This window comes from Mytilus edulis, chromosome 4, assembly GCF_963676685.1.
Source record: "Mytilus edulis chromosome 4, xbMytEdul2.2, whole genome shotgun sequence".
In the NCBI taxonomy this organism is placed as follows: Eukaryota; Metazoa; Mollusca; class Bivalvia; order Mytilida; family Mytilidae; genus Mytilus; species Mytilus edulis.
The window spans coordinates 39,644,118-39,716,206 of NC_092347.1; the positions used below are offsets into that span (position 1 = coordinate 39,644,118).

Consider the following 72,089-nt stretch of genomic DNA (forward strand, 5'->3'; position numbering starts at 1 on the left):
GTGAAAAAGTTTTGTATCACAAGAGGATAAAAACAAATCATCTTTATCAAATTTTCAAATTTGGGAAGCGTAAACTGACTGCAATTTTTTTATTATTTCTCTGCAATAAGATTCATGTGTATAGAATTGAAAGTGAAAATAAAATTGGGCCTAAAGCGTGGCTATATACCTCTCCACATCATACAAAGCTTGTAAACATATGAGATGAATTATAATTAACCTTTTTTTCTGACAATCGTTTCATTTCATAATCTAATTGTACCGCTATTAAAGAAAGTATAGTGAATTTTATAAGCAAGACCCGTTTAACTTGTTATTCTCGACAAACTTTTTATATTAAAGCAAAATATATATCCTCCTCCTTTTCGGATCTAAATGGGAAAACATAGCACTTTAATACGTTTTATGTCAATTGATCTCTGGTAGAGAGTCTCATTGGCACTCATCATACCGTATATATCTTCTCATTTCATAAAGATATGCATTACCCAAACACGATATATTTTGTTGTTTGTTGCTTACGTTACCTTCATTGGGAAATATTCAATGCATATTCAGTACAACAAAACATTATAAAACGTATCCACATTGATGTGCAAAACAAAAAAATGCAAGTTAAATACAAAACTTATCCCAAATAATCGGTAATCGCCGTAAAACGTAAAAATTTGACGTTACCATTTGAGACGCAATATCGTGCTTAACGTCTATATGAATTCGAAAGTGCTCTCTAATATTTATTCTGTAAATACATATACAAAAGTCAATGTTAGTTACAAAAAGTATAAGTATACCGTTGGTGAATAGTATTCATTGAATTGAGGCAGTTATCAAAGGGACACAACAGAGGCGGATCCAGCCATTTTAAAAAGGGGGGCTCCCAACCTAGGACAAAAGCGGGTGGGGTCCAACTATTTGTCCTCATTCAAATGCATTGATCGGCCAAAAAAAGGGGGGGTTCCAACCCCCGGACTCCCCTCCCCCTGGATCCGACAATGCACAAGCCATTAAATTCGTGTTTACCGATTTGACTCAAATTTTCTTATTTGATTTATTACAAAATAATTACATTAGATGTATGTTTCATTATAATATTTTATTCTGATTGGCTAACTGCACATCACGTTTTATTCCGTAAGCAGTTGCAATGCTCAATACAACTTTTTATTCATGATAGCACGTGCTCCAACAATAAAGTGCACAGGTGAATTAAATAATAAAATATATAAAATTCGTGTTTTCATGATCATAGCTAAAAAATGTAATTATAAGTATTGAATGCTTCTTTTTGTAACTTTATAGGGTTGTAAAAGCGTTGACCGTGCGTACATTTTTAGAATGAAGCGCGGAATGAAGCGCTTCATACAAAATGTACTTCGGTCAACGCTTTTACACCCCAATAAATTTACAAAAAGAAGCATTCAATTCTTAAGTAAAACATTTATCCAAATTATAAAAAGTCTAAAGCAAACAATTTACAAGACCTGGGTTCAATAATATGAAGCTTCGTTTTGTGTGTAATTTAGTCTAGTCGAAATCGTGCAATTAGATCAAGGTCTGTTTAATTTCATTTTATAGATTGAAAATATATGTTAAACATTGTTTTTACCTGTATACGAATGATATTTTGTGGATCGAATCGGTCATTCAAATAATTTACCTTTGTTTCACTTTTAATGTTGACATTCTTTTTTCTTTATATAACTTTACACGCACAATTCCTGTGTTATATGCATCTTTAGCTAAGGGGTTAATTGAAGTTCACATGAATACGGATTCAATAAGGTCGAATTATTCATCATCAATGTTTATAACCTTATTTTGACAAAATTGAAGCAGACTTGCGGCTAAATGCGAAGTACCATTTCCCTATATCACTTTCATTAATGATTGAACAAAAAAAATCATATTTTTGATTTTTTATATACCTTGTATAGCTAGTTCCCCTTTAACGAAAATATCACAAACGAACATAAAAACTAAGAACTAGAAGGAAAAAAAAACCACGTAAAATGTTAAATAAGGAATATACGTCAACTAGACAGTACGGAGCCCCGCTAGGGACATGCAAAGAAAAAAAAATATATTGTGCGCACAATATAAATAAATTGTGCGCACAATATATTATTTTGTGCGCACAATATATTATTTTGTGCGCACAATTTATTTATATTGTGCGCACAATATATTTTTTTTTCTTTGCATGTCCCTAGCGGGGCTCCGTAAGACAGCGACCTAATGAACAGATCATCATCATAATATATGATAGTCAATTCAACAACTCTCTAGTCACGACCTAATGTCATTGATGTATGCAACTGATGATTTTTAACACAGAGCATTGTTTTACACAGCATGCTTTTTTATAAAGATCAATGGGCCTTAAGGTTTATGACCACAGGCATCTCAGATTTCTTTCCGTATATACCTTTATATAACCAAAAAAAAATCCTATATACCGTATATAGAAAAAAAATTCTGAGACGAGAGCCTGTGTTTATGACACCTTCTGTAGCCAGTCAAGTACGAACTTTTCTAACTGAAATAGTATCAAAACAACAAATATAATGAATAATAGTGATAGGCCATTTTGTACATATACAAAGGGTAAACTTCGTGTAAAGCATGTTTTGTTGCATTCAATAGAGAAAGGGGGACTTTGTGGCAAATAAACCAATATTTTCATAGAAAATCAATAGCCTTTAATACAAAGATGTTATAAAATTTGAAACATAGATTACTCACTTGGTTTTCTATGATGTGCTGGTGTTTATTTTTTTTTAAAGTTCTAAACAACCTTTTAATTAAAAAAAAACTCCTGCTGAGTCACTAAAGTTGAGCAGACCCTGAAAGGTGTACTTGATTTGGTCTATATGTATATTTGTTTTAACCAGTAAATTAATTTATAAACTTGTTTTAAGGAAATAGCACTGCATGCAATAATTCTCTATCAGTCACAGAATTGCAAAATATGAGAGTACAAGGGGAAAGGCTGTGGATTTTCTATAAAATTTCCATATTTTTATGATTGAATCAACACAAGGGTACATAATCCTAAAAAAAAAACCGTGTAAAACAATTCAAATAAAAAATAGCAACCCGATTTAATTTTTTTTAAAAAGAATCCAACGGCAAAAAATGAAATATACTATCTAACCGCATGTATGCAACTAATAATCATACGGTCGTCAACGTAAAGCCATGGTCCATGCGGTTACACGCCATTATTCCTACAGCCCATTAGTCCGACAGCCCATTTGTCCGACAACCCAATAGTCCGACAACTCATTGCTCCGACAACCCATAAGTCCGACATTTATCGCCATTATTCCTACAGCCCATTAGTCCGACAGCCCATTTGTCCGACAATCCAATAGTCCGACAACTCATTGCTCCGACAACCCATAAGTCCGACACTTATCTAGTCAGGTATCAGGGTATCAGGGTAAAATAAAATTTGTCTGTCGGAATCATTACGTTTATGTAAGAACATTTTTTTAAGAAATAACTCCGTATATATTACATACGGCTAAAGTAGTTCGAATACTTTCTATTATATACTCAATTCGAAATCTGTATATAGAAGGAACAGAAAAAAATATTTCGTTTTCCAAATCACAGGGTCTATAAAGAGCAAGAACAACCAGTGATGGTGCGAGCTACTGATGATATAACCCTCGCCCAAATATTTTGGTAAACAGGAAGTTGTTGAGTACTGAATCCGAAAACGAATCACACGATATAACCGACTTCAATAAACCCGGAAACCATCGTTGATCGATTATCAAAAGCACAGTCAGTATCAAGACGTGTATTATACATAATTGAAAAAATCATCAGTTTTCCCATAATAGTAAAGTTTTCTTGAATTGACAACGACGATTTATCATGTTTATCTAATACGCAAAAGGGGGAAACCAAAAAATCAAAGTGAAAGGTAGACCAAGACACCAACAAACAACGAACTACAACAGCAGACTGACAGTGGGACACACAAACGATGAAATATAAGGACAAATAAAATACCCAGAAACGAAAGAAGGACGAGGGAAAGGACTTAGCGGTTGCAATAAGCATGTGTATCAACTCTAATATACTGAGACAAATATACCGCATGGAAAGAATAATTGGAATCAAAACGGACAATCACAAATATTAAAGAGAACGGAGTTGGTCTTTTTAGAGAAAATTTACCCATAAACATAAGACAGATGCTTTGCCGGAATAATGGGCTGTCGGAGTAATGGGTTGTCGGAGTAATGGGTTGTCGGAATAGTGGGCTGTCGGAGTAATCGGCTGTCGGAATATTGGGCTGTCGGAGTGATTGGCTGTCGGAATAATGGTTGTCGGACTAATGGAATGTCACCGTCCATGCAGCATATAGGGTTATATAATGACCAGTGTAAAACAATTCAAAAGAGAAAGACTACGACTTGATATATAAATGAATAAAACAAAAATGTAACAGAAACTCAGCAATAAAAGAAAACCATTGCCTGAACCACATCCGCGTTACGCCATCGGAAATTAGGCAGCAACCATTTGATTTTCTGGGGGGGGGGGGGGGGGGCTATGGTTTTTTTTGGAAAAAAAAGTTTGTTTCCAGTTTTTGGAGAAAAAAATAATTTGTTTTTATTCTGAGAAAAAAAAAATTGTTTGTTTCACCCTCAGTTGCCACTATATGTAATGCTAAAATTGAAAGAAAAAAATTGTTTTCGACTTGTCGCGGAAAAAATAGATTGTTTTTCGCCGCAGACATAAAGTTTGTACAGAAAAAAAAACATAGCCCCCCCCCCCAGAAAATCAAATGGTTGCTGCCTTAGCGTGTCATATCATCGGACTTAAAAAGCAAACGACCATCGCACTTTCAGGGGCGGATCCAGCCATTTTAAAAAGGGGGATCCTAACACATGATAAAGGGGAGGGGTGTTCCAACCACATGTCCTCATTCAAATGCATTGATCGTCCCAAAAAAGGGGGGTTCAAACCTCCGGACCCCCCTCCTGGATCCGCCAATGACTTTAGTGTACGACACCATCGCACTTTAGCGTAGCCGTAGACCATCGCACTTTAGAGTACTTTCGCACTTTAGAGTCCTACATATATATATATTTTTTAAAGGATGAAAATGTCTCAGGAACTCAATTTTCGGCTCTCCCTTGACACCATTTGCGAGTATGGTCTTGAAGAAACGATGATAGTCCGCCGGGGACGATAAATGGCCGACCCGTGTTAAGAGAGAGCCATATCTCTTGCACGTTAAAGACACCCTTGTAGATTTCTAAAAAAAGAGTAGGCTAATGCCGCTACAAGGCAGCACTCGTACCCGGAAAGTGGAAAGGGATTAATATAAGTTGCAAAACTTGTTTCCCAATCCACTATAAATAAATATGTTTAAATTAAATTAATGGCTCATCTGTCCTATAAAAGACCTCCGTATCTAATATGGTTCTAAAGATTTTTATATTGTATATGATGATGTATATTAGATTATGACACTATAATAAACTATCGATTTACTAACTCACCTTTCTATAAATATATATATAATATGGCGCAACACATCCAACGACTGAATACAAATACACAGGTATGAAAATATATTACAGGTAAGCAGGGATTTTTTTTGGCGGTAACTAGAAAGCATGCAGGTACAAAGGTGTGCTTGATTTTGAATTTGTCATGCGTCTAGCGTCAGTGTGATATGATGATGGATAATAACATATGAAAAATACGTGTAAAGCATAGAAAAACATAATTACATATATGACCAATAACAATTTACTATTTTCTTTATAACGTCCATAGAGACGTTGTTCTTCAGAAGTGATTTTTTTTTGCACGGCGGGCTTTGAGCAGAATTGGCTTCCTTTTTTAAAATCAGTCTGGTATTTTAAAAGCTCTTCAAAACATAAACTGGTTATCCGAGCTTTTTTTAATAAATTTTAGGTTTCGAGCTTCACTTAAGACACACACACAGGAGACATAACGTCCAGTGCTAAATATTTCACGCATTATTTGAATTAAGAATGAATACTGTAGATAGGTTACTAGTGTCCATACCCGTAGCCAGGGGGGTTCGGACGACCCCCCCCCCTTGAAAACAAATAAGCACTGTTAAAGTCAATGTTCTGTTCGAATTGGGACTGTTAAAGTCGAGGTTGTGAGTCCAACGAACCCCCCCCCCCCCCCCTTAAAAATTCCTAGTTACGGGCCTGGTATCGTACCGGGAATGACGTATAGGACCTAATATTTTACGTTTATTAACGAGAATAACACTAGTTGGAGTTTTAATCTAAAACAGAAATTAAGAGCTCGTAAAGACCGATTTTTTTTATATGACTTCAGTAAGAACTTCTTCAATCTCCATTAATTTTTTTTTATGTAATAGGGCCGTTTTAAATAAAAGTCGTTGAAATTTTAAAAACATGTTGCCTTCCGAAATAAAATGGCACCATGAAAGAGTGACATGCTACAAAGGTTTAATGTGCAGAGAATATGACATTCTCCCTACACGAGGTATCTGGTTTAACATCTACAATTTTAATAGCTGAGCTTGACTGCTTACATTAATATCCAGCATAGCCGGGCGGACGCCCAAACTTTTAATAAGCGCCTGTATTATGGAAGGGAACATCCGCCATAATTATTCAATTCTTGATTTGTGAAATGCAATTTTTTAATGTGTAAACACAATTTCTTAATTTGTTAACGTATATATTCTTCATTCGTTACATGAATTTCTAAATTTTTAATTTGTGAAATGTAGTTAATTTGTTTGAGTCACGTATGGTGAGATCGCGTCTGTATAACTGATTGTTATCGCTGCCAGTCAATGAGAAGTTCCGTTTCTAAAGAAAAACTACAAGTTAGAACACCCTCTGTTTTAGATGTGACTGACTGACTCAATCCGGCTTGAAAACTATAATATAAGATTATTGATTACGCTTTTCTTGTTTTCTCAAGAGGTTTGTCCACTCCGATCAATTTCATGCTAGACATCATGTGGCAAAATTTACAGCTGTTTTACTATCAAGCTGCCCCCTCCCCCCCTCCCCCCAAAAAATAGCCTTGCATGACGTCATAAGTACTCATCCCTCCCCCTCCTGAATTTTCAGTAAAAAAAAATGAAACCCAGCCCCTCTATCCAGATGTTCAAAATGCATAACCAATGTCCTTCAGTTAACCCATTCCGATCTTATTCTAACAACTTTTAGGGAAACATAGTGTCCCAGATAAAAAAAAGAAAAGAAAAAAGGGTGAAGTTGAGCACTCGTATGTTAAAAGATCTTAAAACCGGCCACAGTAGTCTTTATGTGCCTGTCCCAAGTCAAGAGCATGCATCTTAATCTTTGATATTAACCTGTTCTTGTCCTGAATATACATATCAAAATTTGTCGCTGGACGTAATAAAGTAGCCATCCATCATCATCATCATCATCTCTTGTAAAAAAAAAGAAGAAAGAAACGACGCGGTCTCAACTTATTACAATAGGCTATTACTTAACAACAATGGGTTAATTTTAAGTCAGACTCACTCAAGGTCATAATATCAGAACCTGGCAGAAAAACATACCCTTTTCAGCTTGCGAGATCATGCAATTATCCGCTCGACATCATATGTTTCAGGTAAGACTTATCTCCTTTCGACGGTCTCTGTCGCTGTACGGTCAGTGCCACTAAAGTTTCCGTCGGCAAGTCGCTTGAAATCAATTTTCCTTTTATGTGTGTTTGGCATGTGAGTTTAAAAGGGAGATAACTCGCACAAAGGGGCGGATTTAGGATCCTCAATGCTCTTCAACTTTGTACATGTTTGGCATTATCAATATTTCGATTTGAGCGTCACTGATGAGTCTTATGTAGACGAAACGCGCGTCTGGCGTACTAAATTATAATCCTGGTACTTTTGATAACTATTTAGTATAGGTCACGTGATTTAGCTAATGAATAAAGTACCCGCATTTTTGCCGTATGTGAAGTCATTGGTTCATATTAGTCGTATTTCTTTTTCGTAAATTGTTTTGCTATAATAATGGTTTCTTATTTTTTATGTTGGGTCCCTTAGGCGAATCAAGGGGGTGCCTGGGTGCCCGGGCCACCCCTTTTGTAGGAAAAATTTGGTTTATTATAGGGAATCACTGAATCATGAGGGTCTGGATGGGGGGAGGGGGGTCTGTTATTCTGTAAACATTTAATTTTCACCCCTTTTTTCTCTAATCTTCAAAAAATTAACCCCTTTTTTCTCTAATCTTCAAAAAATAAACCCCTTTTTTCTCTAATCTTCAATTTTTTTGCCCGTTATTCTCTAATCTTCATTTTTTAAGGGCATTATTCTTTAATCATTTAACCCCATCCAAACCCTCAATCGTGGACCCCCCCCCCCTAAATGAAAAGTTTTTGATCCGCCACTGGACCGTACTTTTATCATCTGACTATACGGTATTGGTTTTTCTCATTGTTGATCATAATTTGTTGAAGACCGTACAGTTTCCTATACTTGCGTTTTGTAAAAATAAAATATTTTTAAATGCCTACCTACCTACACACTGCCCCCACTGTCTCAACCTCTGGGTAGGGTTTGGGCAAACCAAAATATTTTTAAGTGTGGCCTAACGGGTCTTTGTTCTGTGTATCTTGGATCTATGTATCCGGGATCTAATTTATCTTGCCCGTTAACATTATTATAGGGAACTAGCTATAATTACATATTTCACCATATATATAAGCTCACTACTGTCTATATACTAGTAACGAAGTCCGTTTAATGTTCATATGTTTAAGGTGGTATGGGAGACTAAAATAAAAATGATGGAATTTGTTCATACTTTGCCAAAACGTAGTATCTATTGATCAAAAATATAATAAAAATGATAGGTCACCATGCATTTTCTCAAGCTACAGGTTGTGACAAAATGACTCATTTTGTATGGATTAAACAGGAAAAAACAAGATTTTGTGATTAGAAACTAAACAAAATGATAGAATTGTAATATAAGTTAGGAAAAGATAGCTTTCAGACAGTGCTTTGAGAATATCAAAAGAAAAGATAGGGTCAGCGTACGTTTTTTCTGGAAAAAATTCCATGTAGATACCTGTAGAAAATGCACGGTTTATAATTAAATGCATCTTCGCTAGCCAAGGGTTACGATCCACTCCCGAAGAGAGTGGGAGTGGATCGTAACCCTTGGCTAGCGAAGATGAATTAAATGCTGTTCCTTCAACCAACATACGTAATAAATCTCAAGACTTTACACCGTTTTTTTTTTCAAATTCCATTTAATGAAAGTTTGTTGCGTATAATTAAAATAATAACTAACAGTGTTTCGAGATTTTTTGCTTATACTATTAAAGCATGGGTCTCTTTTCAAAAGTCTCCCAACTATTTCCTTGATTTAGCAAGGTATTCTTTGATATTTTTATTACGTTTATACGCTATGATATGCACCTGGGTAAATATTTCACTACATTGTTTGTCTTTTTGCAGATTGCTCCAATGTTTTCTTAAAACCTTACTAAGGTTTTTAACCATTGGATTATATCGGCCTTCAATAAGGTTGTTTTTCTGCTTGTGGTATTTTTAACGTTTCTAATAACATTCTCTGTTTCATTTTTACAGTATCCTCTTTCAACTAACTTATCTTGTAAGTTAGTTAAATGTCTATCTAACTCATTGATGTCACTATTATTTCTAATATGACGTATAGATTCACACACTGTAATACTTGTGAATGTGTGTTTCGGATGTGCACTAGTGAATGGTAAATATTGATATGTTCAGTTTTTTTTATATGTGATTTAACATCAATGATTTTATTATTATGGAATCTGTCACCTTTGTACACTTTGGTATCTAAATAGGTCATACTAGAACTAGACACCTCACATGTGAATTTAAGCAGAGGGTCAATTTTGTTCGCTATGTTGCTGCTCACAAGGAAGCTATTAAACCAAGAGTTCCAAATGGTGAAGTTGAAATCATCCCTTCGTAAATTTTACGGACGCCAAGTCCATCACGAGTTGGTTGACCGTTATGAAATAACCGTTTCACAAATGATATCGGATATGTTCCTTACGTCGTAACTACAATCCCCTTCCATTTCATGAATGTGACTACCGAATTAGACTATTTACCGGATTTGTTATCACATAAGCAACAGGTAGCAATACACAGTTTGGAAATTGAAAACTTAAAATTGACACTCATAATTTTTAAACACCCTCTTTCCCCTCCTTTCAAGGGGGGGGGGGGGGGGGGGAGACCATTTTCGGGACGCCGGGATTGGCCGATTTTAGCAACGGGAAATTGGGATTGCCTTGTTTAAAGATCGGGAATTCGGGATAGAAAAACATCGAGATACGGGAAACCCACGTTTTTAGCCATGGGAAATCGGGATTTTTATGTTGAAATATAACGGGATTGACAAAAAACTGTACCTTGGACAGATAACAGTGCCATTTTCATTATACTTCAATCAGAATCGCATCTAGAAACAGAGTAGATCCAGATCTTATTGTTATTTTCTGCTCGTTTTTTTTTTTAAGTAACCGTAGCCAGTGCCATATTTAATATCCACTGTACGCGAATGAAATGCTAACCAAAATTCATGATAAATGTCTAAGCTCCTTGTTATTAGTGTCGCTCTGATTTAGAGAATCAGTGTACCCAAAGAGGGTGGTAAAGGTTTTTTTCGTGCAACGTGTTTTACCATTTTTAATTTCAACCTTCCGTGAAAAAAAATGTGTGCTTCACTGTGAAATTGGTAAAAACGGCAACGTGCAAGCAATTTTTTTATTTTTCGTTCATCGTGAAATTGGAATTTTATTTCGCGTTTGTCCTCTTTTCAACCCTTCCCAATAGTTAGACGACGGTGGTAAAGGGGAGTGCTTGCACGAAAAAATCGTGAAATAAGACATAATTTCACGTTGAACATGAAATAGTTTCTGTAATGAACGTTGTACGAAAAATAAATACTTTTATGTGAACCTTTTGTGACTGAGTCACTGTCTTCTTGTATATATTAACTCTTTGTTTTACTTGATATTCCCGATTTAGTATACCCATTTATGATATAATTGGTTAACGGCTTTTAAAAAAGTATTTCTTGACGATCCCTGCCAACTGTTTGAATTTTATTTAAAAAATACCGAGCACGCAAAATAAGACTGAAAATCACGATGCACGTAAAATTTTAAAAAAGCAGAACACGTTGAACGAGGCACCCGTCTTGCACGACTGAACGTCAAATAAAAAAGTAAAAACACGTTGAACGTGAAATAAAAAACGGCGATCACGTTGGACGAAAATAACCCTTTACCACCCTCTTAGACTTGATTAGGATATTTTCAATAAGATTAAGATTACGTAAGACCTAAAAGAAAACACATGTTTCCGGTACCCCATTATATATCTACCCTAATTTTAAGTACCTAAAATCACTGGGGTAAAGCTGATGACCGTAACTGCATTCACGGTCATCCCAAGATGTCGGATGAAAAATTAGATCAGTTTCTGTATTGTCTGTTAAAGTGTTTCTATATCATTTTCTTAACAAATGATACATTGAAACGATGAAAATTTATAAAAGATTCACACGGAAATCACTAATTACTACAGAGAAATGTGCATGAAACAGGATTTGAAAAAATCGTGAAGATGACCGTAAATCACAATCGAGATGACCGTAACAGAAACAGCGATTCATAACAAGGGTGACCGTAATTGGTTGTAAGATGACCGTAATTGTAAATGATGACCGTAACTTTTAAAGGATGACCCTCAATTCTAAGAAATATCCGTATTTATATAACTACCTTTTTGTATCAAATGATAAATCGTGTTGGTATAAACATATTAATATGAGAGTATTATCCTATAGGTAGAAGAAAATAAGACGTGCTTCAAATACAAAGTTTTCCATATGTATCTTTTTTACGGTAGAGGGTTTAATGTTTAAAATGAATTTGCAAAAAGACACTCATGCAAATAAACAGGTAGGGAAAACATGCTACAAAAGTGCGATAAAATGACACCTTACAAGTATAATGAAAAAAATGCGGTGCACAGCCTCCAACTGCACGACAAAAGATTTTTTTTATTTCTGGGATTCCTTTTAATGCATTATAATAAATACACATTTTTAAAAATGCCAATGCATGTACACCCATTGATATTATATCGTCTTCCATTTTGTCGTGCAAATAAAATCACAGAAAATATTTTGAAAATATCATACGACTAAACTAGTGAAGGTGAGCTCCAGCAAAGTAGATCCTTAAAATAGTCTTGTACGAATAGCGTATCACAAGGCGGAACGTTGTCAATTTGTATATACATTATACAGAAATGTTATTCATACAGTCAGGATTATACTTCGTCAAAATTATCTCCCCATTACGCCAGTTCATGCTCACAATCGTAGATCTGCCAATTTTGCTCTTGAAAACTGACAAATTTATCCACATAGCACCATTATGATCCTTATACGTCAGTTGTATTTGAAAAGACAAATGTATCTACTAGCTAATGAGCATCAGTTAATGATCTGTATTGATTCAACTTAAAAATATTGTCTGATCGGATGTCAGGTGGAATTTTCGAAAATTCTTAAGCATTTAAAAAAATATCTAATTAAATATTTCGTGAAAGGGCAGACTAAATATTTTCAGTGGTTGAAGATTATAATCCCTAGTTATCACACACAAGAAAATCATATTTTTTCGAAGATATTCATTTTCATCATCCAAATTAACAGACTGTCGTCAAGAACTTTTAGAAAAAAATAGCTATTCGAACACACCTATTGTTTTTGTGATTCATTAGATAGGTATTTCACTTGACCCATATATTCAATTTTCATCTTTTCGTACTGTCATTTTTTTACGTTATAAAGTCAACCTGTAGCTTTGGTCACCCGATGCAACTGAGGTTATCCTATTAAATAGATCTTATGTTAGTGGGGTTACGTTGTTCAATAGAGGGTATGGTATACCATGTTAACACATGTTAGGGGGTTATTCTATTGAAATAGAGAAACACAGTATTATAGCCATGCTAGTATATGGTATGGGGTTATCTTATTCAAGTAAAATAACACAGCAATGATACAAATTTTGCATATGGTATGGAGTTATACTGTTCTAATAGGGTAAAATCTGAAGCGAGATGCTATATCAAATACTCTTGCTTTGTACGTTTTAAAGATAAAATATACACCTCAAACATGCCCTAACATAAAAAGGTGCACTCGATTTTCTCTTTTCGATACAATCGTTACCTATTTTGGGGAATTTTTTCTTGATTTACATAATGGAAGGGCAGACACGAAAATTTCTGAACTAAAATATTGATATGTTCTCCGTCCCTCGTTAAAAAATTAAATAAATCGGAAGTTAAGCATTTTCTACATCCAACTTATAGATACCCATGTCGTCGACCTGATATCTTATTGTTTTGCATTACTATGTAATAGATAAATTGAAAACTTGTGCAAATGGTGTTTTTAAAATAAAACACTTCGTAATTGAGAAGAAAATTGTCGTTGCATTTGTTTCTATTAACTTTTAAAAATTTTGTCACTATAGTAAACATTACAGTAAACATTTATCGCCTTCTCTAACAAAGAGCTTCGATTCATTTGTTCTATTTCAATAGTGTTTCCGCCTGCATATATCAAGACAAATTAAGATTTTAATCTGCTTGCTCTGGAACCATACACATGGGCTCGATTACCGAATATCCATATGTATTATTAATGTTTTTTATGCTCCATTAATTGGCATAAGGTTTTTCTGGTCTGTGCGTACGTTCGTCCGTTCGTCTGTTTGTTTGTCCGTTTGTCCAGCTTCAAGTTAAATCAACTTTAAACTTAGTACACATTTTCCCTATGGTATGATCTTTTTAATTCTAATGTCAAATAACAGTTTTATCCCATTTTCACAGTCCACTAAACATAGAAAATGATAGTGTAGATGAGGCATCCGTGTACCAGGGACACATTCATGTTTCTTAAAATTTTCGTCGTATCGCTGTCAATTTGTGTTAAAATTTTAACGTCGTTATCAATAATCCATGGCAAGAGTAAAATCTCTTTGTTCTTACTGTGCTATAATCTGGATAATGCACAGCAAAGGTGTGCATTAACTACCTCAGATATACTGCACAGTTCAAATCTATTTTTACCTTTAGGGGCGGTTCCTGGATTTTGAAAGGGGCGTTATTCTATCAAATTAAAAAAAAAAATCACCGAGTGTAGCGAGAATAAAGACAATATTGACGATTTTAAGCTAAAACACGATACTTTGTCAAATCCAAGGGTAAACGACCCGTTCACCCCCACCCCCGAATCCGCCATCTGCCTTAAAATTACGACAAAGTTGAACTCCGTACAAACATCGTAGTTTCAAAATAGGTAAAAAGATAGGTTTCTCATTCCTTTATTTTTTTTTATCTAAGCTAGGACATAAACTTTTTTATTATATTTTGTGTTCAACGTAAATCTAAATCAGTGTTTTAAAGTTCGAAAGATAGTTTAACAATTTTTGGTAATTTCTGCCAAAAAAGAAATGTATCTAAGAATATCCGAATAAAAGAAATCTGATTTGGATTAGGTTCAGACTCAATGGAATTTATAACGACTTTTTGAATAATTTTACCTATAAAGAGACTATTTTTGGATCGGATTTAATGAGGACCATATTTAAGTTTGTTTTAAAACAGGGTGATTAGCTGGAGATCAATCAGACTTCATTTAGATGGACGTGTCTTAAAAAGTAATATAGTAGATTAAAAGAAATTGGGGGGAGGGGGGGGGGGGGGGGGGGGGTGCCGGGATTAAAAGGTTTTGAAAGAGAAACGTATTTTCGGTTTATTTAACATTTTAAATTTAGGTAATACAACATCTTCCTCGGTTCTTTTAAGCATTTCATTGAGGGAAAGAAATTCAAAAGCAATTAATCTTATTTAAACTCAATAAACCCTTGCAGTTATGTCTTTTTTTCATCCACCGAAAGTACACAATTTATCAAAGTCTTAATCGTCACCAATTAAATAAAAATTGGGAATAAATTAACGGAAACGATTAGAAAAAACATATACCATTAAATCGCTATTTTAGAATGAGTCTAAATATTAAAAAAAGATTAATTTAAAACTTACCAAAGTCGTATTTCCCCCTGTCTTTACCCTACAGGAAACTTTCCTAGGTCCCATGGATTGCAGAATAACGTCCACATTTCTAAAACGTTCACGTAAATTGATTGCGTCATGTGTTAAATATTGGCCAATCAAATCGGTATATGTAATTTAATTTGCACAGCACGAGATGACCCAATAACCCGAACTCCTACGTCGTTCGGGTTATTGGGTCATCTCGTGCTGTGCAGATTAAATGACATATACCGACTTGCTTGGTCAATAACTATAACATATTTCATTGTTTACGAGAAATATGCAATTTACTATCATTGTCATAAATCCCAAATACGGCCAATTATACTATAGTTTAAAAAAAGAAATTTATGAAACATATTTATATCCGCCAACCGAGCCCCTATTGAGATCGACAAACTCAACCAAAAGCTTTCATTACAAAAACGGATATTTCTTAGAATTGACGGTCATCCTATAAAAGTTACGGTCGTCCTATATAAATTACAGTCAGTCTTTACAAATTACGGTCAATAGACATCCTTGTAAAGTTACGGTCATCTGTTTACCAATCACGATCATCCTTGTTATATGTTACGGTCATCTTGAAAATATTTTGATTATGATTTACGGTCATCTTCACGATTTTTTCAAATCGAATTTCCCGTTTCATGCACATTTCTCGGAAGTAATTAGTGATTTCCGAGTGATTCTTTTATTAATTTTCATCGTTTCAATGTATGATTTGTAAAGAAAATGATATAGAAACGCATTAACAGACAATACAGAAACTGACCTAATTTTTCATCCGACATCTTGCCATTATGTTGTTCTTGTTGGATTCCTCATACAAAGTCTACATGAACCGAACATTTTCCTTTATGAATATATGAATATAAATAAAATTAATGAACAGAAATATAAAATATGTTTTCCATGTTACTGTGACTACACTGTGTTTTGGATGGAGAGTAAAAAGTTGCCTCATTGGCATTCGTACCACATCATTTTTGTCGAGCCTGCGACTTTTGTTGCAGAAAACGACATAGGGATAGTGATCCAGCGGCGGCGGCGGCGGAGTCAGCTAACTTCTTAAAAGCTTTATATTTTAGATTGTGAAAGACCCGGATGCTTCATACTTTGTATATAGATGCCTCATGTTACGAAGTTTCCGCCAGTCACATGTCCGATGTCCTTGACCTCATTTTCATTAGTTTAGTTTAAACATATTTATTTATAGTGGATTGGGAAACAAGTTTTGCAACTTATATTAATCCCTTTCCACTTTGCAGGTGTGAGTGCTGCCTTGTAGCGGCATTAGCCTGCTCTTTTTCGAAATCTACAAGGGTGTCTTTAACGTGCAAGAGATATGGCTCATGATTCAGTGACTACTTGAAAAAATTTTGTAATGATATATTCTCTTTTATTATAAGTAATAGGATAACTTTATTTTGTATGTGTGTACCTTGCAAGGTCCTCATGCCCGTCAGACAGTTTTCACTTGGCCTCGACCTCATTTCATGGATCAGTGAACAAGGTTAAGTTTTAGTGGTCAAGTCCATTTCTCAGATACTATAAGAAATAGGTCTAGTATATTCAGTGTATGGAAGGACTGTAAGGTGTACATGTCCAACTGGCAGGTGTCATCTGTCCTTGACCTCATTTTCATGGTTCGTTGGTTATAGTTAAGTTTTTGTGTTTTGGTCTGTTTTTCTTATACTGTATGCAATAGGTCTACTATATTTGGTGTATGGAATGATTGTAAGGTTTACATGTCTAGCTGGCAGGTGTCGTCTGACCTTGACCTCAATGTTATGGTTCAGTGGTCAAAGTTAAGTTTTTGAGATTTGGTCTATTTTCTTATACTATATGCAATAGATCAACTATATTTGGTGTATGGAAATATTTTATGATCTATATGTCAGTCGTACAGGTTTTATTTGACCTTGAACTCATTTTAACGGTTGATTGCTCAGTATTGAGTTTATGTGTTTTGGTCTGTTTTTCTTGAACTATAAGCAATAGGTCAACTATATTTGTTGTATGGAAATAAACTCATCATAGATACAAAGAATTGTTAGATGTACATGTCTGCCTGATATGGTTCATCTGACCGTAACCTCATTTTCATGGTTCATTAGTCAATGTTTAGTTTTCTTGGTTAATGTCAAGTTTATGTGACAGTTGTAATAAAGCTTTATATATTAGACTATCGACATAATATCAATGATTGGTAAAGAAGGCGAGACATTTCAGCGTGTGAACTCTTGTTATATTATAATATTTATAGAATACCACTGACTAAAACACTGATCGCTTTGTCTTCTTTTACAAAACAGCATAGGAAAAATCAATCTGTGACTGATGCATATACTTTTTAAAAGCACTAGTCTACTTCTTTCTGGAACAACTTTAACAATAATTATACAATGCATTTTCCCAATGTTTAAGCCATTTGAATGAGTTTATAGTGTATGTGTTATTGTTTCGTTAAAAAAAATATTCGGTCCGTCTCTCTCTCACTAATAAGAAAGATTTGACAAGGAAAGAGGCACACAAGGACAATTTTACCATTTTTGTACCATGGAAACTATCTGTATGCACACTTTTTTTCAGGACTAGTAAACCTGAAATATCCCAGAATTGTCCTGAAAAGTTCCAGGGTAGAAATTTTTAGGTCTAGTATGACTTGTTAACCTGGAATATCCGAATATCGTCTCTTGATAACATGGACCCTTTTCCTTTGCAAAATCTATGAAAAGACAGTATATTCATTCTTCTGAATTTTTTTTAACACCACACATTTGATGGCATTTTCAAAATCAAATCACTTGTAAACAATTTTTTTTTCTATAGTACACTACAGTCACTGTTTTGTTCATTGTTATCTTCAATTCTTTCGAATTTTCCAAAAAGCCCCCTCGACTATATCAAGCGGGTCACAGATTTTGGTTCTTACTATAGATTTGCTAATATCAGAGCTGTTGAAATATCAGGAAAACAGATTTCAGGACTTCATGGGACCTCCTGGGACACTTGAAAATATCAGGATTTACAAAATAACCAGTGTTGGGATTTTTCAGGATATCCCAGAAATTCCTGGGATATCCTGAAGGAAAAGATTTTTTCAGGACAGTATTTTGAAGGGGAAATATTCAGTCAAGACTTTTTTTTTTGAAATGACGGGTTGCTAAATTTGGTATTTTGAAAATAGATAAAGTCACGCAGAGCACATAGTCCGACTTCCTCCTTCTTCAGTGTACAATTTCAAGGTGGAACTTTCAATAATGCACCAAGTGTTTTACTTATAGAGGATGCATGTATGTTCTCAGATTGGTTTTTAATTTTATCATTTTTCACGAATAACAGAATGTTGAACTTACATTTAATACAGTTTGCAAGGTTTGTCTGCAACTATGCACACTACCCAAACGTTGTTTTTTATACATCATACAGAGAATATACTATATTAAAAACCTGTATTAATATATCTTTCACTTTTACACTTGTGGAATGTTTTTATTAGTAACCTTTTTTTATGGCTGCATTAAAAATGTGTCTTTTAGACACAACAATTTCAAATTGTATTGTATCTTCCTGAACATGCCTGAATTGTTTGCCACCGACATTTTGCAACCTCAAATCAATTAATTCAAATTGTACTTGAAAATCACTGTTTACTCAACAAAAAATTTGAAGCTGAATGTGCATCCTGTTAGTTGGAAATAAAACTAAATCAGTAGAATTAATAGGAAATTTACAAAACCAGACAGGGGAAATTGAAACAAAATAACAAACATCATTCAGATCCCGTTACATATTTTGTCAATACCTCTCGGTCAACTTTGAAGCAATTTATCTAAAAAAAATTAAACAAGAATGGTGATATGTGTCTCTATACATGCACGGCCTCACAATAAAATTCTGGAAATTGTTAGTTTTAAATCTTTCTCCATGTACATGATATATAAGAGATCGAAATGAATTAGTGACAAGGTTTCGAAATATTTTTTCCGTTACTATGCCATTTTGGGGAATTTTCTGTGACTGTCATACAAGTGAGAGGTTTGGCTAGCCATAAAACCAGGTACAATCCACTATGTTCTACATAAGAAAATGTCTGTACCATTTCGGAATATAACAGTTGTGGTTATCCATTTGTTTGATTTTGCATTTAGATTTACTAGTAGGACTTTCCGTTTTTAGATTTCCTTGGAATCGTTTTTTCTTTTGTTATTTTTCTTTTCATTAGCACTTTCTTGAATCTTTTGATTAACTCATTTATTAAATAATTGTTTTCCTGCTAAATTTTAATAATTTTAATATACATTTTTGTCTCCTTTTTTATCCCTTTTCTCCTTTCTCCTGCCCCTTCTCTCCTTTCTCCCGCCACTTCTCTCCCTTCTCCCACCCCTCTCTCCCATGCTCCCAAAACCCTGTCCAGGCCCTCAGAAAAGCAATCCCTATGTCTCGCTTGCAAGACAAAAACAAAGTGCTTGTATGAAATGAAGTCGGGTTGAGGATTTCTTTAATTCATCAGTGGAAGTAAAATATTGCACTGTAAGGACAAAGGAGAATAACTCCCAAATTTTTAAGGACATCGTTGATATTTTCAGAACATATATTAGATTCCTGACCTCGCAGAAGTTATATAATTTTCTCAACAAGTATAACATCATTTTGTAACTTGAATATTTGAATATATTTCATTAATAAATTTCTGCAAATATCCATGTATAGGATGTATAGAATGTTGTGATCAATGCATTATACTTTGTATATATACCAAATTAGTCAAGGGTACTTGTGTAAACTGAATACCAACGTCAACAAGGCACGTGTTTTAGTCGAGGTTTCTCATGTAAACTGAACAAGTTTCTACTGTGTTTAAAGAGACTGTAAGTGGGAAACACACATTTCTGCAATGCAATTCATTATTTATCTTTTAATATGAAAATTTGACGAGTGTGTCATATTATCAATCATGACAGTCTGGACTTCCATCTTTATTTAATAATTGAATTCAATAAAAAAAGATGCTTATCTTTTCGGTTTTATAAACTCCTAAACGTGTATAAGGTTTTGGAATTACAAAAAAAATGACATCGAGCATCACTGAAAAGACCTTATTAATCGGAATGAGTATCTTGAGCAGTACAATTTGCCGGTTCCTTAAATGTTATCATCATGCATGAATACGCACCGAATTTCAATTTTCAACTTCAATTATGCCTTTAATTCCCCCCCCCCCTTTCTTACACCTTAATCACAATAAATATATCCATCAAAACTTCCACGTAAAAATCTACGGAGTTTTCTCAACAGTCAAAAATTACTTATATGATAATTATTCGTATAACTCTGTTACTGTTAATGTTCTGTTTCCGTGTAGAACAGTTTCGTTTTAAATGCAATACACGTTTATTTTTTTTTTATTGATCTTTAGTAAAATTCATTCTTTCATCAAATACTAACGTTCGGACGTTAAAAGGTCTCGAGAGCAGTGTTGAAAATACTATATATAAACACGCAAAATCAAGTCAGTTGTTTAAAATTCCCTTTTGCTTTGTATATGTGTGAATATCGTACACAGTTATGCACTTTCCATCGTGTGTAGAAATAAACGCTTTTGTTCCCTTATTGTTAAATGTGATAGCCCAAGGCAAAATAACACCATCATCCCTATTGAGTACTATGTCAATAGCACGCCCATTATCACCAACGCGATGCACGTTCTGTGAACCACGACCAATAACACACAAATATCCATGGTTGTCTCTTGCTATGCCTTCCGGAACTTTTAAGTCCGGATTATCGTACCGAAATATTTCTTCACCGTCAAGACCAACGTGATAGAGACAATGGTAGTCTGTATAGTACACTGAATTATTGTCTCCTCCATGTAGAAAATAAATCAATTGTCCAGGGACTTGAACACGTGTTCTGATGCTTCCATCCATTGCTAGAATGTACAGTTCTCTATTTGCACCAACAACGATAAAGTTCGACACGACTGCGACACCATGACATTTATTATGGATACTTATTTGTTCTTTGTCCGTGGTCATGTTCGATATGTTAAGAAACTGTATAGAATTTTCTAATGGAAGAGTTACCACCCCTCGATTTCCATCCGGTAAAATGGCGATATCCCATGGTTTGCATAGTACGGTACAGTCTTGTAAAAATTTCCCGCTATCGCTATAAACAAGCAAACGGTTGCTATAGCGATTGCATAAAATCAATCGGTTGTCATTGGTTACAGCAATAGCAGTGATTTGCACATTTTCTGAAACAGAAATGTCTATTTGAGACCTGTACAAAAACTGAGTTTTGGTTTCGACAGGTCTTGTTATCACCTGTGCCTGTCGTCTATTTTGAGAAAATGATCTTAGTAGACAAGGTTGTTTACATATATTTAATGTTCCTATTGATTGAATTGAGTCTGGTAATCCATTTTCTGGTTTGAACTCCACACTTACATCTTTGTACATCATTGCTTTACTTTGAATAAGTGTTTCGTCTTTTGCAAGTCGATGAGCTAAGTTATGTGCAAATAAGAAAATTTGGGAATCTGACCCATGCTGTATAACAACGTCTAAATCGCTCTTGCTCTTATGATATGATTTTCGCGTGTTTAACAAGTAATCTTTTTCATGTTGTAAACCTTCTTTTTCTTCTACGCAGAAATCTTGCAAATTATCGATAATTGATTTTTCAAGACGATCAACATGATCAATTATTTGTCCTTTAAAACTTTTCACCTGACTTCTAATTTCTTCAACATCTTTTTCGAAAGTTTTTCCTGTTTCTTCTCTATTTGCAATTAAAGTATTCAAAGTTTGCATAAACAATGTTAAATCTTGTGTAAGCATGGAAGACAAAGGTGATGATCTTATCTCTCGGGCTGCAATATCGATCGGTAGTATCGATTTGCATGATCTATGCGATTCTGTCATACAATGGCGACAGCATAAAGCTTCATGGTCGGTGCAAAACAAATCTACTCTACCATCGCCATGCTTAGCACAGTGAGTAATTTTAGACAATGTAGAGGTTGGAAAAATTTCTATGAAATCTAGATCGACAGTGTGATGACTCATTAAGAACTTATTTTTCTTGTGGTTTTTCAAACAGGCACTGCACAGCGGTTCCTCGCAATCAAAACAATAAAATTCTGCACAAACTTTAGCGTCCTCTCGCAGGCACGATTCGCATTGTCTAGCTTCCATTAAGTCTGCCTTGGCGTTCACCTAGAAAACAAAATGTTATCCATTAAAAAATATCATTATAAACTAAAATTAAGATACAGAGATGTTTTTGATTTCGTTGCATGTCATCAGAAGAGATAGAAATTCCATCACTAGAACAGCTCTACATTGGACTCCAGAAGGAAGGCGTAAGCGAGGAAGACCAAAGAACACATGGAGACGTACTGTAGAAGGAGAACTGAAGACCATGAATAATACATGGGGAACAGTAGAAAAGATGGCCAAAGACAGACAGAAATGGAGAACCTTTGTTGCTGCCCTACATGCCGATGGCATACCGGGCAGTAAGTAAGTAAGTAAGTAAGCATAAAAATTAGTGTCTACGATTTGAAATAAACGTCTCCAAAGCTATGAAATAATACAATCCACAAAATACGAATCAATTTTGACATGAGTCAAAACAAATTAGCTTGAGTCCTTCAGCTTTAAATGTTGGAAAATATATGCCTGTAAGTAGGCAAATAAGAAACTGAATCTCTTGTAAATAATGAAGGTTAAGTATAGAGTAAGTTCGTTATTGTTTTTTCTGTTTTCTTGAAAAAGTCGGTAGTTGTATGTCTATCACGTATAATTATTGTTTACGTAGTTCTTGGTTTTCTTTTTATGTATAATATACACCAAGATAGGTTGTGAAACTTTGCTCACCCATTTTGTACATGTATTTCCGTTTCACATGCTATTAATTTCTTTTTAAAACATTAATTTTGTTAAATTCTACAAATTTACATTTCCTTAAAACGATTCTACCATTTTGCGTAATAATGCAAAACATACGCGAGATTCGTAGTTTATTACAACTGTATTAGCAAAATGTAAAATATAGCATAACTATGACTCATCAATAACTTGATATAATTCAAAATGCGACATCATAACTTTTCAAAACTGACAAAACAAATTTTTATCCGGCAGTGAAAACATTTTTCACTAAAGGTCAATTCACCTTTCGGGTATTCAATGCAACGACAATCCAAATTATCAGTGTGTACAAGTTTTATAACATGCAAAGACTTAATACCATGCAGAACACAAACATACACAATGACAGTTTTGAAAAATCAATAATACTTACCGTGTATCAAAAATAATTTTTTAATCATTTTGGATTAATCAAAAATTAATTTTTAAATCCATTTTGTTAATGATACGAATTAAAAACAATCTGATTAAATTCATAAACAAAATTTTAAACTTGAAAGACTCACACGTTTTCGTAATTTGAAGCATGCATCTATAACTTGAGAGTACACACTTCTTGTTATTCCATACCAGCACATTGCATTTTAAGGACACAAAAGTGATTTTATTTTCGTTACATTTATTCGACGCAATTCACCATTATGCTCTCATTAATTATTGACGTAAAATCGTCACCGAATGGTTAAATTAAAATAGTTAATTGTATTAGTTTCGAGGTTCTAATCTAATTGTCAAGACAATTGCTACATAAGAAAGACAATAGGGTGCTGAAGAAAATGTCACATGATTATCACCTTGGTACAAACTGATGGCACTTTCAAATAATCAACAGGTCAAATACAACCAGTATGAGGTTTTCATTTTCATTCTTTGGATGACAAGTGTAAAGATACGATGCGAATCTAAGTCAGTGTAATTTCTTTCATCATACCTTCCAATAGGGAAACATCCACAATTACCAGTCGAAGGCGCATTGGCAATAGTTTTCAAAATCAAAGGGTAGAATAACATTAACGGTACCAATTTTTCTGCACCATGCAGATGCGCATTTCGACAATACATGTCTCTTCAGTGATGCTCGTGGCCAAAATATGTAAAATCCAAAGCTTATATAAAAGATGAAGAGCAATAATTCAAAAGTTCAAAAAGTATAGCCGAATCCGTGAAAGGAATCAGAGCTTTGCATGAGGGAGATACATTCCTTAAATTATAATAATTTTTAACATTTTGTAACAGCAAATTTAATAACACAAAAAAAATCCGTATTTTCATGCCAGTACCGGAGTACTGGCTACCTGGCTGGTGATAACCTTGGGGACTAGAAGGCGCACGTGCTATTGATGCACACTTTTAAGGGTCGGTTTTTTCCGCCATGATATACTGTCAATGTGTGCGTTTGCTCTCATAGAGAAATTTTTTAGCAACTATGATTGTCACATGACTGGCAGAGACACTTCCATGGACTTTAAAAGTACGTTTGTTTTTAATGAATTAATCTTTTTCCTATTTAAACAATCTTATTTAGCTTGCTACTTTCATGCTGTATTAATTGGGCAAGGCAGTTACAACTTTATTGGAAAATGATGGATGACTGTTTAACATCCAGTGACAAATTAAATGCATATGCAGGACGAGAGCATGGCAATGCAATATGAATATCAACCATGTTTTCTTGTAGACCAAGATGATGAGACGGATTTTTCAAAGTACTAGTTTCATGGTTACAGTTTGGGAAAACATGTCAACATAATCGGATACGTTATTTTGAATTCAATAGAACTCTTTCAATGACATTTTAAACGAGATGTTAACAAGGCAACGACTTAAAAAGTTAAATAATTAAAAAATAATTATTAGTAAACATTTAATTTATAAAAAGTAGTAGAGTAAAATTAAACCCCAACGCGTACGGGTTGTATTGTTAATTGTGTCCTGTATTTGCTCGGACAAGGAATTTTAGACTTATCCTGATATAACATTTCAAATAATTGTATAATTGAATGATTGTCTCGCGGAATCTTCACAATAATATTATGTGATGACGTCTGAAAGCAAACACTGCGTCACTGTTCATTGTTTTAGCATAACTATTCTCATTCCCTAACTTAGGATTTATTTCCATAAAAGAAAGGGGGAACATAATGAATAAAACTCAAGTTAGCACTTTCAATTTCATACCAATCCATTCTTTGGTATCTCCTTTGATGGGTTGCTTCTTTTATTATTATTATTATTATTATTAAGGGTTTGGATGGGGTTAAAGGATTAAAGAAAAATGCCCTTAAAAAAAGATTAGAGAATAACGGGCAAAAAAAAAATGAAGATTAGAGAAAAAAGGGGTTAAATTTTTGAAGATTTGAGAAAAAACGGGTTAATTTTTTAATGATTAGAGAAAAAACTGGTGAAAATTAAATGTTTACAGAATAACAGACCCCCCCCCCCCCTATCCAGACCCTCATTAATCTCTCGACTTAAGGAAAATATGAGTGGACACACATGTTGTATCTATTACAAGTTTCAATTTAACTTCAACTACGTGCCCTTTTAAATTTCAATTGTTAAAATAGACGTACATGTACTTTTTCCTTTTATGTGGGTAAAAATAATTTACAGATATAAACTGCAGAAATATTTCGAATACAAAGGCAGGAAATAAATAAAATAAAAATTGAAAGATATTTATTGGAAAAAGGTTAGAAAACTCGACTATATTTTAAGTTAAATTTAATAATACTCCAGTGACAACATAAATATGTACGAATAAAGTCAAGCATACAAGCAATAAAATTGAATGACGCAGTGAAAATGAATAATAATCATCTGCAGATGACTCTAGAATGTTTTTGACAGGCTTAAATGTCCTTATAACTCAGACTATAAGATTTTTGCAGTTTTCCAACTTGGGACATTATATTTGTCTTACTCGAGGTCTATAATTTATGAATTGCTGTTTTATTTATAAAAGTTTGACTGTACTTTTGATCATGACCCGGATACTTGTTAATATTAAAAGTTTAAACAGTTTTGGGATGATCATGTATTTTTGTACGCTTAACATGCACAGCGGAAACTACACAGCTACGCAAATTCTGTCCATTCTGCGTACTTATATTATATTTTGCTATTGCATTTTGAAAGGGCATGTTTTTCTCTGTTTGTTAATGACGTCTTTACACTTAATCCTTTGAGTGTGAACTGATTGATAACTTTATTGAGGGGGGGGGGGTCAAGGGGTTTAACTGTTATGCTGTTATATGGGGCATTTTAATTCTTTGTTATCTGTTATTCTGAAAATATATTTACTGTTAGCTGTTATTGTCTTATTCTTTGTTAGCTGTTATAGGACTATTATCTATTTTGTTATCTGTTATTGTGAGAATCTATTTGCTGTTAACTGTTATTGAAAATTGGAATGTTAGCATTTTGACAGCCAATCTTCCGTAGAAATTGAAGATAATTGAAAATTGTGATTTGAATGGATAATTGTCTCATTGGCACGCTTACCACATCTTCTTACAATCTATATCTATTGGGGTCTTTCTACTGGTAATATCGGGTGGCCCTGTATTTGCAGAAGAATTTCAGTAACACACATCACATAAACAAATAAAATCAATTGGACCCAGGACCATTCCAGTATATATAATTATTATCCTTTGTAATAAATTCCATTGTCTGAACATGTAGCAGTTTGTACAAATTATAATTCACTTAATACTTGTACAATAACTTATAGTATGGATTTTGTTATAAAAAAAGCATTGGTACACCCTATAGATTTTTTTTATTCAATGACCACATAATAATCTTTATGTTGTACTATGACACCACTGTCCCTGATTATGGGAGGATTGGACACCAACTAGCATGCTAAAGTTGACGCAGTCACATTCTGTATGTGCCTAGCTATTTCCAAGTCAGGAGCCTGGATTCAGTGGTTGTAGTTTGTTACTGTGTTACTAAGTTTCTCGTTCACTATTTTGTGGATAAATTAGGCAGTTAGTTTTCTCCTTTGAATTGTTTTACATTACTAAGTGGTGTGGGTTTGAATTATGGCTTTGGGAATTATACAACATCTTTTTCTTTTAGCATTTATATAATAAGTGCTACTCCCTCTCTTTTTATTTACATGAAAGAGAACTCTGACCACCATATTTTTAAAAGCTTTTTAACTGCTTCACATGGCGAAAATTGACGCTCAGAAACCATTGATGCAAATACAGATGTGTCTTCAGTTTAGTTTTTCGACAAATACCCTTTTTAAAATTCTACAGCTTCTCCAATGCTGTACCCAAATTTTCCATATTCTATAATTTCACACAAGATACATGATTGGTGTTTCACTTGATGCCATCCAAATTTTCACTAGGTCCAAGGATTTGTATAGTAAGATCTTACTAATTTCTATTATCAGAATAACCATAACTGGCATGCGTGTTTCAGTTACATGTCCTGTCTCCACTGATCTGGGTATTTTTGTATTTTATAAGTAAGTTTTATCATGAGGTCATTAATTAAAAAAATATATTGTGCATCAATTTTTTTTTATTACTTGTAAAGTATATATATTGCTTTTCAGAAAAAAAATATAAAAATCAAATTGATAATAAAGTGTCACTGGCTGCACTATTTTCAACCTAAATCATTAAAAATTGATTCCTCAAATGCCCTAGATTAAAAATATCCCTATGTCAGAAACTAGTTATTTCGTTCAGAAAAATTCAACATCCATACTATAACTTATTGTACAAGTTACGGGAAAAGAACTGCCTCAACGGCCGAAACGTCTTGTTTACACAAATTACAATTTTCTAGGTCCATATACCACAAGTTATATACTAAGATCTACGAGTCATCTACTGGATTGGTCCTGGACAGATTTATTTTCATATTTCATTTACTGTTATCTGTTATTATCCCTTTTCAATTCCTTGTTATCTGACTGTTTTCCACCAAATCAATTCACTGTTTTGCTGTTATGGGGACCCCCTTGTCCCCCCTCTTTATTTGAAACTGAAACGAAAATATAATGAGATTTTACAGTTAAACTTTGAACCTATCTTGTGCGTTTACACCACTGTTCTGTGATTATGTTTAGACTTGAGTGTCCTAAAACAATATCATGTTTGGTGACCTTCTACTGTTGTTTTTTCTATTGTCGGGTTGTTGTCTCTTTGACACATTTCCCATTTCCATTCCCAATTTTATTATTAATCCCGTCACATTATTGATATGCCTTTTCCAAGTCAGAAGCATGTAATTCAATGGTTTTCGTCGGTTGCTGTCAATCATATTATGAGGTTTTTGTTTATTGTGTTATCATAAAACAGGTCGGTAGTTTTCTAATTTGAATTGTTCCATCTTTAAATACGATGATGTCTCGACCTTTACTAGCTGACTGCATATAATGAATTTGACTCATTGTTTAAAAGAGGGACGAAAGATACCAAAGGGACAGTCAAACTCATAAAGGTCATTAAGGTTATACGGTGCCCTAAAATTAGCTGCATCTACGTCATCTGTATTCTGATAGATTCAATATAATGTAGCTGTTTTATCGGCTTTCATACCACATCTCCTTATTGTAAATACAAAGAATTGAAAAAGACATTTTTAACCTTAAAATATTAGTAATTATATAAAGCTCTTACCAAATCATTATTTCCTTATAATTACCGGAAAAGTAGTACATTTAGTAAGTTAAAATATTTACTTGAATAAAACCGTATTAACAAAATGTAAACATTAAAAAGATGACAGCTGTGTTGAAATGGTATTTATTATTATCTATTGGCCACTGTTTGGTGAGCTAATCATTAAATTGACAACTTTTTTATTACTTAAACTTAGAAATATATTTATTTGTTTATGTTGGACTTGATCATTGATTATTTTATCGGTTGGACACCAAGCTGTTTAACTAAGTATGTGTAGTGTTGCGAGCTGAAAATCTGACACTTGCAAAATATTAATTCGAGATAGTTGGTATTTAAAAGAGATCCGTACAACTTGAAAAACATCAAGACCATGATATTATTTTGACCACTCGCTCCCACAGTAAAACAAGGATGAGTTTTTCATCAACAAACACGTTTTTGCACCTTTGAATTCGATTTGAACACACTTCTAAGTTTTAGTTGATATTTTCTTAATTCTAATCTGTTAATATTTTAACCCCTTGGTTGTAGTATACTGATTGCTGCTTACTTAATGCTTTAAGTTAGATGGAGATATTGAAATCATATTCAGGACTAAAATATAAAATGGAGAATGGAAATGGGGAATGTGTCAGAGAGACAACAACTCGACCAAAGAGCAGAAAACAGCTTAAGGCCACCAATGGATTTTCAACACAGGGAGAAAATCCCGAACCCGGAGGCGTGCTTCAGCTTGCCCCTAACAAAACTGTGAACTAGTTCATTAATAGTTGACGTCATACAAAACTCCGAAATATATAGATGAACTAGAATTAAAAATCATACAAGACTAACAAAGGTCAGAGGCTCCTGACTTAGGACATTTTACCACTAAGGCTGGTATTGCAATGTGGGTCGGTCGTTATGATTGGTATATTGATATTGTTCATATTATTTTTTTCTCACGAATATTTATTATAATTGCAATGAATTGAGTTAACAAGTACTTTATCAAATGCACTGTCCCAATTGTTCTTTTTAAATTACCAGATGCGCATTCCGGTAACAAATGTCTCGATCTTTAGTGATGCGCTAGTCTAAAATATTAGAAAATCCAAAACCTATCAAATAAAATTGAGAGCTTCTCAATCAAAAAAGGACACACGTATAGCAAAATCTTGGCAGGGAATCGGAGCATTGCACGAGGGAGTTACCTTATAGAGGGTTATTTTCGCGGGTGTAAAATTACACAATTTTCATTCAATAAGGTATACGAAATATTTTTGCGGTTATTATTTTTGCGGATTCAAAAGTTTTATCAATACCTTTGCATGTGCCGATTTAAATTGGCGCAATTTATTGGGCGATTTTGTTCTATCTTCGAAAAAAAGCGAACATTTGCACCCCGCGAAAAATAACTCGCTATACGGTAGATGCCTCAATCAATTCGTCCATTCAAGGGGAAAAACCTAATGTAAAAGTCAAATCTAGAATGTGGTTTAGAAGAGGATTCACATGATTAATTTTCATAGTTATACCCAAATGAGGATTGAATAGCAAATTAATAAATCACGCAAAAATAAGTCTACACATTTTAATTTTTTACTTTTTTAAAAATCGTATATGATTAAATAATTTGAAGTTTTTAAAACTTTATTGGTTTTATTGATCATTGGTTTTTACACAACTGCGCTTTAAAATTAAAATATGTCGTCGTTGCGGATATGTCTAATAAAGCGGACAAGATGTATAGGCTATTGATAAAACGGACATAATAATTTTATTCTTTACTTATTTTAAAAAGGGTTTCGAACAGCCAGACAGTGGCTACATATAGGACTCGCTATAGTTGTCACTTACAATTATATTTCTTTTAATAAAATCATACCTTAATTGCTTATTAATATTCCATGAAGTATATATACTTAAGGTGCAATAACATGTATGCATAAAATATTTTGATCCCGATCGATAAACAATTATTGTACTGATTGTATTACATGTAATAAGGAAGGAAGGATGCTTAACATACCGGAAGTCGAACAAACCGGTTAAGTAGATCAATCAAAATACTTTGTGTGAAACAGATAATGTTTGTCAATATTCGAGCAATATTAAAAATGATTGTTAAGTAATAAGAAGCGTTGTCGAGATATAGAGAAAATGTTTCACGGAAGTTATTATAATTTATAAACGATTTTTCATTTTATTTTAAAGAGCATAAATAAGGAACAGGGAAAACTTACTATTGTTTCCTTGGAACGTTATTTGTCAGATAAATATAGATGATATATAATGTTCTGCTTTCACGATATCGTAAGATATCGATCATTCACGATGTCGTAGGATATCGATTATTCACGATGTTGTAAGATATCGATCATTCACGATGTCGTTAGATATCGACCATTCACAATGTTGTAAGATATTGATCATTCACGATAACGTTAGATATCGACCATTCACGATGCTGTAAGATATTGATCATTCACGATGTCGTTAGATATCGACCATTCACGATGTTGTAAGATATTGATCATTCACAATGTCGTTAGATATCGACCATTCACGATGCTGTAAGATATTGATCATTCACGATGTCGTTAGATATCGACCATTCACAATGTTGACATAAGATATTGATCATTCACAATATGAATTGGCATAAAGTATCTGAACATGAAAAAAACAATTCATCACATTCAGGAAAATAACACAATTATTAAAAGGAACGGCATTGTTATCAAAGGGTCTTCCTCTTGACATTTGTTGAAAGGTTGACTACAATGAGCTATAGTAGAGGTGACTTGTCATACCTACGTGATTAATGTACATTTCACATGTTGGTCAAGGCAATTCTAGTGTCGACAAAAGCAAAACTCTTTAACATTCATCAATTAACTTTTTTGGTCCTCTAAACATCCCGTAGTACACATCTTATATTTATTAAAAAGAAAATTAACAACTTGAAATTGAATATTATGCATATTCATAAAAGCAGGTCATGCACTAACCCTGGGCAATGGGCAAGTTTTTTGGGGGGTAAGGCAGATATTTTTCCTTGCAGTTCATAACCCGCGAACAAACATGCAGAGAGAGTAGAAGGAACATGGAAATACAATAATTATCGTACACTTATAAATTATAAATTAAATGATTTTTTTTCACGATGAACAACTATTGCGTAGCTTACATACATGTATGTACATTTATAAAGCAACATTTATTCATACACAAATGCATTTATTATTGGATAACATGTATCCTAGAATAGTCTGTATATTCATTCTTTAAAATGTGTTTTTTCCTCTCTTTATTTTTATCTTTTAAGTGGTACATTGTACTGAAACAATCTTTTTTCCTTCTGTTAAAGATGTAACCAGCTACATGTTATTTTAATCTTATCACAGGCTTCGACATATCTGGTAAAATAGATAAACAAAACTGAGGTTAATGATGTTCTTACCGAATAAAATTGTAGACTCACTGCCAGGCAGAATTCCAAGTTCTAAATAAAACAAATATTGCTGCACAAATTCAATCATGTCTTTCTTGGAGGCAGCCAGTTTAATTTGTACGTAGAATTTTATATTTAATTTAGATTATTAGATTTAAGAACATTTGTATTTTAGTTATTAGTGTGCATGAACAATTTTACTAAAATGTCATTTTCAATGGATAAATATTGTGAAAATGCATTTCAAAATTGACAGATTAATTGTAGTAGTGATTCTGAAGGAGAATCTAAATTGCTATTTTCGAACGGAGTCTTAATAGAATTGATTTTTGTTGTTAGATCAGTGTATTTTATACAGATAAAAACTGTTTCCTTAGTATTGAAAGATTCATTTTACTTGTTTATTTTGCACTATATAAGGGCCTGTCACAGAAAAAAGGAACAGAACGTCGGAGGCTGTCTGCAGAGATGCATATTTCAAGGACTTCATGTGTCATGTTTAACTACATACTATAGATGCCGTATTACACATCTATAATCTTGACCTTTTGTCTGCCAAGGTTCATACCAATAAAAGCCAAATCAGTTGAAATTACAAAACAAAAAAATATGACCCCTATAATCTTGACTGTTATAAATAAGAACATTTGGGTACAAACAAGGCAACTGCCCATCAGTGCCCAAATACTAGTAAGATTTCCTGCTGGTCGAGTTTTTATTTCCAGAGGGTAATGACTGTATCACCAGCCCAGTAGTCAGCAATTCTGTGTTAACATGAATTATCATTGAGATTGTCATAATTATAAATAAACTGTTTACAAAATTCGAATTTTTAAAATACTTTGGCTTTTTTACCTCAGGAATAGCATTGCTGCATTTTGCCAATTTTTAGGATTTTTTGGTACTCAATGCTCTTCAACTTCGTACTTTATTTGACCTGTCTAGCTAATGTTTTATTCGACCGTCACTGATGAGTCTTTTATAGACGAAACGCGCGTCTGGCGCAAATGAGAAGTTTCAATCCTGGTATCTATGATGAGTTTATCAGGAACCATAAGTCAACGTGTCGAGTTAAAAAAATATACACTTGATCATACTCAGTCAAAACAATGTCTTAGTTGATAATTTAGTTTAAGGGAACTTTCTATTATTTTATAAACGAAACTTTACGAGGTTGTTTTACTTACTTCGGATGTGTAATCATTAAGGACAAAGGAGCTGGAAAATATATCAAATCTAGACTTACGAACTTTTGCACGACTCTACATATATGGAAGTATATCCGAAGGAATCTTATTACCAAACTAAAAGCTATTTTACAATAATGTTTAATCAGTTCTTCTTTGTGGTTCTGAATGCTGGAGAATAGTAGTTACTGATATACGCCACAAAAACTGGATACAATGCACATCAACTGTCTGAAAAGAAATATAACTGAAGATAATGTTGCAAAACAAAATTCACAAACGAAGAACTACTGAAAATATGCAAATCATAGAAAATAACATTGAAAATTAACTAAAAACGATCTAGATTGGCAAGCCATGTAGTGTGAATGCTACACAAACACATTGTAAAGACAGCAATGCCAGGGAGACCAAGCAACACTTGGCGAACAACAGTATCATCAGAACTGCAAGATACGGGTTTCAGCTAGAGAAACAAACCAATATATGGCAAAGGAAATATTAGTGGATAGAGTTCGATATGGCTTTTTGTCCCACCAGGGACGAATAAAATAGGTATGTTTGGCAATATCTGTCTTTTTTCACACAATCGGTAGCTAGGAGACGTCTTTTTTCCACTGATCTTTTCCATTTTTGTGTGCAATCTTTTTCATTTGTTACTATTTGTCTTTGAGGGTTCGCGATGATGGGAAAGCATTTGAACGCATGGAATTTATAACGTATTGTTTTTCATTTAGTACAGCACTGGGTCAATAAAGGCAACAGTACTATACCGCTGATGGAAAGTCATAAATAGATTCAGAGAAAACAAATCCGGGTTACAACTGAGGTAAACACATTAAATTTTAGAGGAAAACAAAGAAACAACAGAAATACTTAATGGCAACAAAAAACTAAAACGACAATGCAACACACATAGACACGAACTATAAGATAACAACTGCCATTGTCGATACTGCAGCTGGTGGAATATCAACCCCTGTTGGTATCATCAACTCATCATTCATTACTTCGGTACTGACATGATTTATAACCACAGTTTTTTAAATTGCATTCATAACGTGCTGATTTTATTTTTACAGCACCCAGTCGATAACACTGCTGGTAGAATATCCGAGGGTATCAACAGCTCAGTTGTCAATATATTGTTACTGACATTATTTTTTTAAATTGTCAAATTATGAATTAAGAAATTATTAATAAACTAGGTTTCAAATCCTTCAGGCAAAGTTGATCTTTTAAGGATTCGGCTATTATTTTTAGATCAGTTCTTATGCATCTTTGGATTTGAAATATTACGCTTTTTAAGGGTTTCTAATGAAGACTTATTCAGAAAAGCACTTCAATCGTATGAAGTTGGTTTAAAGTGTTATTTGATTTTTTACAACATTGCAGTTTTTCACATTTGTGTATCAATTTATGGAACAAATCCACTACACGCACATAAAAAATAAAAGAAAAGGATGCGCGCTTGTATTTTTTTCTTCATCTCTTATGTACACTACGCATTCAACATGAAGCCGACTTTCCGTTCTGAATTTTCCTCGAAGTTCGGTATTTTTGTAATTTTCCTTTTCCTTAATATGGAAGACCGTCTACCATATTAAGGAAAAGGAAAATTACAAAAATACCGAACTTCGAGGAAAATTCAGAACGGGAAGTTCCTAATCAAATAGAAAATTAAAAGCTCACACAAATCAAACGAAAGGATAACAACTGTCTTACTCCTGACTTGGTACATACACTTTCTTATGTAGGAAATGTTTGATTAAATCTGGTTTTATAGCTTGCTAAATATTTCACTTGTATGACAGTCGCATTTTTATTATATTGAAAACAATGTGTAAACAAAACAAACAGACATAATAGGAAAACATGTCAAAATAGAGGTACAACAGTCAATATTGTGTTATACATGTGTTTCATAATGCATGGCCTTCATAGACAAAAATGGTAAAGATTTTTATTTATCCTTTTTTGTCTCCAATTTCCCCGTCAAATTTACAGAAGCTGTGAATTGCACCTGAATATTTGATTGTCTTACCTTGTATTGTCGCCGCGATAGAGACGTTTTGTGCTTATGCGGCGTAAAACAAACAACAATAAATCAATTAACCTGTGTTTTTTTTTTAATTCATTTGACTTTCAAGTCTCGATACAAATAAACCTGTGTCCTTTTTTTTCCAACAATGTTGTGATAAAAATACTAACAGTTGATCTTACGTATACAAGTAAATTGAAACAGTAGTACAATAAATAGAGTACATACACTTTTACATCTATATTTAGTAAGCAGATCACAACGATTTATAAAAAAATGTGAAGGTTTTTCCAGAGCCTCTTATGAGCCTGTGTACATATGTCGTATCTTCAAATATGGCTACTCTCTCACGATACGGAAAAGCACATTATTCTTAACCATAAGATCTTTTTTGTCGATCTTGTATATCATTGCTGATCATTACTGTTTAAAATGTACTCAATCTTAATGTTGTAAACGTAGAATTCAGAGCGTTCATAATTTATAAGTTAACACCATCTTTGTAGAAAATAACAGTCACGATTTATTCATACTACATGTATAATACAGACGTTACATAAAATACAAAAGACACAGCATACACTCCGACATTACAAACATTCGGCCATTTTGTTCATCCGGCATCATCTCTCTCCCTCGCACGTCACTATCACACAATGTCAAAAATACGGGAAACAACGTTAACACTGTTTAGCGACATTACGGACATGAAGACAAAGTAACAATCACAACACTACTCCCTCTTTTCAAGAATAGTTCGTCCTCAAAATAAAAGTTAATCAAGACAAATTGCGTTTTCTTGTTTTCCAATTGATCTCAGGTAACATTGACGACCCACAGGAGCATACATCACATTTATAACTGTTTTCGTAGACGTTACTATCTCTGAATAGGGTGAACTTGGCATTTCCACATACACGTTCTTTATGTATGAAGTCATTTTTTACATATACTGGTGTCGATAATCTAAAATATGATGAAACTCTAGGTTCGTCGTTATTGATCGCCTCAGTACTGTTAGGCGTATCAAACAGAATGTCACTTTGGTCAAAGGGTGACCATTTTCGAACGTTAACTACCTCTACCACACCGGTGATTACTGTCTGCTGTTCAACGTTCGGACTTTCCAAGGTAGTTGTTTCTAGCTCCGAAAGTTGTGCAACTTCTACTTCAGTCACCTTAACAATGTCACTAAGTTCCTGGTATTTCAATTCCACCTTTCTAACGCTAACAACTTCTGTTTTACCAGTAACCACTGTCTGCTTTTGAACGGCCGGAAGTTCCAAGATAGCTATCTCTTCGTCCAAAACTTTCGCAACTTCAACTTCAGTTGCCTCAATAACATCACAAAGTTCTTCATATTTAAATTGATATGACTCAGCAATGCAATAAACAGACTGTTCACTCGGATGAACTAAATTATTACGTACATTTAATTTACCAACAGTATATTTGTCTTCTCCCAATTTCTCGTTACTATTATATAAACTAATGTCATTTTGCATATCAAAGTCAGTATTTGAGGAAAAGTCCTTCCTCCGAATATCATACTCTGTGAAATTCATATTACGCTTAGTGCCTATTTCAAAATTTTTCTCAAAGTCACTGTCGGGATAGCAACGCGATTTCTCTACGAACTTAAAGGATTGTCTGCAATGTTCCAGCCACAATATTTCTTTGATAAGTTTACCAATTATTGGCGGTTCTTTAGTCAGAACTCAATGTCACCATCAGGGTATCCGTGTAAAGCATACTCAGTAATCAGCTTTACTAATAAATCTTCGTTCAGACCAGGGAACGATTACCGAACATTTATCTCAACTCTACATACGTACTCTTGGACGCTTTCACTTTCAAACATAGTTATATTTATCAATTTCATTCTACAAATCTGAGCAGTCTCAATATCACCAAATCGACATTTCAATGCAAAATACAAAACAGATACATTATAAAGATCTCTGCGTTGTAAATACGAAACAGTCTAAAACTTAACCTCTCAGTGTAGTAACCAAATAAAAAGCCATATCTCTATGTGACCAATTAAAACGTTCACCTAAAATAGAAAATTTCATCCAAAAACCTTCAAAAAGTTCAGTACCGTCAAACTCTGGTAAGTCACACCAGCTCATGGTTATTATATATTAAAATGAAATGCTGACAAAAATATTTTATAGACAAACATAAAACGTGACAATGTTGATTTCTTTCAAATTTGCACCTTAGATTAGTACTAGATTGCCATTTTATCCTTGATGCTAACACCGACAGAAATGTTTAATCATTTTCCGTCCTATTTTGCCGATGTAATACTTCTCTGTAAATTATCTGGTCGAATCTGTTACAATTCCAATATCAGTTTCAAAACGGTGAATCGTATTTAAGTATTCCAGTGTCGTATTGTCCTTCTGTAATACATTTGGTCACGATTGTATTGTCGAATAAATTTTCGGCCATCTTGTTCATACGGCAACATCTCTCTCCCTTGCAAGTCACTATCACACAACGTCAAAAATATGGGAAACAACGTTAACACTGTTTTACGACATTACGGATATGAAGACAAAGTAACAATCACAACATTTAATGTATAAATTTTATCATTGAGAGTCAATACGTTCTTGAAGAGCCATCCAATGATTTGGTCATATTGACATTTTTAGTAGTTCTTTTGGACGAATTAAAATTACCTAATAAAATTTGTCATGTGATGTTTCCTGTTATAAGGAGCCATCCACTAATTACAGTTATATGATCTGGTATGGCTGATCATTTTTACCTTTTTAATTTCTTCCTGGTATAGTTTCTTTAGAAAAACTACAAGACCATGAATTAAAAAAAAAATGGCCATTCAAGGGCAATTACTGTTTTCAGGAGTCATCTGATAGCTTTGGTTCAAATAGAAAGTAGACAGATTCTGACATTTTTGAAAATATTAAATATCCTCTATCTACTAGTATTTTCGTGACATACAATATCGTGTATTTAAAATTGTAACTAGTTGAAGACGTGGTCAGTCTCGTCCCTTGTCCTGGTCGAAAACAAAAGTGTGCGCCTGTAATTATGCAGAGCTTGTGGCTCTACGCTTTTAGCTGTGTGTTGACCATGACGTAAAAAATACATAAAAGTTTGAAACGGCACAATTTCACGATAGTTACTAGGATCATTTGATTTGTCCTTAAAGCTTTGCTCTAGTATACTTAATGTCTATAACATTTCTTGAAAATAGCAGGAGATCATCATACAGTTGAATAATTTACACAATATTTGTTCTCCACTGAATAAATGTAGGTATTCATTATATTGTCAAATACTGTTTTTTCCACTGCTTCCTCAATAGAAATTTCTGATTCGACTGCCTAAAATGTTACACCAAGTTCAATGTCCATTAAACTGTACGACTGAAATACTGTTTATTATTCTTACCAACCTTTAAATGCATAAAAGCGTATTTTTCCTTTTTCATAAATTTACCCTACAAGATACTTCCTAGGAGCCGGGAATTGTGGAATTTCTTCCGTATGTTTCTAAAATGTTCAGGTAAATTGATGACGTCATGTGCCAAAACAGTAATTGGACAATCAAATCGGTATATATCATTTAATCTGCACGATCGGGATAATACTTTAAACCGAACTCCCACGTCGTTCGGGTTAATTAGGGCCATCCGAGCCGTGCAGATTAAATTATATATACCGACCTGCTTGTTCAATAACTATATAATATTTTCGATAAAGAAGCCTTGTGTAATGAACTTCCCTTCTGTCATAAATCATTTGTCCTTGTCCTCTTTTTCATGGTTCAGTGACTACTTAAACTAGAGGCTCTAAAGAGCCTGTGTCGCTCACCTTGGTCTATGTGCATATTAATCAAAGGACACAAATGGATTCATGACAAAATTGTATTTTGGTGATGGTGATGTGTTTGAAGTTCTTACTTTACTGAACGTTCTTGCTTCTTACAATTATATCTATAATGAACTTTGCCTATTAGTAACAGAGAAAAACATTTGGTAAAAATTTACATAAATTTACCAAATTAATGAAAATTGTTAAAAATTGACTATAAAGGGCAATAACTCCTTAAGGGGTCAATTGACCATTTAGGTCATGTTGACTTATTTGTAGATCTTACTTTGATGAACATTATCGCTGTTTAGTTTATTGCTATCTATAATAGTATTCAAGATAATAACCAAAAACAGCAAAATTTCTTTAAAAAATACCAATTGGAGGGCAGCAACACAACAACCGGTTGTCCAATTCATTTGAATATTTCAGGGCAGATATATATTGACTTGATTAACAATTTAACTCCTTGTCAGATTTCCTCTAAATGATTTGGTTTCAGAGTTATAAGCAAAAAACTACATTTTACCCCTGTTCTATTTTTAGCCGTGGTGGCCATCTTGGTTGGATGGCCAGGTCATCGGACACATTTTTCAAACAAGGTACCTCAAAGATGATGGTGGCCAAGTTTAAATTAATTTGGCCCAGTAGTTTCAGAGGAGAAGATTTTTGTAAAAGATAACTAAGATTTACGAAAAATGGTTAAAAATTGACTATAAAGGGCAATAACTCCTAAAGGGGTCAATTGACCATTTCGGTCATGTTGACTTATTTGTACATCTTAAGCTTACTTTGATGAACATTATTTCTGTTTACAGTTTATCTCTATCTATAACACTATTCAAGATAATAAAACAGCAAAATTTCCTCAAAATTACCAATTCAGGGGCAGCAACCCAACAACGGGTTGACCGATTCATCTGAAAATTTCAGGGCAGATAGATCTTGACCTGATAAACATTTTTTTTGTCAGATTTGCTCTAAATGTTTTGGTTTTTGAGTTATAAGCCAAAAACTGCATTTCACCCCTATGTTCTATTTTTAGCCGTGGCGGCCATCTTGGTTGGTTGACCGGGTCACGTCACACATTTTTAAACTAGATACCCCAAATATGATTGTGGCCAACTTTGGATTAGTTTGGCCCATTAGTTTCAGAGGAGAAGATTTTTGTAAAAGTTAACGACGACGGACGACGACGACGACGACGACGGACGACGGACGACGACGGACGCCGGACGCCAAGTGATGGGAAAAGCTCACTTGACCCTTTGGGCCAGGTGAGCTAAAAAAGTGAAGATGTTAATTTCTCTCTTATTATGAGAAATAGGATAATCACATTTAGTATGTGCATACCTTGCACAGTTCTCATGCCTATCAGACAGTTACAACCTGACCTCAACCTCATTCAATGGATCAGTGAACATCAGTGAAGATCGCTTTGGGGATTCCGTATATCGTCAGATTATCGGAATTCCAATGGGGACTAACTGTGCACCACTTATTGCGGACCTGTTTTTGTATTGTTATGAGTTCAATTTATGACAAAAATAAGCAAAGACCCATCTAAACAACATCTGATAAACAAATTTAATAATACTTTTAGATATTTGGATGATATTTTGGCTCTCAATAATGACGACTTCAGTATGTATATTAATGAAATTTATCCTGTTGAACTTACTTTAAATAAAGCTAATACTAACAATGACCACTGCCCTTTTCTCGATCTTGATATCTATATCACTAATGGAAAGCTGAATACTAAAATTTATGATAAAAGGGATGATTTTTCATTTCCTATCGTTAATTATCCGTTTTTAGATGGTGACGTTCCCTTGTCACCATCTTACGGTGTTTATATATCTCAACTTGTACGATTCGCTCGTGTTTGTAACAATGTTTTAGATTTTAACGAGAGAAATTTATGTATTACTGAAAAATTATTACACCAGGGTTTTCGATATCACAAACTAGTCAAAACATTTACTAAATTTTATCATCGGTATAAAGACATCATTCGTAAATATAGCTCAACATGCAGACTTCTAATACGTTCAGGTATTTCACATCCAATTTTTTATGGAAATATTCTTTATAAAGCACAAAGGCGTCAGTATTCACCTCAGAAACTTACAAAACCTTTGACTAGACTTATTAAGAAGGGATATAATTACGATACTGTTGTCAAGTCATTAAAGATTGCATATTTTGGCGTTAATATTGAGTCACTGATAATGTCTTTGCATCGGAACTAAACACATTTATTCTAAAAACAGTTGTTGGCATGACACGGGTTATGTTCTTCTCATATATGTTATGATGGTATGATACTAAACCCCTAACGGGAAGGATTGTGCCTGATGTTCATATGATGAAATCATAATCTTTCAGTCAATTTAATTGAAGTCTGGAGCTGGCATGTCAGTTAACTGCTAGTAGTCTGTTGTTATTTATGTATTATTGTCATTTTGTTTATTTTCTTTGGTTACATCTTCTGACATCAGACTCGGACTTCTCTTGAACTGAATTTTAATGTGCGTATTATTATGCGTTTACTTTTCTACATTGGTTAGAGGTATAGGGGGAGGGTTGAGATCTCACAAACATGGTTAACCCCGCCGCATTTTTGCGCCTATCCCAAGTCAGGAGCCTCTAGCCTTTGTTAGTCTTGTATTATTTTAATTTCAGTTTCTTGTGTACAATTTGGAAATTAGTATGGCGTTCATTATCACTGGACTAGTATATATTTGTTTAGGGGCCAGCTGAAGGACGCCTCCGGGTGCGGGAATTTCTCGCTACATTGAAGACCTGTTGGTGACCCTCTGCTGTTGTTTTTTATTTGGTCGGGTTGTTGTCTCTTTGACACATTCCCCATTTCCATTCTCAATTTTAAAGTTAGATTTTCTTGGAAAAGATCATATATCGTATACTATAAGCAATAGGTTTGCTATACTTGGTGTATGGAATGATTGTAAGGTGTTCATGTCAGATTAGCAGGTGTTATTTGACCCTGAATTGCTTTTCATGGTTCAGCGGTTATAGTTATTTATTTTGTGTTTTGATCTTTTTCTAATACTGTTTGCAATAGGTAAGCTATATTTGGTGTATAGAAATGTGTGATGATGTACATGTCAGTCTTGCAGGTTTCATTTGACCTTTACCTCATCTAAAACATTTTTATAAATTTTCTGTTTACCAAACTTTGATTTTTTCGAAAAACTAAGGATTTTTTTATCCCAGGAATAGATTACCTTAGCCGTATTTGGCACAACCTTTTGGAAATTTGGGTCCTCAATGCTCTTCAACTTTGTACTTGTTTGGCTTTATAATTATTTTGGTCTGAGCGTCACTGATGAGTCTTGTGTAGATGTTCCAGACCGTATGAGTATTTGGACCGTACGCGTACTTTTTCAAAATACTCATACGGTCGGACCGTACGCGTACGGCGGGGCTAATATTAAGAATTTGGTGAAGTTTATTAAATACAAATGCATATAACAGATCAACATAACGTAACTCTCAAATTGATATAGAAAAGAGCAATTGTAATTGAAATAAAAACTTTATATTTTAACTATTTAACAAATCCACGCCAATTAAATCTGTTAATCTCTAGTATAAAGCATGTCGATAAGTAATAGTTAACATTAATTGAATAAGATCACTGAAATTGAAGATGTATCGGAAGTAAACATAATGTGAGAAAACAACTGTTTTCGAATATTTAGCAACTTTACAAAAAAAATGCAAATGCAAAGGAAGATGCATAAACTGCAAACATTTAAATCTAAAAAATATTACGTTACTTGTGGAAGCAAGCGTCACCTTGGGCGAGAGTCCCAAAATTTAAAGGATTCAGATATATAATTAAAAAACTATTTAATTTCAATTGTTCGTTTGTTCATTTAATCCATCTAATTGTAATAATAACAATTTGTAAAACTAAAAAAAAATTTGTTATATAAATGTTTGTTTAAATTTAACCCATATGATGACATGTATCATGGCTAGCTCGTACTGGACCATACGCGTATACTCATACGGTCCGACCGTACGCGTATGGTCGGACCGTGCGAGTATACGTATACGGTCCGGACCGTACGCGTACGGTCCAAATACTCATATGGTCTGGAACATAGACGAAACGCGCGTCTGACGTATTAAATTATAATCCTGGTACCTTTGATAACGTTCTAAAAGGATTTATTACTCAATGTTAAGTTTTAGAGTTTCGTTCTGTTTTCCTAAACTATAAGCAATAGCTCAACTATGTTTGAAAATGTTTATTTGTCTTTCTAATAGGAATCATCTGACCTTGACTCTAATAAAAATCTATTGATCAATGTTTTTTTTCCCATCACTTTGCGTCCGTCGTCCGTCGTCGTTAACTTGTACAAAAATCTTCTCCTCTGAAACTACTGGGCCAATTTAAACCAAACTTGGCCACAATCATCATTGGGGTATCTAGTTTAAAAAATGTGTCGGTGACCCGGCCAACCAACCAAGATGGCCGCCATGGCTAAAAATAGAACATAGGGGTAAAATGCAGTATTTGGCTTATAACTCAAAAACCAAAGCATTTAGAGCAAATCTGACAACGGGTAAAATTAATAATCAGGTCAAGATCTATCTGCCCTGAAATTTTCAGATAAATCGGACAATACGTTGTTGGGTTGCTGCCCCCGAATTGGTAATTTAAAGGAAATTTTACCGTTTTCGGTTATTATCTTGAATATTGTTATAGATAGAGATAAACTGTAAACAGAAATAATGTTCAGCAAAGTAAGATTTACAAATAAGTCAACATGACTGAAATGGTCAGTTGATCCCTTTAGGAGTTATTGCCCTTTGCAGTCATTTTTTAACCATTTTTCGTAAATCTTAGTAATCTTTTACAAAAATCTTCTCCTCTGAAACTACTGGGCCAAATTAATCCAAACTTGGCCACAATCATCTTTGAGGTATCTAGTTTACAAATGTGTTCGGTGACCCGGCCATTCAACCAAGATGGCCGCCATGGCTAAAAATAGAACATAGGGGTAAAATGCAGTTTTTGGCTTATAACTCAAAAACCAAAGCATTTAGAGCAAATCTTATAACGGGTAAAATTGTTTTTTTAGGTCAAGATCTACCTGCCCTGAAATTTTCAGATGAATCGGACAACCCGTTGTTGGGTTGCTGCCCCTAAATTGGTAATTTTAAGGAAATTTTACTGTTTTGGGTTATTATCTTGAATATTGTTATAGATAGAGATAAACTGTAAACAGCAATAATGTACAGCAAAGTAAGATTTACAAATAAGTCAACATGACTGAAATGGTCAATTGACCCCCTAAGGATTTATTCTCCTTTATAGTCAATTTTTAACAATTTTCATTTTCAACTGAAACTACTGGGCCAAGTTCATTATAGATGGATAACTGTAAGCAGCACGAATGTTAAGTAAAGTAAGACGTACAAACACATCACCATCACCAAAACACAATTTTGTCATGAATCCATCTGCTTCCTTTGTTTAATATTCACATAGACCAAGGTGAGCGACACAGGCTCTTTAGAGCCTCTAGTTTGTGGTTAAGTTTATTTCTTCAATTCTTTATTTTAAACGTCAACTATATATATCCAATCCATACATTGATTGTAAAGTGTGTATGTCTTTCTGGTAGGGTTCATCTGACCTTGAACACATACTCATGATTCATTGGTCAATATAAATTTTCCACGGTTTGATGTGTTCTTGTATACTATAAGCACTAGGTCAACTATATTCAATGTATGGAATGATGGAACGATGTACATGTATATCTGGCTTGATTTATGTGATACTTGTAGTACAATTTTTTTTTAAGGGCTTTCAACATAAAATCCGCGTATGCACTATTGTGTTTAATGATATTGTGGCTATACAATTTCAGAGAAAAAGTTACAAATGTGGTTTTCAAAAGTCTTTGTGGCTCATTCTCGTCAAGTATCCATAAGATCAGAACAAACAAAACGTGTTTTAAGGTAGCACAATACAAAGATTGTTTTACTTCCAATCTCCAACCTTTAAAATTCTGTTACTTTCGTAAGACTGCATATAATTTAATATAAGAGGTATATTGATATATAAAAGATTAATCTTTTAAATGATTGCGATATGTTTGCCATGCAATCATTATGTAATCAATTATTATGCCATTAATGGCAAAATATTGGTCAGGTCACTTGAATGAATTTAGCTCTACCATCTCTATAACTATAGAGGAAATTTAAACGAAATCTTAATCAATACAGCAGGAGCTTCAAAAGGGTGTCTCAAATTATTGCTATCGTATTCCATTCTCTCATAAATTTGTAATAAGTGTACACATCCTTACCACATAAAAGTAGATAATGTTTGATAAGGTGTAAAATTTGATCTATACATTCTTTCTGAAATCTGAGACACTCTTTTGTAGATAATGGCTCCAGAAACAACATATAATAAAATCAACCCCTCTAGGGGTATCTATGAAGAAGCTAATTTCAATTGATAGTGGAAATTTCGTGTAAAATATTGTAGTCGCAGTTAACATTATAATTGATTACATAATTGTTGTATAATACTAAAATTGCAAAAATTTGAAAAAGTAATCTGTTAGCTATCCATAAATACCACTTTGATAAATTTTCAAGCATTATAAAGAAAGTTACAGCATTTTAAAACTGGGGAATTGGAGGTTTAAAATCTTTGTATTGTGCTACCTTAAAGGAGTCTCGAACAACATTACTCAGTCATGCATGTTATCATATAATCATATTTATGAATGTTTTAGTGTACTTGATCTAGACCATAGGAAGAACAGGCATGATTTTGGCTGTGAGGTGTTTGAAATGTTAAATCAAAAGCATGTTTTGAGAGAATGACGGAGCTGTCTGTGAGTAAGATGACTCGCATAAAACAAATTCATGAAAGGAGTAGTAGGTGAACCATTAAGATACAAGATTTAGATTCTGTCCTCCGAAGGCTGAAATTGCATAATAATAAATGAAGCAAATCCATTATGGTTTAATATATTTTATTATATATTACAGGACATTTAGTAGTGCTCCAGAAAATGAGGGATATCCGATATTCGGGTTGCCATATAGATAGTCGCCATGTGTTTCATGCTGAACGTAAACATCATCACCAGCTGACAGTTGAACGAAAAATGACTTCGACGTGCATTCAGAGTAATTTTGATCACCAGCCAACATCCTTCCTACTACTGCGGCATTTACTGTAAGCTCTAGAGCAATATAATGGCCTGATGCAGAGCATGCTGTAACAGAAAACAGGTATATGCCCTTTACAGGGGCAAGAAAGTTTCCATGAGCAAGATGGTACGCGTTTCCAATGTTTAGTTTAATAAGGTCATAATATATGTGATGGTTTTGACCAGTGAGTGTCTTTGTTTTTTCTGCCTGAAAGGCAACTGCCGAGTGTTTAAGCAAAGCTAAAAAATAAAAACAGACAAAACCTCATTACACAAGTAAAATATGTTGCTGCATACAAACATAAAAATGAATTTGTAGCTGCTTTTGCTGACATGCCTACGATTCAAATATCTTGATTGAATCATAGTTTATTACCTACTATTCGTTATCTATGTTTCAAAATCTGAGATCCTAGATTTATAATCCATCTAGAAATTCTAATTAATTATCCAAGATCACGGGATGAAGAACCAATATCACGGATTGAGAAAACGAGATCGCAGATTTGGAAACCAAGATTACGGATTATTAATCCGAGGTCACCAACTGTGAAACCGAAATCACGGAATATTAATCCGAGGTCACCAACTGTGAAACCGAAATCACGGAATATTAATCCGATATCACACAGTTTGAACCCGAGGTCACGAATTAATTATTCGAGATCGCGAATTGGAAACCGAGATAATGGATTAGAAATCTGAGATCACGGAATAATTCTATTTCTATTTTAGCCCCTTTACGGCTTCCGTATAAGTGCTATCTTTTATGTGTTTTATTCATAGACAATATTTGCTCCTTACACCAAAACTACCACAACAGAGTTATGAAAAGAATCACTGAAATCGACACTTCAAAAATTATTCGGTCAACAATAGAAGTTGGTTTACCGATACGATGTGTCTGTCACACTTGTATAGTCTTCTGATCTGTAATGTTACCAAAAGTGTCCTATTCCCGATTGTGAAATTTTGGCTAAGTGTGAAATCGCATGGTGAGCTTTTCATGCATAACAGGAGACGCTTACTATGTGAACACATCCGGTCACGCTCCTTTTTAAGTTCATGCGATCCCGTATAGTTTAGTTTCTTATCTTGATTCTTCATAATCGATTTACGAAATTTGAACATCGGTTAAAAACGTGTTTCCAAACAAATTCTTTACAAATGTTGTCTTAACCACTAATTAACGGTTTGGACTAATTACGGACTCCAAAGATCTTTTCAAGCCCGGATCCCTATTCATTATCAACGATGCCTTATACTTCTAATTGGAGCCCGGTGTCTTACCAGTGAAACCCGGAGCAAAATGATTGCACATATTAGCCAAGACTCAATAAAATGTCACCCGACTATTACATGAGGATTGAATACGCAGCCCAGAGCCTGTATTTTCTCTCAATAGTTTCAAAAATTTATCAATTATTATCAACAAATTAAGATTTACGAGCTAGCGCACAGCTTGTAAACACTGTGAGCGTGTTAGTTCTGATTAAAAATACTCTTCATCTTGAAGGTTATCTGCATGTTCTTTATGTACTAGCGGTCCGAAGTCAGAAGCTCTGTTAAGGTTTTTTGGCTTGGATAATGCCTTTGGTTACCTCTTTTGAATTGGTTCATAATTTGATGTCCTTAAGACCGAGTTTGACAGACAATGTACAAGTTTTGTTCATTGTTGACGTATGGTTACTTATAATACATTGCTATTCATTTGAACACCGAAAGATGCATGTAGTTGTAATGTTGGCATCATTCATGTACATATGTTTCGTTGCGGGATTGACGACGTCTAAAGTCGCGGAAACGAGACCTGTCAATCATACATCGTTAGCGTTGTGAAAAAATAGATTAAGTCTGTTGAAAGTGTTGTTGGCCTTCATGAAATTTTAGGAAACTTGAAAAGATATTTTTTTTTATCCAGTAAACATTTAGGATACAGATTAAGATACACTTTTTAAGTCATCAACATTTTTGTCTAACGCTTATAATTTTTTTTCGAAATTTGGACAGATTCTTTGTCATTTCCCCTGCTAGTTTTTAATAATTTCTTTTGTAGTAGTTTTCTGATGAATAACCTTTGTTTTTATTTGTATTAACATTTAAAAAAGAAATCGATCTGTTTAGTGTTTTTAGACGTTAATAGTTTTGTCTAGAATAAAACACTCTGAAGGTTTTTAAACTTCAGTATAAACTTTGTCAATTTTTCATACAGTTTTACGAAACCCTTCTTATTTAGAGATTTAGAAATATCATCTGAAGCAAGTTGTTGATTTTTTTGTTTCATTATTTTACTTTGTATTATTGTAAAGCATCAATAAGTTTGTTGAACCTTCATGGAATATAACACTTAATGGTACAGGTTTTACTAAGTCTTGAATGTCGTGCGGTGACATATGACAGATGTACGAATCCCCTACATTTGGAATTTTGTAGATGTACACAAAATGTATCATTGGCAATATTACCACATCTCCGTATGTCATATCAAATCAATGAAAATAAACATTTCTGTAATGTTTGTTCAGCTGTTCACGATTTTCTGTTATCGTATTGCAATGATTTTAATTTGGCTAGTCGGTGTTGACATGAATATCAATTATATGGTAATTTTTATAAATTTCCTGTTCACAAAACTTTGAATTTTTCAAAAAAACTAAGGATTTTCTTATCCCAGGAATAGATTACCTTAGCCGTATTTGGCATAATTTTTGGAATTTTTGGTCCTCAATGCTCTTCAACTTTGTAGTTGTTGGCTTTATAGTTATTTTGATTTGAGCGTCACTGGTGAGTCTTATGTAGAAACGCGCGTGTGGCGTATTAAATTATAATCCTGGTACCATTGATAACTAATTATATTTAATCATTTTTTTACTTTTTTAATAACTGTTATAATTGTAAGGCTCTGTTCGACCTTTTGGAAAACAAATCTATGTTAAACAAATCAAAGTTGTCTTTTTTTGTTGATCTTTTTACTTGTCATTGACGCCTATCTTTATTATGTAGATAGGCGTCTTATGTAGACGAAACGCGCGTTTGGCGTACTAAATTATAATTCTGGTACCTTTGATAACTATTTACACCAGTGGGTCGATGCCACTGCTGGGGGACGTTTCGTCCCCGAGGGTATCACCAGCCCAGTAGTCAGCACTTCGGTGTTGACATGAATATCAATTATATGGTAATTTTTATAAATTTCCTGTTCAAAAACTTTGAATTTTTCGAAAAATCTAAGGATTTTCTTATCCCAGGAATGGATTACCTTAGTCGTATTTGGCACAACATTTTTGGAATTTTGCGTCCTCAATGCTCTTCAACTTTGTACTTGCCTGGCTTTTTAACTATTTTGATCTGAGGGTCACTGATGAGCCTTATGTAGACGAAACTCGCGTTTGGCGTACTAAATTATAATCCTGGTACCTTTGATAACTATTTAGTCTCTTTACATTCATATTTAATAAGCAACTTACAGTTTTCCTTCTCGAGAGCTTCCACTTTATTTTTAAGAACCTCGCCTTCATTCTTAAGAGCTCCAACCTCATTCGTAAGATTGTTCAATCTATTGATAATTGTGTGATAGTCATCATCCAATAAAAGTCTTCTTGAAGGAATCCGATCATTTTCCTGATAATGGCCACTTAAGGAATTAACGGCACAAACTATAGTAATCGACACAGTGAATAGACTGATCATTTCTGCAATGATTGGCATACAGAAATAAATATTTGCCAATCTGTGTCAACCATAAATAATCAGCGATAAAATTTCAAGTGCATTTACTTTGGATATTTATAGAAGTCATGAACAATGATAAGTCATACTTACATAATTGTCCTATTCAGATAGTGCATGGATATTAATTGATAAATTGTTCATAACAGTCTTATGCAATTTTGTGGTACAAATCAGACATCCTGTTAATTAGGTCATTTATTGCTTTCTTATAATGTATTCAAAAGGCATTCACCGTTAACATATGTAAGATTCGAGTTATACAAAACAAAGCAATGCATTAACTTGGGAAACAGTAACCTAATCAATGATTTTAAAAGGAAATCAATGAAAATTCTTTCTTAGAAAGATGCTCCGGTGGCGCTAAATCATTAAATTTGTAGAAAACTATAAAACCGCTTATCTCTAAAAAGTGTCACTCAGGCCAACCTGATATAGTCTTGAATATAAACAACAAAATTGTGAACTATAGAAAACAGAACATTTTAATACAACTTTTTCAACTGTAGCTGATGACATTGAAAAAGTTGTCGCTTGTGACCAAACCTGACCTTCCAGCATCTAAAAAATACAAAGTCATAGAGACACTGAGTTAAATCTAAACTTTAGAATAATGAAACAAGTTTTAAGTCATCCTAGTTTTATTTAGAGAAATGTCTAATTTAGGAATGAGAGATTCGATGACATGTCACATTGACAATCAGTCTACATATCCTATTTCTGAATCTGGTTAAATTCAGTTGATGGACGTTTAAAGTGTATTTTAACACTGCAAGTGAACTTAACTTGCCCTGTTTAATTATCGACTCCTAGGAGTCGAGATTAAGAATTGAACGATGGACAGTTAGTGCGTGAATTTTTCTTGCTACCTGATTGGAAGATATTACGAGACGTGAATAATCAAAGTTTATTGATTGGTTAGGACAATCCAAACCTAGTAAATGTCCTTCAATCCCGTAGAGTATCGGATTTGTCCTCTCTATTTTAGCAATTAGATTTTGCCTGGTCATTAATCATGCATATTCATGATATTGGTACACAAGTAACTTTTATCTATAAATAGTCGAATCTTCAGGAGTGTCGTAAACAACAACGTTAAACGATATAATAACGTCACGCACGCTGTTCCTACAACCCCTATGATTTTAAACAGAATCTTCGAAATTTCCTCCGCAAAACAAAATAAAATGTTAACAAACACTAACCACTATAAAAACTAATTCAGTATATGTTTTCTTTTATGTTCTTATAGCTCTTGGTCATATGCTTAGTAATATCTAGTATATTTGAGGATTAAAACAACAAAGCTATGTGAAAAAAACGGATGTCCAACGTTACATTTTTTAACAACTGTTTTATCTCTTATGTATAGTGATCCTATTTCTTATTCTCTGATCATCCCGAAACTTTGCAGAAGCAACGAAGTGTGTCAATTCTTGGTTAAATTTAAGCCGTTCTTTTGTCGAATTTCGTTTGACTCGGTGGCTGCATATTAAGCTGGAATAAGAAAAATGTCAAATGACGTTTTTCGTTGACTTAACGGCTGAAAGGTAGTTTTATAAGTAGACATATAGCAAAAAATGTCTAAAAAATGTGAGATAATTATAACATCTACCGAAAGAACAAACATTTGCCTAATTGTTCGTGAGTTCAATAATTGTAGATTCTATAAAACCATCTCTACACAGTCGTTTTTCAAGTAATTTATAATTTACAAAAACAAAAGTTAGATACACGAAAAGAACATAAAGTCTAGATTTTTTTTTTATTAACTGCATGTTTGGGTCTTACAGGAATAAAATGCTACGAAACATTACAAAACGGTAGCCATTTTGTCCAAACGTCGAAAAACGACGAACAATCCAAACAAACGCTTTTTTTCGACGTTACATGTGCAAAATTTGTTCCATTGTATATTCCTGATACTTAAAACGAATCGCGTGGTGAAATTTAAAAAAAAAAATTGCTGATTGTCGAAAAAAAACCCACGGTGCATGTTGTGCATGAAACGGAGGTAACTGAAAGACTTGTCGGAAACAGCGACAAAAACAGTTTCATTGAATTAATGCAACCCCGTATTATACGGACGATTCAGGAGAAGATTAGTACATTTTAAAAACAAGCAACTTCAAATGACTGGGAAAATAATTTTCAAGATCGGGTTATAATAATTTCATTTAATGGTTGTATTTCGACAAGTTATGTGTCAAGTAAATTTTTGATACAATTCAATTCAAATTAATCAAGAGTAAATGTGTTTTTATTTACTTGCAGAGTGTCGGATGTATTTGAATAAGGGTTGAATCAAGATATGAAAAATTTACAATGACAGATGATATGCACCATGCAATTTTAGCAGTCTTCGATTAAAGTTTTGTTATAATTCATTCTGTCCCATTTTCCCTTTCTTCAAGTTCATTACTTACGACAATACAACATTTTAAGGTGAATTAAGGGTAAACATTATTTAATCGATTTCCACAACTTGAGGTAAATAAATTCATGGTAAATAGACATCACAAAATTAAAAGAGACAGATTTGGAATCAACCAACTACATAAAAAAAGCAAATGAAACTTGCAAATTGAATAAATGTACGTCAAAAGTTTCAGAGAACTCTCTTTGATGTCGTGGTGGTGTAACGTCGTGTTGTAGGAACATCGTGCGCAACGTTTATGTACTACTACATAACGTGTGAAATCACGTGTGTTGTAAAATTTGTTGATTGATGCACGTGGATATTCTAGTAAATGAATTAATCTACAAAGCGAGAGCATTTTCCATTTTCATCAGCTAAGAGTCGACTAGCCCTTTTTGAAAAGCTAACGCTTGTAAGACAAATATTGTTGATAAACTTAAGGAGATTAAAGGAAAAAGAGGGGGCGTGGTTAAAACACTGATAAACAAAGAGAAAGTATTGCCCGTTTTTATTTGAAGATTTGATATCTTAACACGACTGAACGCGATCTTACAAAATCTAAACAGAATTATTACCTAAGATTTGTTTTTATCTGAACGCGGTCTGATCAATCGAACGCTAGAACAATCCGTCTGGTTTATCTTGACATGACTAAACGGACTTAACCGGTATATCAGATTAGCGTCTGGAAGTCTGAAAAAAAGTCTTAATAATGTTTTCCTTAGCGGTAAATTCAGTCGATTTACACTTGATCAGATCAAAAATGACCGTTTCCAGACTGAAATATTACTACTAGTGAAGGCTTGAATTGATAAAAGAAGAACTAACTCTGTTACAAAAATGATGGAGACAATGGGAAGTGGTTCAATACATCAAATTGTCTCACTCTTACCAAACCGACTGTCCCTTGAAATATATTATGATAATTATAGACTAATGAAAGCTGTACATTTATTTTATTCTGAATCATACTATACAAACCTGATGATTGCAAAAAAAAAAATGACTGGCAATGAAAATTGGCCCAAGCAATTCGGATGCTCTTATGGGGTGACCATACATTAGTTTAATCATTTGTAACAATCAGAAGTGATAATTCAGGAAATCACTGGCATGCACAATACAAAATACGCTGAACATGTTTATGCATGATTGTAAATATAACGGAATTTGATGAGACTTTCATCAAAGTGAGAGGTTTAGCGCTATAAAACCAGGTTTAATCCACCATTTTCTACATTTGAAAATGCTTGTACCAAGTCAGGTATATGACAGTTCTTGTCCATTCGTTTTTGATATGTTTTGTCATTTGATTTTGCCATGTGATTATGGACTACCCGATTAGATTTTCCACTGAGTTCAGTATTTTTGTGATTTTACTTTTTGCACATCATAACCTCTTTTTAGAAACATCTCTCAGTAGTGTACAGGTTGACCATCTTGACTACAAATAAAAACCCGTTTCAAATCTTACAATATCTTCAATACTTGTAGCTGATTCGATAACCAATAATTTTAAATATTCGAAGCATTTCATACAATTCCAGACCATATGAGTATTTGGACCGTATGCGTACATGGTTCAGTACGATCTGATTATACATGTTATTGGATCATATGGGTTAAATTTAAACAAACATTTATCGCAATCTTTATTTTAAGTTTTACAAATTGTGATTATTACAATTAGATGGATAAAATGAACAAACGAACAATTGAAATTAAATATTTGTTTAATTGTATATCTGAATCTTATTTTGGTACTCTCGCCCAAAGTGACACAAGTTACGTAATATTTTTTACATTATCATGTTTGTAGTTCATGCATGTTCCTTTGCATTTGCATTTTTTTGTAAAGTTGCTAAATATTCTAACAGTTGTCCTCCCACATTATGTTTACTTTGATATCTTCAATTTCAGTGATCAAAATTTAATTAATGTATTACAGATCGGCATGCTAAATACAAGAACAGATTAACAGAGTTTAAATTACAATTAGCGTGAATTTAAAAAAAGTTAAAATATAAAGTTTTTATTTCAATTAAAATTGAACTATTTTATATTAATTTGAGAGTTAAGTTATGTTGATCTGTTATATGCATAATGCATTTGTATCTAATAAACTTGACCAAGTTCTTAATTTAAGTCAGATCGTACGCGTACGGTGCGACCGTATGAGTATTTTGAAAAAGTACTCATACGGTCCAGACCGTACGCGTACGGTCCAAATACTCATACGGTCTGGAACATACTAGTAAATACAATATCAAAGGATAAAAAAAATAAGAGGACAAAAAGCCTCTTTACGCCAGGAAATAGCTCGACACAAAAATGCAAAAAAGGGCAATTGGAACTAGAAATTTCTGAATCGGCGCAAATAAAAGATTGAAAATTCACAAAATCGGCGCAAATAGCATACGCCCACTTTACTTACCTTGCAAATAATGGGGTGTTAACACGACTTACATCTATACCAAAATGATCAATGCCAAATATCTTTTCCTTAAAATATTAAGATTAATAGAATTTGGGACCAATCATGTGTCTTTTGGTTAAAGTTGTCGTTGCATAAGCTTAATTTATTTTTATTTTGGAAATGCTTAAAACATTTAAAGGCATGCTTAAATGAGTTTAGCATATGCTAAAATTAATTAATCAAATGCTTAAATCAACTCAGCATATGCTAAACTCGATGATTATGACCCTGACTCCGCGCCATACATTTATATGTTTACACAATTTATATGAATTCGAAGGTAAATTTTTCTCAGAATGTTATATCACAAAAAAAGGAATAAAATAAGCGATTTTTTTGTTAATCGAATGCCAATTGCGCTTCGTGCCCAACATTAATATTAATTGATATATAGTGTTTCTCCTTTTATGGGAATTTTGGTAATCAAATAAAGCAAAATCCTGCTTGGAACTTGTAGGTGTTATGACTGATTTGTTCGCGTATACTAGTAGAAAATTATTAAAATATAAAATGTAGCGATTATGTCAAACTTTGTATCTCTTATATGTTCACAATGAACGAAAAATGCGGAAATAAACTTATCACCGCAAAAAAATAAAAAGGTCAAACTAAAAAAAAATATATCCGCGATTTTTTTTATACAGCCGTAACTTCCTATCTGGAGTGCCTCATCTTGTATATTGTGTTATAAAAATTAAAATTCAAAATATTCTTCGGTATTTTATTCAAATTAATTTAATAAGCTCTTAAAAGGACACCCGAAAATGAAGGAAAACCGTAAGCTGGATAACTTAACAGATAATCGCCATCAGTTTCATGTTGCACAAAGACGTCATCACCGGACAAAAGTTGTACCAAGAAAGTGTTAGAGCTACATTCGTCATACACAGTATCGCCGGCCAACACTTTCCCAACCACAGCAGTGTTGACAGTAAGTTCCAGAACTACATAGTGACCCAAATGAGAACATGCTGTTATTGAGAACTGGTAGAGGCCGTTGACAGGAGCGATGAAGTTCCCATGAGACAGGTAGTAGGCGTTCCCAATGTTTAATTTGACCTGATCGAAATGGATTTGGTGGTTTTGGCCTGTGACGGACTTGGTGAGTTCCGCAAGAAAAGCAATCGGAGAATGTCTGAGCAAACCTGCAAAGGAAAAAGGATAATTAATTTTCAAATGTCTAATCAACATAATTTTCTCATGACCTTAATACAAAAACGGCAAGACCATATAGTTATTTGGTAAGCAGTTTTTTTTTAAATCTGCTATAATTATGTAGATTGAATAGCGAAGATATAATTCTTCATTATGACATTTCTAAAAATATGTTGTTGTAATGCGAATACCGATCTGCTCTCCTACAAAAACAAAACTTTATGTTCTGTATAATAAGCATACCCAGCTACGTTCACTCTGTGTTTTTGTAAGATGAATTTCTGCTTTGTATCGATCTGACGAGCTATGCCCTTTTCAATTGATTTTTTATAGTAAACTTTGTTCTTATGTTATACTGGCAGGCCACTGTCCCACTGCAAGGTTATACAGAGGTTGGGTACGCCATAAAAGTAGTTTAACCCCGCCACATTCTGTATGTGCCTGTTCCAAGTCAGAGGCCTGTATATCTCGAATTTGATCTACCGTATTAGAAATATTGTTTTCTACTTTTATAAGAAACAAGACTAAAGACCCACGTTAATCAAGAGTATCCTGAAATTTCCGGATCACCTAGGCTCACCCCCAGGTTTTTATTGGTTGTGTGTGAGTTTGCTTTGACAAACGAATTGAATATCACCTCTTTGATTTTTCTCGTCTTAATCTTTATAGAAAACGCAAACGAAAAATACAAGAAAACACCGAATTTAAGATATCTCTTACCGTTTTCCTTTTTAAGGGCTTCGACCTCTTTGGTAAGATTATCCAGTCTACTCATGATAGTGTAATAGTTTTCATCCATCAATAGTCGTTTTGAATTGTCTTGCTTAAACACCTGTTGATTTTGGACTTCTGCATCAGCAGTACAGACTACAAAAAAAGACAGAATATATATCCTGCTAAATAATGAAATAATTGCCATGTTACAGATATCTGTCATGTTGTGACTATTTCCTGCAAACAAAATCGATCAGAATAATTATAAAGATAATACCGAAAAAAGATAAGAATTGTAAGTTACTTGAATGTACTAAGTTCGTATGCTATCTAAACAAAGGGAGTGTTAAACGGATCTAATATTTTAGACAATATAAATGCATACGAATATCAAACACGTAATGACTCTTTATCAATTATTAAACTTGTTATAGTTACTCCAAATAAAATGAACAGCATTTATTTTTAAGAATTCAATCAGCGTTACTGTTGTTTCTTTATTTTCATCTTATAGAAATTTTTAATGTTGGAATTTTTGGAGCGAAAAGTGTTGATAAGAATAACCTTTAGAGTTATTCGCTTCGTTATCGGGTAATTATATAAAAATAACCCCAAACCCAAATTGATGGACACATGAAACAGAATGTTCCAGCTAGTTGAAGACATATTGGTGGCTTTGGGTTATTTTCTGCTCTTTGGTCGGGTTGTTACCTCTGTAAAACAATCATCGTTCCCATTCTCAATTGCAGATCTAGAGTACGAAAATGTTTCAGATTTCTTAAATAATTTTCATGGTTTGTTCAGTGTACACAATGCATTGAAACCGATTTCAGTATGCAAGACACGTGTTTCTAGAATGACTTTCTTCAGGTACAAATGAATGCTAGAGGCCATATTTTTTTTTCAAACACAAGACACTTTTGTCTTTGACTATATTTATACAGTAACTGTGTTTTTCTCTCGATACATTAGGTTTTTATAATTACTATTGGGCTTTATAATACTACATGTATAATGTGTTTAAGCATTTTAAACTGTAAAACGTATTTAATTCGTTGTGTAGGAGTAATAAATAATATTTTTTTTTGTAAATGCTTTACATTATGAAAGTTGTTTAGTTTTTTTTCGGAAATTCGCATTACATTTGTACAAAAAAAAAAATGTTGTGCCCCAAATCACATTTCATTAGCGGATTTTCTGTTTTATTTGAATTTCACCAATAAAACAAGCTAAGTGAACTAGTCAAATGATACACATATCGAACAGTTAAAAAGTGTGAATGATAGATATGTTGAATGATATTTATGGTGAAACAATGTGTTCTTAAAACCACAATGAAAGAGTATGTATAATACACTGTCATAATTCTGTTCTGGCATTAAAATAAAACCAGTGTAAGCAACGGCGCATTGCAACTTGTGTTTCCATGAATTTCATGTTTAACGTTATAATGCTGATCCACTTCCATCATCAGATGGAGTCCTCCATCCTCGGCCGTTTTGGTGCTATTCCACAACAACCTCCAGAGGTGCGCCGGATCAAGTGATCAGTCCGAACCCTGTAACTGGATGGCTTACATTGCTACCGATATGTCCGTTGATGTAACTGCTGTACTGTCACTGATTGATGTTTTCATCAGAGCTCTTATAAATTCTCTTCTATCAGAAGCCCATTATTTACACAAAATGTCTTTATTCACATATATCTATAGTGCATTTTTTTCCGTCCCTGCAGAAGATGTAGTTGAGTTTCACTTGATATGGTCTATTCAGGTACATCAATTGCCAATTACTGTCAGGTGTCTATCGGTCATTTATTGTCAATCTATTATAACCGTGTCATTCAATATAGAGCATTTCAATTATTACCTGAGGGGAAGTTCTCAAACTTCATAGTTTATTTTGGCACCTTCTGGAGAATTGAAAAAATGTACATTGCAATTATAATATGTTAAGTTTTTATTTTCTAAAACATAAAACCTATTTGAAATTTATTTATCTAGGACATGCTTTGTCTTAAAACGTTTCAAGATGCACAGGTTTGTCTTTATTTAGGGTAAATTTTTGAGGTGAAAAGGAATCGATTTTAGCCAAAGGGTCCACATGAACCTTAACATGTTTAATGAGTATAACGTTACAACAAATTACAAAAAATAGAAATACACTTATCATCAAAAGATTCAAGCTGAAAATAAAAACGTACACAAAATCTCAGGTAAACCCGGTATTTCGCAAGTAATAACAAAGATAGCATTCCTTACTACAAAAAGTCATGCGAGGTATATATTATTGGAAGTTGTAAATTTCGTAATACGAAAGTTGTGTGTTTATCACAAGACATCACAAGACTCCTAGGATCAATAAAAAGCGGAATTAAGTAAATTATCCGGCATTGGTTATTACAGAATAATGATAATAGAACAGCACACATTTGTTTTCGTTTTTTCCATGCTTGCTTATGCTACAACTACAACACAAGCATGTAGTTTTCCAGTACAAATGCAAGGGTTTGAAGGGATCTCGATGGGATACCTAATAAATGGCACTGGAGGTGCAGTCGAGGTTATGTAAAAAATATCAAAGCTATTTTTATCGTATTAAGTAAATTAATGTTACATGTAACTATAATCAGCCGAATTGATAACAATTTTTTCAGTTATGGGGGTGATTTCATCAAGGAAACCCTGTTTATAGGTAGCACGGTAGTATTTGCATTCAATAATTTATGTTGCTCTTTTGTCATGTGTGTGTACCCTACCAAAGTCAATGTATCTGAACAGTGTCATCCCAATAATTACAGAGGTATATCTTTAATCAGTAATCTTCCTAAAATATTCAATGCTGTACTCAATAATAGACTAATCACAGTTGTGGATAAACAGCTGAATAACTGTCAGTTTGGCTTTAGAGAAAACCACAGAACTGCTGACAGTATTTTCATATTAAAATCTTTAATTAATAAATATATACACAAAAATAACAAAAAAATATATGCATGCTTCATTGACTTAAGAAAGGCATTTGACTCTGTATGGAGGACAGCCCTTCTATATAAATTATGCAAAATGGGAGTAGGAAAGTCTTTTTACAGGGTAATAAAACAACAATATTTAAATACAAAATCCTCTTTAAAATATAAAGATCACATTTCTGACTATTTTGACATTACTAGAGGTGTGAAACAAGGGGACTCATTAAGTCCTACTATGTTTTTCATTATTTTTATAAATGATATCACTAAAGGTTTGGAAGATGACAACTCAAGTCCATTGGAGCTCATAAATAGTAAACTAGGCTCCCTCCTGTTTGCTGATGATCTGCTTTTACTATCAGAATCTAAGGAGGGTCTCCAAAATAGTCTAAATAAAGTTTCCATGTTTTGTGAAAACTGGCAGCTTTCTCTAAACATAAATAAAACAAAAAGTATGGTCTTTTCAACAACAAAGCAAAAGCCTGAAACATCTATACTTGTATATAAAAACAAAAAAAAAGAGAATGTTATGGAATATCCTTACTTGGGTCTGCTGATTAAATCAAATGGTAATCTCAGTCATAGTACAGCTGAATTAACAAAAAAGGCAAAAAAGGTTTTGTTTTTTATTAAAACATATACTAAATAAATTCTCTTGGCAGCCTTCCTATCAGAGTGTCAAATAGTGAGACCTATATTAACTTATAATTCTGAGATAACATATTTGGACTCATAGATAACATATTTCAAAGCTAAAAAAAGAGCTTTGGTTTCTGGAAAAATTGCGACCCATTTAATTTTATTGACAAGACTCCAATAGAAAACTTGCATCTTGGTTATTGCATGTTTACCCTTGGCACTAACAAGAGTGCCTCAAATTTTGGTACAAGGAACGAATTGGGAAGACTGCCTATTGAATGTCATATAAAAACCCAAACTATTATGTATTTAGCAAAGCTTTTCACCTCAAATTTGAATTCCTTATTACATGAATCTTTTCAATTAACTAAAACTTTGGATTCTAGTGGCTCCTATTCATGGTTCACTTTTGCAAAAGATATTCTTTCTGAATCTAACATTGATATAGATAGACTAAAAACCTGTAATAATTTAAAACAATTAAAAAATATTAAAAGCTATATTAAACCCCAAATAAACTCATATTACAACAACCTGTTGATGAATAAGTTGAAATCTATTGACGATAAAAGTAAATTAAATTTTTAAAAGGACTTGAGCCAAATCTATTGATCAAACCTTACCTCTCTAACCCAAACTTTGAATTTAGAAAATTAATTACAAAACTTAGAATCAGTTACCATTCATTACTAATTGAAAAAGGAAGGCATTTTAAAATTCCTCGCGAAGAGAGACTTTGCAAAAAATGCAAAGTACTAGATGATGAGAAACATTTCTTAATAAATTGTTCTCATAATTCAAATATTAGATTAACATATTTTAATTGCATTAACAGAGAAAGTAATCCATTTGCTAATCTCACTGACAATGACAAAGTTATATATATACTTAACCCATCAACACCAACACAAGTGAATAAACTATGATCCTTTATAAAAAAGTCAATGGAACTGAGGACAGGGGGCCCTTTAATATTTACCTGAATTTGTGTATATGTTAGCGGCAATAAGTAAAATTAGGCATTAAGCTTAAATCCTAGGCAATAAGCTAACGCCTAGGCATTAAGTTATTGCCTGAAATTTTCAGGCATTAAGCTTATTGCCTGAAATCTGATGATGATTATTCATCCTATTGCCGAACATAATTTTAGGCAATAAGTTAACTCTGGAATTTATGCATATTGGGTGATTTATTCTTGATGTAGAGTCGTTTATAAATATACATTCATTTGACAGATCTTCAAATTTAGTAAGTTTATTTAGTAATTTTAGCAGTTGAAAAACAGAATTAACTCATACTTTTTTCATGTTTGTGTGGTATTACTAAGTATCAAAAAGACTTTAAAAAAGTAATTGTATCCAATTGAAAAAGGGGGAGATTCTATGCAGATTCTATAGAATAATTATAATTAATATATTTATTTGAAAATTTGTACACTTCATTAGTCAAGCTAGTTTGAACTGGTCAAAAGTAGACCAAATTAAGATATGACTTTTTTTATCACACCATTTTCCATTTTTTTTTTATTGGATAAGTAGATTGTATTTGTTAATAGTTCCAAAATTTGGGATAACAAAATGATTTTTTAACACAAATTTCTATCAAGGTTTTATATTTCTAAATTATTATTTGATGCATTTTAAAATATAAATAACATATTTTATAAGTGAATTTATTTCTGATCTCTTTTGGAGATTTGTCATATTGGTAATCATGCCACATCTTCTTTTTTATATTTAGAATGACACTGGGCCCTGTACTTTTGCATCGTTAAAATCGGTGAAATTCGATTTTTTTTCTTCTGCTCGTTTTCAAACGTATGTTATTTGCAGTAATAAAATAAAATAGTTGAAGTATTCAGTATTTATATGAAAGATGCACAAGATTTTCCTATGAACTTTTAAGTATGAAACCGTGACGCTTCGAATTCAGGTCCCTCAAAGCATAAAATGATTTTACCGATTATATATTTAATTTTAACTATTTACAATTATTTTGTTCAATTCTAGTAATATAAAACGTAGTTATATTTTTTTACTTATATTTTGTTTCAAAGAGTTTAGATCTACAATTTTAATATAAAAATTATATATGACCTTTCATTTAAAACTAATAAATATTTTCTAATGATTAATCGGTTTATGAATTAAAGTTTTTGGTTGAATTTGATATAATATTTCATTTTTTTCATTTGCTATTTTCTTTTACGCCAATACTTAGGACATCCCAGCTAATATAATCCTCAGATAGCTTCGATGTGCAGCATACTGAGAAATGTCGTAAGTCGATCCTAACTAGATCATATTTTCTGTCCTAAGAATATCTTATAGGACTAATCTTAGGACAGTGTCGATAAACAGGCCACAGTTATCATAATGTTATTATGGAACAAATGTATTTTAATTTAAAAATGAATAAATGTCTTTTATTTACCTGCATTTACATTTTAGGCATTAAGTTTAATGCCTGCACACATTTTTCAGGATTTAAGACTAATGCCTAACATCATTTAGGCAGTAGACTTACTGCCTAGGCGTTAGCTTATTGCCTAGGATTTAAGCTTAATGCCTAATTTCACTTATTGCCGCTAACATATATATATTGAGTTACTTAGTTATTGTCTTTATTTGTTTTTGTTGTTGTTATATGTCACAAACTGTATAGTTTATATGGCAATAAAACTTTGAATTGAATTGAATTGAAATTGTTATTGGACAAAATAAACAGAATCAACTGAACATAGTTTCCCAAAATGAGGGATGAATCAGGTGTAGAAAAATATGAAATAACTTTACATACAGATAAAAATGATTTTTTTTTTCAATTTTGTATTCACTGCACGATAAAAGACCTAAAAAAAACTAGTGGCCTTAGGTTTTTAAAAATAACAAAAGAAGTAAACGGTCATGATACACATTCATATTCATTTCTGAATAGTAAAATGAAAGTACTTTTTAAAATTAGTTAAATGTGAATGTAGAATTTTTGGCAGTGTTAGAAAGTGGTGAAAAATCTTAAACTTTTAAAAGGCTATCATTATCCCTTATGGGCAGGGCCGTAACTAGCCTCTTTTAATAGTGAGGCAACATATATTCGCCGAGCGGAGCGAGAGGGATTTGGGCCGCTTAAGGCCCCCAGAAGCTCTGAGAAAAATAACGCAAAATCGTGCATTCTGAGCGTTTCCCAGACTCTTTCTTGCATTGAAACGGCTTAATTAATTTTTAGATATTTTTTTCGACAATCAGGTCCCAAAGCAAAAACAAAGGTTCATTGTAATTTAAGACTATTAGGTATAAGTGACAATATTAAAAGACCGATATGTAGGAGAAAGCAAAAATTGCAATTCTAATAATTATTAAAACCGTATCTGTCTGTCTGTTCTTGTCTTGCATTGTGATTAGACTTTGTAACTTTGGTGATTTTTTTATGACTAGATTTAAATATAGTGACATTGCAGTATTATACTTTAAATACTAGTACTGCTTAAATCCACACTAGGGACCATCTTCACCTTGTTTTACGATCTTTTACGGTATTAATGATTCTTTAAAAGTATTGTTGAAGACCTTTATAAAAGTATTATTGAAGACCATCAAGAAGAAGAGCAGGAACACAAACTTTAACCATAAGATTGATCATTTGTATTTGTTCTATGCATTGACTTTGTGTGCGATTATGTCCCCATACTCCTTTATTATCTGTTGAAGGGTCTCAACACGACTTAATGCAAGTTTAACTTTTCAATGTAAAAGGTCATATATGGCAATACCTTGTTTTTTTTCTTCAAATTATTTGATACCGGGAAATATGTGACCTTACTTTAATTCAAACCATGTCAGCTATCTAGTTTTATTTACAATAAAAATAACTGTTTTGTATTCTTTGATATCAATTTCAATTATCCATGCAGAAAGGACAAATTTTTTGGTGTCCACTGAGTACCATCGCAGGTTCTTAAAATATATTTCTCGCACAATTCTGGACATCGGTGGACATGCAACATTGCAAAACCACGTTTACAAATGAAAATCAACTCTCAGACTATAGTCATAAAGTATGACAATAAATGAACAAAAAACAAACCCGGAACACAGAAGTACAAACAATAGACCATCAACTCTGAAAACTAAAAGGAAAAACAACCTTTTGTTTCACTTTTTTTTTTCGAAATTTTTTACATGAGGCATTTGCCTCATTTGCCTCAATGTAGTTACGGTCCTGATGGACCAGGACATACTACCGTGCCACTTATAATTTGATATTTCAGATTCGTGTTTCGTGAACACAATACTTATAAGCGGATACAGGGAATGATACAGATCCGATTCGAGTATAATTAGACTGCGACTATAAATAAATTTGGGAGAATCGTTTTAACAAATATAATTTTTATCTTCTTTTGCTAATTGCTATTCTGTTTTTCGACTACACTGAGTCGTCTTTAATGTACAGGGCACAGAGTAATAATTTCATGAATATTATAGTCTGTGTGTAGTCCAAATAATTATTACATCTTGAAAGGCTTTTATATTTTTTTCTTTGACGCCTTACATCGACACCAGGCTCAAGCTAGCAGCCACTCGCTAGCAGCCACTTCGCTAGCAGCCAGTTTTCAGATATGTCTATAAACTCAAAAGTTGCAAAAGATTCAAACGTACTTTAAATGTTTTTATCAATCATATAATCACAAAATAATCTGTTTTTATATATGAGTGAGCAGCCGAAGACACTATTTAATTTTTTTCCCTTCAAATTAACATGTAATTTCCTGTTCATTACTTTATTCGCTTTTCATATACCAACAGCGTAATGCGCGCAATTTTAAATAGTAATGACATCGACATGACATCGACTTTTCCATAAGAAATCAATTTTGTGATATTGTAAGAAATAGCTTTCCATAGTCTCGGCATCCTGTCAAGTAGTTCCTAAAAAGTATCAATAGTTTTGCTTTACAAGAATAAAAAATTACACTCGTGCTTTGCTATTTTTTTGTTAGACAAACTTGTTTTGACAAAAGATTCTACTTCTGAACAAGCGGAATGCGCTCACATTTGATTATACGAAAGGTTTATTTGTTGTACTTAATGTATGGTGTGCACAGAAAATATAAATTAGCAATTTATAAAAGAAACCTACCTTTGGACCTATGGTGAAATTTTCCCATCTTGGCCATTTGGCCCATTGGACCTTAGACCATTACCTATCATTTGCACCTAGTGGGTAAAAAAGTATTGCCGTAGGGAATTTTTCACAGACTTTTGAAAAGTTGGGGTAGGCATGTATGTGACCCTTAAGACCTAAGTTCGGACCTATGGTGAAGACAAACTATGAGTTGTCCCACCTGGACCTTTTGGCCCATTGGACCCTAGCCCATTACCTACCATTTCCACCTAGTGGCTAAAAAAGTATTGCCGTAGGGAATTTTTTACACTCTTTTAAAAATTGGGGTAAGGCATTTTTTTTTAAATCTAACTTTGGACCCATGGTGAGGACAAACCATGAGTTGTCCCACCTGGACCTTTTGACCCATTGGACCTTAGACCATTACCTATCATTTGCACCTAGTGGGTAAAAAAGGATTGCCGTAGGGAATTTTTCACAGACTTTTGAAAAGTTGGGGTAGGCATGTATGTGACCCTTAAGACCTAAGTTCGGACCTATGGTGAAGACAAACTATGAGTTGTCCCACCTGGACCTTTTGGCCCATTGGACCCTAGCCCATTACCTACCATTTCCACCTAGTGGCTAAAAAAGTATTGCCGTAGGGAATTTTTTACACTCTTTTAAAAATTGGGGTAAGGCATTTTTTTTTAAATCTAACTTTGGACCCATGGTGAGGACAAACCATGAGTTGTCCCACCTGGACCTTTTGACCCATTGGACCTTAGACCATTACCTATCATTTGCACCTAGTGGGTAAAAAAGGATTGCCGTAGGGAATTTTTCACAGACTTTTGAAAAGTTGGGGTAGGCATGTATGTGACCCTTAAGACCTAAGTTCGGACCTATGGTGAAGACAAACTATGAGTTGTCCCACCTGGACCTTTTGGCCCATTGGACCCTAGCCCATTACCTACCATTTCCACCTAGTGGCTAAAAAAGTATTGCCGTAGGGAATTTTTTACACTCTTTTAAAAATTGGGGTAAGGCATTTTTTTTTAAATCTAACTTTGGACCCATGGTGAGGACAAACCATGAGTTGTCCCACCTGGACCTTTTGACCCATTGGACCTTAGACCATTACCTATCATTTGCACCTAGTGGGTAAAAAAGTATTGCCGTAGGGAATTTTTCACAGACTTTTGAAAAGTTGGGGTAGGCATGTATGTGACCCTTAAGACCTAAGTTCGGACCTATGGTGAAGACAAACTATGAGTTGTCCCACCTGGACCTTTTGGCCCATTGGACCCTAGCCCATTACCTACCATTTCCACCTAGTGGCTAAAAAAGTATTGCCGTAGGGAATTTTTTACACTCTTTTAAAAATTGGGGTAAGGCATTTTTTTTTAAATCTAACTTTGGACCCATGGTGAGGACAAACCATGAGTTGTCCCACCTGGACCTTTTGACCCATTGGACCTTAGACCATTACCTATCATTTGCACCTAGTGGGTAAAAAAGGATTGCCGTAGGGAATTTTTCACAGACTTTTGAAAAGTTGGGGTAGGCATGTATGTGACCCTTAAGACCTAAGTTCGGACCTATGGTGAAGACAAACTATGAGTTGTCCCACCTGGACCTTTTGGCCCATTGGACCCTAGCCCATTACCTACCATTTCCACCTAGTGGCTAAAAAAGTATTGCCGTAGGGAATTTTTTACACTCTTTTAAAAATTGGGGTAAGGCATTTTTTTTTAAATCTAACTTTGGACCCATGGTGAGGACAAACCATGAGTTGTCCCACCTGGACCTTTTGACCCATTGGACCTTAGACCATTACCTATCATTTGCACCTAGTGGGTAAAAAAGTATTGCCGTAGGGAATTTTTCACAGACTTTTGAAAAGTTGGGGTAGGCATGTATGTGACCCTTAAGACCTAAGTTCGGACCTATGGTGAAGACAAACTATGAGTTGTCCCACCTGGACCTTTTGGCCCATTGGACCCTAGCCCATTACCTACCATTTCCACCTAGTGGCTAAAAAAGTATTGCCGTAGGGAATTTTTTACACTCTTTTAAAAATTGGGGTAAGGCATTTTTTTTTAAATCTAACTTTGGACCCATGGTGAGGACAAACCATGAGTTGTCCCACCTGGACCTTTTGACCCATTGGACCTTAGACCATTACCTATCATTTGCACCTAGTGGGTAAAAAAGGATTGCCGTAGGGAATTTTTCACAGACTTTTGAAAAGTTGGGGTAGGCATGTATGTGACCCTTAAGACCTAAGTTCGGACCTATGGTGAAGACAAACTATGAGTTGTCCCACCTGGACCTTTTGGCCCATTGGACCCTAGCCCATTACCTACCATTTCCACCTAGTGGCTAAAAAAGTATTGCCGTAGGGAATTTTTTACACTCTTTTAAAAATTGGGGTAAGGCATTTTTTTTTAAATCTAACTTTGGACCCATGGTGAGGACAAACCATGAGTTGTCCCACCTGGACCTTTTGACCCATTGGACCTTAGACCATTACCTATCATTTGCACCTAGTGGGTAAAAAAGTATTGCCGTAGGGAATTTTTCACAGACTTTTGAAAAGTTGGGGTAGGCATGTATGTGACCCTTAAGACCTAAGTTCGGACCTATGGTGAAGACAAACTATGAGTTGTCCCACCTGGACCTTTTGGCCCATTGGACCCTAGCCCATTACCTACCATTTCCACCTAGTGGCTAAAAAAGTATTGCCGTAGGGAATTTTTTACACTCTTTTAAAAATTGGGGTAAGGCATTTTTTTTTAAATCTAACTTTGGACCCATGGTGAGGACAAACCATGAGTTGTCCCACCTGGACCTTTTGACCCATTGGACCTTAGACCATTACCTATCATTTGCACCTAGTGGGTAAAAAAGTATTGCCGTAGGGAATTTTTCACAGACTTTTGAAAAGTTGGGGTAGGCATGTATGTGACCCTTAAGACCTAAGTTCGGACCTATGGTGAAGACAAACTATGAGTTGTCCCACCTGGACCTTTTGGCCCATTGGACCCTAGCCCATTACCTACCATTTCCACCTAGTGGCTAAAAAAGTATTGCCGTAGGGAATTTTTTACACTCTTTTAAAAATTGGGGTAAGGCATTTTTTTTTAAATCTAACTTTGGACCCATGGTGAGGACAAACCATGAGTTGTCCCACCTGGACCTTTTGACCCATTGGACCTTAGACCATTACCTATCATTTGCACCTAGTGGGTAAAAAAGTATTGCCGTAGGGAATTTTTCACAGACTTTTGAAAAGTTGGGGTAGGCATGTATGTGACCCTTAAGACCTAAGTTCGGACCTATGGTGAAGACAAACTATGAGTTGTCCCACCTGGACCTTTTGGCCCATTGGACCCTAGCCCATTACCTACCATTTCCACCTAGTGGCTAAAAAAGTATTGCCGTAGGGAATTTTTTACACTCTTTTAAAAATTGGGGTAAGGCATTTTTTTTTAAATCTAACTTTGGACCCATGGTGAGGACAAACCATGAGTTGTCCCACCTGGACCTTTTGACCCATTGGACCTTAGACCATTACCTATCATTTGCACCTAGTGGGTAAAAAAGTATTGCCGTAGGGAATTTTTCACAGACTTTTGAAAAGTTGGGGTAGGCATGTATGTGACCCTTAAGACCTAAGTTCGGACCTATGGTGAAGACAAACTATGAGTTGTCCCACCTGGACCTTTTGGCCCATTGGACCCTAGCCCATTACCTACCATTTCCACCTAGTGGCTAAAAAAGTATTGCCGTAGGGAATATTTTACACTCTTTTAAAAATTGGGGTAAGGCATTTTTTTTAAATCTAACTTTGGACCCATGGTGAGGACAAACCATGAGTTGTCCCACCTGGACCTTTTGACCCATTGGACCTTAGACAATTACCTATCATTTGCACCTAGTGGGTAAAAAAGTATTGCCGTAGGGAATTTTTCACAGACTTTTGAAAAGTTGGGGTAGGCATGTATGTGACCCTTAAGACCTAAGTTCGGACCTATGGTGAAGACAAACTATGAGTTGTCCCACCTGGACCTTTTGGCCCATTGGACCCTAGCCCATTACCTACCATTTCCACCTAGTGGCTAAAAAAGTATTGCCGTAGGGAATTTTTTACACTCTTTTAAAAATTGGGGTAAGGCATTTTTTTTAAATCTAACTTTGGACCCATGGTGAGGACAAACCATGAGTTGTCCCACCTGGACCTTTTGACCCATTGGACCTTAGACCATTACCTATCATTTGCACCTAGTGGGTAAAAAAGTATTGCCGTAGGGAATTTTTCACAGACTTTTGAAAAGTTGGGGTAGGCATGTATGTGACCCTTAAGACCTAAGTTCGGACCTATGGTGAAGACAAACTATGAGTTGTCCCACCTGGACCTTTTGGCCCATTGGACCCTAGCCCATTACCTACCATTTCCACCTAGTGGCTAAAAAAGTATTGCCGTAGGGAATTTTTTACACTCTTTTAAAAATTGGGGTAAGGCATTTTTTTTTAAATCTAACTTTGGACCCATGGTGAGGACAAACCATGAGTTGTCCCACCTGGACCTTTTGACCCATTGGACCTTAGACCATTACCTATCATTTGCACCTAGTGGGTAAAAAAGTATTGCCGTAGGGAATTTTTCACAGACTTTTGAAAAGTTGGGGTAGGCATGTATGTGACCCTTAAGACCTAAGTTCGGACCTATGGTGAAGACAAACTATGAGTTGTCCCACCTGGACCTTTTGGCCCATTGGACCCTAGCCCATTACCTACCATTTCCACCTAGTGGCTAAAAAAGTATTGCCGTAGGGAATTTTTTACACTCTTTTAAAAATTGGGGTAAGGCATTTTTTTTTAAATCTAACTTTGGACCCATGGTGAGGACAAACCATGAGTTGTCCCACCTGGACCTTTTGACCCATTGGACCTTAGACCATTACCTATCATTTGCACCTAGTGGGTAAAAAAGTATTGCCGTAGGGAATTTTTCACAGACTTTTGAAAAGTTGGGGTAGGCATGTATGTGACCCTTAAGACCTAAGTTCGGACCTATGGTGAAGACAAACTATGAGTTGTCCCACCTGGACCTTTTGGCCCATTGGACCCTAGCCCATTACCTACCATTTCCACCTAGTGGCTAAAAAAGTATTGCCGTAGGGAATTTTTTACACTCTTTTAAAAATTGGGGTAAGGCATTTTTTTTAAATCTAACTTTCGACCCATGGTGAGGACAAACCATGAGTTGTCCCACCTGGACCTTTTGACCCATTGGACCTTAGACCATTACCTATCATTTGCACCTAGTGGGTAAAAAAGTATTGCCGTAGGGAATTTTTCACAGACTTTTGAAAAGTTGGGGTAGGCATGTATGTGACCCTTAAGACCTAAGTTCGGACCTATGGTGAAGACAAACTATGAGTTGTCCCACCTGGACCTTTTGGCCCATTGGACCCTAGCCCATTACCTACCATTTCCACCTAGTGGCTAAAAAAGTATTGCCGTAGGGAATATTTTACACTCTTTTAAAAATTGGGGTAAGGCATTTTTTTTAAATCTAACTTTGGACCCATGGTGAGGACAAACCATGAGTTGTCCCACCTGGACCTTTTGACCCATTGGACCTTAGACAATTACCTATCATTTGCACCTAGTGGGTAAAAAAGTATTGCCGTAGGGAATTTTTTACACTCTTTTAAAAATTGGGGTAAGGCATTTTTTTTTAAATCTAACTTTGGACCCATGGTGAGGACAAACCATGAGTTGTCCCACCTGGACCTTTTGACCCATTGGACCTTAGACCATTACCTATCATTTGCACCTAGTGGGTAAAAAAGTATTGCCGTAGGGAATTTTTCACAGACTTTTGAAAAGTTGGGGTAGGCATGTATGTGACCCTTAAGACCTAAGTTCGGACCTATGGTGAAGACAAACTATGAGTTGTCCCACCTGGACCTTTTGGCCCATTGGACCCTAGCCCATTACCTACCATTTCCACCTAGTGGCTAAAAAAGTATTGCCGTAGGGAATTTTTTACACTCTTTTAAAAATTGGGGTAAGGCATTTTTTTTAAATCTAACTTTGGACCCATGGTGAGGACAAACCATGAGTTGTCCCACCTGGACCTTTTGACCCATTGGACCTTAGACCATTACCTATCATTTGCACCTAGTGGGTAAAAAAGTATTGCCGTAGGGAATTTTTCACAGACTTTTGAAAAGTTGGGGTAGGCATGTATGTGACCCTTAAGACCTAAGTTCGGACCTATGGTGAAGACAAACTATGAGTTGTCCCACCTGGACCTTTTGGCCCATTGGACCCTAGCCCATTACCTACCATTTCCACCTAGTGGC

At 34.1% G+C, this 72,089-nt stretch overlaps 4 protein-coding genes across 4 annotated transcripts in view; 1 reads left to right on the top strand and 3 right to left on the bottom strand.

Moving 5' to 3' along the window:
- Nucleotides 1-20,561: 20,561 nt before the first annotated feature.
- On the bottom strand, nt 20,562-30,781 carry LOC139519681 (E3 ubiquitin-protein ligase TRIM71-like). The gene is made up of 2 exons (XM_071311894.1): nt 30,640-30,781; nt 20,562-22,398 (listed from the first exon to the last, which is right to left on the bottom strand). The coding sequence occupies exon 2, from the start codon at nt 22,375-22,377 to the stop codon at nt 20,686-20,688; it is 1,692 nt and encodes a 563-aa protein (XP_071167995.1). The 5' UTR covers nt 22,378-22,398; nt 30,640-30,781; the 3' UTR covers nt 20,562-20,685.
- A 15,526-nt stretch (nt 30,782-46,307) lies between these two features.
- Nucleotides 46,308-50,271, bottom strand: LOC139518438 (heavy metal-binding protein HIP-like). The gene is made up of 2 exons (XM_071309978.1): nt 49,972-50,271; nt 46,308-46,744 (listed from the first exon to the last, which is right to left on the bottom strand). Exons 1-2 carry the CDS (start codon nt 50,210-50,212, stop codon nt 46,335-46,337), a joined length of 651 nt encoding a protein of 216 aa, XP_071166079.1. The 5' UTR covers nt 50,213-50,271; the 3' UTR covers nt 46,308-46,334.
- A 5,564-nt stretch (nt 50,272-55,835) lies between these two features.
- Nucleotides 55,836-57,241, bottom strand: LOC139518439 (heavy metal-binding protein HIP-like). Its single transcript, XM_071309980.1, has 2 exons — nt 57,004-57,241; nt 55,836-56,273 (listed from the first exon to the last, which is right to left on the bottom strand). The coding sequence occupies exons 1-2, from the start codon at nt 57,218-57,220 to the stop codon at nt 55,864-55,866; spliced, it is 627 nt and encodes a 208-aa protein (XP_071166081.1). The 5' UTR covers nt 57,221-57,241; the 3' UTR covers nt 55,836-55,863.
- A 1,912-nt stretch (nt 57,242-59,153) lies between these two features.
- The window catches only part of LOC139519682 (uncharacterized), a 39,212-nt gene continuing 26,276 nt past the window's right edge, over nt 59,154-72,089 (top strand). The window contains exon 1 of the mRNA XM_071311896.1: nt 59,154-59,558. Coding sequence (XP_071167997.1) covers nt 59,406-59,558 — 153 coding nt within the window. The 5' untranslated portion in view covers nt 59,154-59,405. The remainder of the gene's footprint in view (nt 59,559-72,089) is intronic.

What these genes read in the sequence shown, in the direction of transcription:
- LOC139518438 (XM_071309978.1), bottom strand. Translation starts at nt 50,212, where the DNA reads ATGCCAATCATTGCAGAAATGATCAGTCTATTCACTGTGTCGATTACT. An exon ending in AGCTCTCGAGAAGGAAAACT is followed by an intron (nt 46,745 to 49,971) that starts GTAAGTTGCTTA and finishes TTTATTTTTTAG; the next exon opens with CTTTGCTTAAACACTCGGCA.
- LOC139519681 (XM_071311894.1), bottom strand. Translation starts at nt 22,377, where the DNA reads ATGGAAGCTAGACAATGCGAATCGTGCCTGCGAGAGGACGCTAAAGTT.
- LOC139518439 (XM_071309980.1), bottom strand. Translation starts at nt 57,220, where the DNA reads ATGACAGATATCTGTAACATGGCAATTATTTCATTATTTAGCAGGATA. An exon ending in AGCCCTTAAAAAGGAAAACG is followed by an intron (nt 56,274 to 57,003) that starts GTAAGAGATATC and finishes TTTCCTTTGCAG; the next exon opens with GTTTGCTCAGACATTCTCCG.